Consider the following 68,145-nt stretch of genomic DNA (forward strand, 5'->3'; position numbering starts at 1 on the left):
CACCGAATCGACACCAAAGTGTAAGAGCACAAATACTCAAAGCGAATATAAGTCTTAATAGTGAACGTGGTTCGGCCTTCTGAATGCTGAGCTCTAAATCCCACTTGAGAGTATCCAATCATAAAATAACTCGGCGTGCAATGCGCCGAGCTCAGTAAACTGTAACACCTCACTTTGCCGAGAAAGCTAATGAGATGACCTCAATCAATAAGGATTCGGAAATCCTTCTCGACCGAGACTTGGATAGGTAACCAACCGTCCTCGCCGCAGTGCTGTTGATACCAACGGAAGATGCTGCGAGATCGGCTGATTTTACGGCAACAGAGATATCTATGCCGACTTAAGATATCACCGGTTGCTTTCACAGTGCTGTTAATGCCAACGGAATATGTGTCAGCGAAAAGAGAAAATAAAAATCTCAAAGTTGTTGAGAGAATTTGCGCAGGGTAGTTGTGTGTTGAATTGGAAGGGGCCTTCGAACGATGTACAACCTCCTCTATTTATAGCACCAGATACCTTCAAGGTCGAGTTAAAAACCTACCCGGATTAGGACTTCTTCTCATGATCAAATACTAACTCGACTAGTCCTATTTTCACTATAATTGTGAACCTAGTCCTTTATTGAGCCGGATTCACTTCCGGGTTATTAATCTTGCCGAGACTCCTCATTGCATCAAGATTCGACTCGTCATGTAGCATGACTTAACCAACCCAGGTTTGGAAGCCCACGACCTAACCAATCCAGAACTAAACGATCCCTGCTAACCCTGTCGTAAGGCCTTCTGGGCTGAGAATAATTCTATACTCGGCCCAAACTGATATTTTGGGCCCAAACATTATTATTATTATTATGGGAGAGAGGGTTTGAAACTATGAAAATAATTTAGAAAAGAAGGCGGTTTTGAACTCGGCACAATAGATGAAAACCCAAAACTATATCCAATAAGATAATGTACCACATGTGGAGAAAAAAACTAATTATGTTAATTGCTGAATAAATTAAATATAGTGTTTTTTTTTTCTTTTCAGTTTTCATGCCGTGATTCTTGAAACAACATCGTGTTAAGTTTGTAGTTAGATTCAAATAAAAGATCAATGTTGGGATCAAAACGTTCAATATGAGCATTGTACAAACGGGAAGTGAATTTTCGGCACTCTCCTATTTTTCATGGACTTTTTTTTTATTTCTGTAAAATTGTATTGAATAAATCAAAGAATAATACAATGAGGCCCGTCTGTCAGAGATGATTGATTTCAAGATGATTATTCATTATATTGAAGGCATTTTGAAGAAAAAAATGAATCTCAATTTTATATTTGATCCAAGTTAAAGGTTGCCTGTGTATGATTACAAAACAAGTTTACTTCATGATTAACATTTAACTTGGACAATATAAGAAATTTGTCAATCATATTTTTCTTCAAAATGTCTTCAATATTGTGAACAATATTATCTAAGCTAACTCTCTCTAACCAGCGAGACCTGAGTGTATAAAAATAAGAGGAGTGTAGAAATCATTGACAAAATAAATCTCAAAGATCCAATTATTGTCGATTACATAAAGGTAAAGAGAAAAACTAAGTTGATTAAAGGCTGACATTTGATTCGAAAAAAGGTCTTATCTGCACTTTATCTTAATAGTGTCGGGAAAACTTTTTGTTTGATTGCAAAACTGAAGTTAGTGATGTAGGAGGAGAACCTTATCAGGATTCAGGAGCTTTTAGGGTTGGCCAATCATTTCCCTTTGGTGATTACATGTGTGTGTATATATCAAAGCAATGCAGTATACGAAAGATTTTTTAGTGTGCTCGGAAAATGTCACATTAACAAAATCTCTCACACTATGCAAATGCAATGTATACAATCGATCATAGCATTTGACCCCTTAATCTAAGGTTTTGTCCTTTTAATCACCTCAAAACTTTCCTTAAAAAAATCAGATCGTTATACAAAACCATCATATCCACCCGTGACCCGCCACTGCTTTTTCGTCCAGGCCGGCTATAAAGAGATCAATCACATGCATTAACGTTTGTGTTCTTATTTGACCATGAAAAATTACTGAATTTATACCCAACGATTTGAGTAAAAAGATATATTTCTACGTAAACATTTACTCCTTTTGTCAGGGTAAAATGATTTTTGTCCCTACCCTGCCTTTAATACCAACAGTAGTATGAATGATCATGCAGTTCATTTCGAAGGAAAGCAGGGGCAATTTGTGAGAAGCTGAGTCAGCATTAAACAATTCCACGTCGGACACGTAGAATTCTCACGTACTTAAATGTCCTTTAGCTTCTTCACCCACACCCCAGAAAGGAAAGGAGAGATAAGAGACCGACCAAGAGTTAGAGGAGAGGAGTGAGATAAAGAAATAAAAGCAAAAGAGTGAATATTTCATCGCATTTTCTTTCCAGATTGCATAACATATTTGCATCCATCTTCATTCAAACTTCTGAAGAAAACTACTTTCAGAATCACCAGAGAAATGGGCGAAGTAAGTATTTGGCCGACGCTTTGTTTTATTCACTAGCTTTATTTATGTGTGTGTGTGTGTGTGTGTGTGTATGCGATTTGAACAGCTTGCTGTATTTTTTGAGATATTTCAAATTTTTTTCCAATATTCTTGTTGGTTTTTTCTTGTGTATTAGACATTAATTTGTTTGGGCAGAACAAAGATTAGCTTCATGTATTAAGTGGCATTTTATAAGTTTAATCTTCTAGTTGATTTTTGTTTTGATATATATTTTGTATGGAAACAAATTAAAGGAGAAGAAAGAGGAAGAGAAGAAGGAAGAAAGCAAAGATGAAAAGAAAGAAGAAGAGAAAAAGGAAGAAAAGAAAGAAGAAGAGCCTCCGGAGATTGTACTCAAGGTTGATATGCATTGTGAAGCTTGCGCAAGGAAGGTTGCTCGAGCCTTGAAGGGTTTTGAAGGTAAACTTGTTCTTTTCCTTATTATTTCCATCCTTAATTTTTGAATTCTGAGAACCTCTCCCTCATCAATTTTTTGAATTGTATAAGAATAAAACAAATTGAGCCAGGAAAATACATATAATTTAGTTTAAAAGTGTTTTTGTATTAGTGTAGTTCATGTTTCGCACGTTTTTCTTGAAGAAAATACTTTTCAAGTGTATTTCTTGTCGTTCATAATTAATCAGAAAGAAATTAAAAAGGTACGAGGAGGGGTTAGTGCAAGTAGTTTGAATTTTGAGTATTTGAATGTAATTAATTTGTGGTGGACGCTGGTGGGTGGACTGCAGGAGTGGAGGATGTAACGACAGACAGCAAGGCAAGTAAGGTGGTGGTGAAAGGGAAGGCGGCAGACCCCATAAAGGTCTGCGAAAGATTACAAAAGAAAAGCGGCAAAAAAGTGGACCTCATTTCACCTTTGCCTAAACCACCAGAGGAGAAGAAGGAGGACCAACAGGTTAAAGAAGCTGACAAGGAAGAGAAAAAAGAGCAGGTAATTATTTCAAAACCTACTTTCACATTTTCACTCACTATTTTTTCACGCACCGGGTCTCCACCATAAGATTGTCGTTATATATTACTAATGAGACATTAACATACTCATGAAATAATCATATATTTTAACCTACCTTCCACGGCTTTACTCGCTCCAATCTCTAGTCTATGATCAGGAGAGAATTTTTAATATATTAGAACACGAAGTGGTACGTCATATGTTTATTATATAAATAGAAAAATATATTTTTAAGTTTTTTTTTATTTGTATAATGACATATACGTATGTATCTGTGTTCGAAGACTAAGTACTGGTTTGATACTGATGTGCTTTTATAAAAAATGGGTATAAAAAACAGCTGAGCTCAAAAAAGTGTTTGGTAAACACTTAAAAACAGCTTATTTTCATAGTTTTAGATGAAAAAAAGCTGAAAACGTGAAGAATAAAAAATAAGTTTATTCTTACAGCATAACAGAAACAGTTTTTTTTAGGGTGCGTTTGGTATGTGGGACGGGACGGGACGGAACGGGACGAGGCGTTCCGTCCCGCGTTTGGTGCGCCAAAAATGGGTGGAACGGGCTGTTCCACGGGACAGATTTTGAGTGTTTTTGCGTTCCACCTCCCCCCTGGAACGGGTTTGTTCCACGTTTGTGGAACGCAATGTTTTACCATTTTAAGACAAATATACCCCATGTCTTTTTCAAAAATTACACCTTCGTCCCGTCCCGTCCCGTTCCGTCCCGTCCCGTCCCGTTCCGTTCCGTTCCGTCTGCGTACCAAACGCACCCTTAAAGCACATAAATACCAAACCAGCTCAAAGGGTCTCAACTATCAGTCTCTGCTACTTTTGTGTTTTTTCTGTGATCCTGATCACCAAGCGCATATATATATATATATATATATATATATATTTTTTTTTTAAACAAACTATATTATTAAAACTAAATGGTAAAGAATGGGCTAAAACTCATAATAAGATAGTAATAATGTGATTCAAATTCGTTTTTGACGAGAATCGAACCTAAGACTTCTCACTTATTAATAAAAAAGATTATCATTAGATTGTGGTAATATCTGGCAGATCACTAAGCATATTAAGTTCAAGTTTGAACGAATTAATTAGGGTTTTTATGGATGGTGACTATATGGTCCTGTGGATGGAGGAATGGGGTAGGCTCGATTCTCTAGAACAGTGATATCGTGACTACTGTTTTAAATACTGACATGAAAGTAACAATTCGAAGTCAGCAAATTACAGCCCCACCTCCACGAAATTCACTATCCACGTGCAAGTCCCTCACAAGAAAAAATTCTTAGGCACATTAGAGTATTATATTTCAAGTGTTTTAATAATTAATTCTTAATTTTTTAATCTTTAAATAAAGATTTAACCATTAAGATACTTAAAATAACAGAATATCAATTAATTTGAATTGGACGCTCGTATTCTTATATTAGAACATGTTATTCATGTATTTTATTAACCAAATAAAATATACATGTATACTCTAACGTCATTTAATATGTGTTCCTCTTGAGATTTTGTGTTATACCAAAGACACCAGCCATACCATACTATGTTGTAGTTACAAACATATGCTGTAGCAACCATGGGCAATTGGGCATTGGCCATGAGTGCCGGGGGTCACGGGCACATGTTGCAGCCCCAATGTAACATGGAAAACATATGCCCTCCTACGACTCTTAGGCTATATATAGCTATAGCTCTTCCTTATGTATGATTTAACAAATAAAATAAAAGAAACATGTGCTCTACTCCCACAAGAGCCACGATAATACACATCTTTATAGTGCATATGCAGACGTAAATTGCAATAGCATGCATGCCATGCCATGGAGGCTGGTTGTCGTATATTTAGTCTGTTGAATCAGTATGCATCCCACTTCCTCACATTGGGAGTTGCGATTGTTGGTATCACATGTCCATCTTTACTCTTGTCCTTTATACATTGGACCTTGAACTACCTTTGCCTTATAGATCAACACTACCAATGAAATAAACAAATCTAATATTAATATATATATATATATATATAATTGTTATCGACACTTTAAAAATCTCATTTTGCATTCAAATTTTTTATAATAAGAAAAAAAAATACACTTATGAATAGTGTAGAATGAGATTTTTTTACTGATAATAACAGTTCTCTCTCTCTCTCTCTCTCTCTCTCTATATATATATATATATAGGAGATCTGTATTCAAGAAACCAGTGATGTACGTAGAAAGTACACAAGTATATGGCCAGAGAAGACAACGTAATTAGACCAAGAATCTATATATGTAGTTCAAGTGATAATGCTTAATCAATTAGTTAAACCCGATCTTCTGGTAAAGAATCAATTATTTGATCATATTATTCAGAATTTTATCTCTGAAAAGTGAGAAAGTATTTATATATAATTCAACGTTCTCTTGTCAGCCTCCTGCTGTTGTTACGGTGGTATTGCAAGTTCGAATGCACTGCGACGCCTGCGCTCAAGTTCTACAGAAGCGAATTCGAAAGATCCAAGGTACTTTTTCCGTATAATCTTTCTTTCTCTAAGCCTACATATATTTGTTTCAATTCAATTAATATAAGTCTTCTTTAATACCGCATGCATAGCGTACAGATGTAGTACAAATAGTTTTATTCAAATGAAAAATAAATAAAAAATCACACATTATGGGTTTGGGATTTAATACCTGGGGGTAGTGTAGGTGAGACGCGATTCCTGTTGGAAATTTAATATTATTATTATATATTAAATTAATTGAATGGAAATTGATAGTGGTGTCTTTTGGTGGAAAATGTGTCCCTCAAAACATAAAATTCAAATGACAAGCTCTATGAATAAAGAAAGTCCCATATATTCATTTAATCATTTTTCACATCATATTTACATATCCATTCACTCGCCTTATGATTTAGAATGCTACTATTACAACGCCGATCAATCATGAACACCGTAGTAGGGCGTAAACTTGCTTTAAAAACAAAATGTCTAACATTTGATATTATTTTCCATCATGAATATGCATTAAATTTGATTTTAGTTGAATGAATTATTTCTTATTTTACATGTGATTAATATAGCAATTAAACCCTATAATAATAGAACGCCTGCAGGGCAAGTACATCTTTATCCGAATGTAATTAAAGCGCAGCCTAAATTGTTGAACTATTTTACCAGATCAACATGTAATATTTTGGAGGGTGCATTTTAAATTAAATATTGCAGGAGTGGAATCAGTGGAAACAGACGTAGCTAATAATCAGGTTGTGGTAAAAGGCGTAGTGGACCCGGCGAAGCTAGCTGAGGAGGTGTATAAAAAAACCAGGAAGCAGGTTTCTGTTGTGAAGGAGGAAGAGAAGAAGGAAGAAGAAAAGAAAGAAGAGGAGAAGAAAGAAGCCGAGAAAGAAGGAGAGACGAAAGAAGGGGAGGAAGACAAGCAGGGAGAGGATAATAAGGTCGATATCAAGCGAAGTGAATATTGGCCGACAAAGTACTACTCGGATTATTCATCGTATCCAAACCCTCAGATTTTCAGCGATGAAAACCCTAATGCATGCTCTGTTATGTAACTGCTATATATGTATATGCGTGCAGTAAGACATGCATGCCTAAATCTGCAATTTTCTACGTACATGTGGAAATTAATAATTGAACTATTAACTATTGCAACTTATATATTAATTAAGAGTGTATGCATGTCATCCTTGGGCATCAATCCGATATATATATATATATATATATATATATATATATATATATATATAAGTTTACATTGGTCGATGTTTGAATTATGTCGTCATGTAATAATGTAATTTTTTTTAATACTACATAGTATTGAATAATACGTGAAATTAATTACTAAGATTAAAAAAAAGAAGATCTAAGTAGGTGTAAAAATCAAATCTGATGACTAAAATTCTCGTAACATTGAATGATACGTAATATTGAAGTCTTACCCGTAATAATGAGTTCCTTGACCTAGTTTGTATCGGATGCTCTAAAGAGTTTAACCCTAATTGTGAATTCTAGTGTGTACTCAGGTGATATATAAGTAAGATCAAGAAGCTCCTTCCTTAATTTGATGCGTGAATTATTAGAACTGTTGAACATTGTGATTAAAGACAGATAATTAATCGATTGAAAGAAGAAGATCGAAGGTATAGAACATGTGCAGTGGGCATTGGATTTTTTAATTTTTTTGGGAAACGTAAGTATTGGATCTTTTCCATTTAGATAATTTGATTGTTTTGTTTCTTATTTTTCTGAAAAGATTGTTATTTTAATTTGCTTTTACCTTATGTGGTGTACCTATAAGGGTTGCATCATTTCGTCTTTGGGAGGTATAAGATTGATTAGACGTGTTTTTTAGACTACCATTTGTATATAATCAATTGCAGTATGAATCATTTTAATATGTGATTATTTGCACCTATTTATTAATAGCAGCGCTACTGTTTAGGTGCAATTTTAACATTCACCCCTCCTAATTATTAGGTGGGAAAATTCTCAATTTTTGCCCCTATTTCTGATTAGTAAGCGCGAATGTATTGGTCACTACTTGTTCATAGTTTTATGTCCATTTTTCTTGTCAAGGAAACTGATTGTCAACCTTAATTGCCTAATCGACTTCCTCTCCCAGTATAGCTTACTCACCACCAGTTGATCAATATCAAAGAATATTTGTTTGTTTGACTCCAATGTATGTGATCGCTTAAGATTTTGAAATGGTGACGAACCTGCTATGTATCATGGTATGATACATAGAAATCTTGAGTTTAACATAAACCTAGCTAAGAAATTATAATGAACCCTACCTACTTAATCTAGGCTTGTATTGAATGTCATCTCTTATTGCGGGGATCGGACTACGTATTAAGACACTCGACGGCTCGAGTAAACCTTCTCAGTGATGAATCTTAAATTTCAAATTGACCATCTATTTTCAAATTTTATTAGTTTGGTATGAGCGTGCATGATGAAATTCTTGGAACTCTAGTGAATTATTTTCATTCCTGATAATTTTTATTAGATAACATTGAGACAAGGAAAAAGTAGTCATGATACATTAATCTATAACGAGTTCCATATATTTTGAGCAAAATTGTTTGTTAAAATGGCAGCAAACATATTCAGGATTTTTGGGGTTAACGAAAAAACATATACTGGGCTTGAACATGCATGGGCTAAAAAAAGAGAAGAGATTGGACATATATTATAGGATTATATGCTATGTCGATCGATGTACAGAACTCTCAAGTGCATGTAGAGGCACAAAAATATTAACGGTTGAAATTAATTCCAATAGTAAAGTCAGTGGAAGAAAAATGAAACAAAATTGGACAATCAAAGTTAAGAAACCCACATGAATTGGCTGGAGAAAGATATTAATAATATGACAGCCACTCGTCTAATTACTGGAGAAAGATACCCCCACCACCCCCAAAGCCCTGTCCTCTTTTGTGCTGGTGGTCTGTGTCAAATGTCAATTTGTATTATTTGTCAAGGCCGTATATAGCCAGTGATAAGTGGTGACCAAAACAGTGATGACCTGAGATCCGTTTTCCACTCGATCGATGCAGAATGTATTCATATATTATGGACCATGCACGATAACTAACATATGGTCCTATCTTAAAAGAAAAAGTATCTGCTCAACTAGGGCTGCTCTTTTAGCTTAGTTGGAAACATAACATTGAGAATATAATATTATTAGAATGTGTATATGTATTTAACATAAAATCAAAAGCCAATATTAAGATGGAACGACCTATTACTGTTTAAATTATTAAGGCAATACTTTATTTTCAACACTATCCCACTCGAATTCAACTCACAACGTTTAAATTTCATACCCCTCCTCCTCTTAAGAGTATATTGCTTGCATTAAAACAAAATAAAATAAAAACTGTCTCGCTCCACCGTGAAACATTGGCAGTTAGAAATAAAACATTGCTCAAATTGACACATGTGAATATGAACGAATTTACAAATGAAAACTTAACGGGGCATCAAAGACAGATAGATATATACATATATGGAACTACTTGAGTGGGAACGACGAAGCGAGCTGGCTTTATACGATAGGGGGCCGGGTCAGGTCAGCACACAGCGTTAGACCACAAAGGCATTGCCTTGGAAGGAATAGTGGAATATCGTCAAATATATAATGGTGGTGGACCATGGATGGGATCTCGGGAGATCAATCTTAACCGAAAGGTGAAACAGACTGTTTGGTAGTATACGCCTACTTAGGTGGAGCGATCGAGCAAGCGTGCTACGCGTTGGGTTCAAATTTGGGTGGCATTGTTGGAACCTAGCTTCGCAAGCTTGAAAATCACAAAAAGCTAGATTGTCCAATCTCTAACTCTCCAACTGCCATTATGTATATATCAGGCCCAACTTATACTGCGTGGACTACTGGCTCTCCATTGTTTTAGAACAAATGGACGAGGCAGAAATAGAATCATGCATGGGGGAGTATAGATGTAGTTATGTAAATAAACTTTATTATGTCATGCCATTTAGTCGTATTGTAAGGTGAGATTCATTACTTAATGTCTAATATATATATTGGGGTTATGTTATCAGGGGGAGGTTAGAATTAAGGTAGGTAGACTGCGACAGAGTAGCGACGCCACATCTATTTTTGTTTTGCAGCAATAAATGCAATGTCTTAATTATTTATATGGAATTCCTTGTCCCAAATATTGGCAGTTGGCAGGCAGGTCTTTTTCTTATTGTGAATGCCGCGACTTCATTTGGGTACCCAATGCTCATCCAACAACTTCATACATCATACATGAATCACAAGTTTAGAAATCTGACAAAAATTAACATATTAGAACCAAGAAGCAACTTGATGCTCTCGTATTGGTCTCCACATATAACAACGTATAGTTGTAGGGCCAATCAAATAATTAATGGATAATTTCACGTGATATAAATAGTACACTTTATAAACTTGTTGAGACTTGTTAATTTGTAAATGCCAAACATCGATCTCCAGTTTCTAGTGATTTTGATTCAATCAAATGAAACCTACATTACAGACTGAGAATCTGAGCAATAAGGTAGAAATTGATGATTCAAATCAAATGAACCAAAAGCTCTGTTGCTCCTTCTATTGCTCTTATATATATCGTACGTTCCAGAAGATCACCAGGCCTACCCATTGCAACTAATCGCAATGGAAGTGCTGTCTTGTAACTACTTTTGACTTGTGAGTAGGTTCGTAAGTGTTTTCTTTAGGATCTGACTTCTCTGCCCTCTCACTTCTCATACACTCTCATCCCCTTCTATTTATGCAGTCACGGTTAAGTTACGTCAATATTTTATATTACTATTACTTTTTATCTTATTATCTCTATAAAAAAATTAATATAAAATGTTGACATGGTTTAACTGTGATCGTACTAAATAGAAGGGCTGAAAATGTATGGGAAGTGGGAGGGAGAGGCCGGGTCCTATTCTTTATGTTATAAGTGCCTACTCTTGTCCCTTTCAATCTTTGATCGATCGAGTCGAGGCTAAGGAGTGCGGAGTGCTGAGTGCTGAATGAATCTCAACTGCTGAGTTTCAGCATGAAAAGTTTACGAGTTTGGACTAGCGGGTCCACTAGTGACTGTGGGACCTCCCACCCCTTGAGCCACCCGTCTCTGTATATCGCGGGTCAACATACATACTACTCGGTCTTTGCTAAGAGTAATGTTATTTATATCATATTTTGTATCACATTTTTATACTATCTTACGTAGCATTTGATGTGAACAACCATATCATTTGAATTAATCAAATTTTTAAATTTAGTTCATTATTTAATAAACTAATAATTAAGAAAAACTAGTTAATTAAATGATAATTGTGGTATACGAGAAGTCTTTCTCCTTTATTTCCTTGGGTTTTGCAAATTTTTCAAATAATATGACTGTCTACATCAAATGTCACCTAAAATGATATATAAATATGGTACAAAAATATGATATGAATAACATTACTCCTTTGCGAAAATATTCTGCAGGCCCCAGCATGGCCACCAGCCACCACGCATCAATGAAAGGGAGCTCTTTTGTGCATGACATGAGGATCATCTTTCATTCTTCTTTCCAATGTTTCAAGCTAGCTTTTGAAATGTGAAGGTCACATCACAATTCAATTCCAATTGGCACAGTACCTCACTAGCTATATACGGTGCCTTTACCTTCCAGATGAAGCAAATATATACATGTATATTTATATATTTGGACCACGTGTCCTGTTTTCTCATAGAGATACGAATTATGTCATTTCGCTCTCTATATATGATGCATCAGATATGTAATGAGAAAAATTAAACAAAATTCCTATGCTAGAATCCACTAACAAATAAGTTGAAGTCCATCAGCAATCCTTAATTTCTATTCTACAATAATATATATATAATCATCTATTAGAACCCGTAGCCCGTTGGACTCAATGTGTTTGTTGCCGCACGGAACACTCTCTCCTCCCAACTTCTGCACTCCTAACCAAATGAGTCCTCATGGTTTTTATTTTTAGTTATTCATTTGTACTAGTGAGCCAACATATGGTTTTTACTCCAGCCAACCTCAGTGATCCAAAATAGTAAGAGCATATTGAGGTATGCAATGTGTCATCTTATTAAAATGAGTGGTTTTCTAAGCTCAGAAATAACATGATTCATAGATTGGATACGCCATTTTGCCTCATCTACAACCATAACTAGTTTCTTTCCAAAGGAAGATAATCACTACTTATATATAGAGTCTATAGACTATATAAACTAATTCCTCTAATTCCATAACACACAATACAAATACATATATCTTTTAAATACAAAGTTATTGTAATAAATATGATTCATGTGAATTAACTATGGTGTCCGCTACATAATTTGCATACGAATTCAAATATTTTGTATTTGCTTATTTGCGCTAGTCAGACCATTTTTAATATATATAGTAGCTTAAAATTTATTTTTTAATAAAAAAATATAAAGTTTGTGCTTTTTATATATACTGAGGAAAATGTTGAGTATCAACTATTTGAAGTTCATGCCAGCAGGCAGTAGGCCACACAAACACAATTAATCCATTAATTACCTATTAAATTATACAATTTAATCTAAAAAATTGTTAAAGGGCCGGCCATTTCATTTTCATCCTCACCTTTCTCACTTTTCTCCATTTTATTACCCCATTTATACAAATAAATAATTTTGTAACCTCCCATTTACTTCTTTCATACTTAATTAGCTAATAAATTGGCTAATTAAGCCAAAACCATAACCACAAAATCCCTTGAAAAACCGGCCACTCCTAGCTCTATAAATAGACTTCTATTTTCACCAAACACTCATTCCAACACTTTGACAAAAATTCCAAAAAACTCTTCAAATACTTTTGTCTCTAAATTTTAACTTTGACATCGGAGGTTCTTCAACCAAAACCCCCCATTCATCGTGGGCGCGTGAGGCTCTTGGCTTTAACCTAAGGTATTAATTGTTTTGTAGGTGCAATTTTATCCAAAAAGAAGAATGTGAAAATTTGCATTCACATGTACCATCTGTGTTAAGGTCACAAAAAAAATTTCTCGCATTCTGTGAACTTATTTCTGACAGATCACGTGTAAAGCCAAGCTGGCTTTTTGTCACCACAAGCCCACCTTGTGCAAGACGTTCGAGTACACGTGATGTTCACACGCGCGGCAAAGTTGCAGCCACCAACCAATTTTTCCACTCTTCCCCAATTAATGATCGCCTCCAGTCCACCACCACATTTCACTCACCACTCACTCTCAATCAGTCACTATATTACATAAAATTATATTGAATATGCACCTTTATGTCATTCGAATTTCGTGTGACTAGAAAATATATTCAGCTACACAAAAGTTTTAAAGAAAAATGAATGAAAATAACTTAGAAGTTTTGAGTTTTAACGAAAATGTAAATGAATAATATCAGGATTAACTTAAAAATATGATTTTTCGTTAAAGTAAACCATACGGAGAGCTTTTCATTAAAGTTTCCAAATTTTAAAGGTAGTGGCTTTATAGATAGAATTTTTTTTAATTAAAATTAAAATAGTTTAATTAATTAATTAGAGAATTGTTATTTTAATACTTTAAAATTTTTAATTTATACTCTTCACGAGTGTATTTTTTTTTAATTATATAAAATTTAGAATGTAAAATAAGATTTTTAAAATGTTAATAATAATTTCATTAATTATAATAAATAAATAGATCACTTTTAACTATCAATTTTTATGCAGTTTAAAGACTAACTAATATTCAACAAAGACTAACTAATTTTATATTTAATTATTTTTTACAAAAGTTAGCCTTACATTTAGACTTACAATAAGGAAGAGGATCCTCTCCTGAGCTCATGATGAGGATGATCCTGACTAGCCTATCTAAGCTGTTCAAATTTAATCTAATAGTTTCAAACAGGAAGATCCTCTAAAAATTATAATAATTGTAACAGTTGAATTAAGTTTAAACGACCCAAATAAGCTAGTCAAAATGATCCCTATCCCAAGTTCAAGAGAGGATCCTCTTCCTTGCAATACATACAATTCCATAAGAAAGTTTGTGCCAAATGAATATTTGACTAAAAAAATTCTAAGGCCAGAGGATGGTCCAACATTTGCCAGGTGGATGCCATTATATTTGTCTTCGAACTCGTACAAACACGAGCACAACACACGTCTTTGTCCTGCATGGCAACATGGACACTTTTTATGTGGAACCCATGCGCCATGTGGTAAGAACGAGACGTTTGTGTGAGGATAAGCTTCATGGTAAGTGATGCCCACACGCGCGGTAAAATTTGCAACTTGCAACCATGTGTATTTTGCAAATTTAGACATAAAACTGCATGTCTATCTTACTTGGAAGAACTTTTTAACAATTGGAACCTCACGGTAGAGGTTTTTATAGTTCAAAAGATCGTACGAAGAAATCCAAATACATGACAGTGATTGACAATTCAAATGTCACTATAAAGATACTTGAGTCAATAAAATTGCATAAAAAAGTCAAAACAAATAATAATACGTGATCAATTAATTATCGTATTTTATGCAAAATACAGCACAAAAACTGCATGGGCATAAATTATTAAGAAATTATTGTGTAATTCAACAAGTAGGCTAAAAATCAATTATAACAATATTTGGTAGCGAAAGTTATATCACGTGACTTTGATACCTGATATCCATCATGTATGCCATAAAAAGTTATAAATTCAACTCATTTGGATTTTTGGACACACATAATTGGCATACAAACCTAACGCTAAGACATTTTGTTATTGGATACACATATTACAGAGACTAAACACGAATAGTCTGGCGTACCTACTATTCAACGAGGGAATATATAACAATTCTATATTAGATATGCCATTTGAAGTCGATAAAAAAAAACATATGTCATATGAAGTATGAACATTCTTCGATGTACTATACAATTAATACAATATAATGTATTAGTTTTGTTTAAAATTAGGGTGTAATATCCACAAACCCTTCTGATTTTCGACCGTTTGATCGAATGAATCGAATAAGATCAAATGACATAAATTAACAAATGACGTTTAGATAACCCATCTCTAAAGTCAAAGCAAAAGTAGTGAAGTTAATTGTTAATGAATTTGATACGTAATAGTAATAGTAATAAAAAAATATTATTTTTACTATCTATTTGTATCATCTGTTCAATATAATAATAAGAAATGTTATTATTTTTATTTATTTGTATCATCGTTCTAATTTAAATGAAATTTAAAAATGTTAATGAACCTTATATTTATTAAATTAATAATACAAATACATGATAAGCGTGACATTATTAATAATAATAAATAGTATCCTAGGACGAGAACAATAACATTACAGGACACAAAATCTTGTAGCCATGGATTATCCAACTTATAAATATGAGTGCATAACTAGTCTCTTGGTCTTACTGTCGATACTTAAATTCCCAGCAACCACCGCAGAAACAAACAGACACACGTCAACTAGTCCTAGTCCACTGAGAGAAAACATAGGGAGAGGGAGAGAACTTTCAACTTTGTTTCAATGGCGTCCAAGAACCCTAGTGACCCAGAGAAGGCGCCAAAAGGCACTAACGGCGCCGGCGACCATTACCCACATCACGATTTTCCAGAATCGGACGGTCACGAGCCATGCAAAATAGAGGAGGTGGCGCTGGTGGTGCCGGAGACCGACGACCCGACGATGCCGGTGATGACATTCAGGGCATGGTTCTTGGGGATAACTTCCTGTACTATCCTAATCTTCCTCAACACCTTCTTCACCTACCGCACGCAGCCGCTGGCGATCTCGGCCATTCTCATGCAGATTACTACTCTGCCCATCGGGAAGTTCATGGCCTCCGCTCTCCCCCGCCGCGAGCACAGCCTCCTTGGGTGGCGGTTCAGCCTCAACCCCGGGCCCTTCAACATAAAGGAGCATGTTATTATTACCATTTTTGCGAATTGTGGGATTTCTTACGGTGGGGGTGATGCCTACTCGATTGGCGCAATCACCATTATGAAGGCTTATTACAAGCAGAGCTTGAGCTTTATCCTTAGCCTCGTTATCGTCCTCACCACTCAGGTTCCACCACCACTCGTCCCTTTTTCAGTTTTCCTTCTTTATATATTTTATTATCGCTTTCTGAATTTCATATTTGTCGGGTAGAGATTTTGGAAAATTATGATTTTACCACGCATAGATTATGGTCTAATGACCACTTTTTGTTCATAAAGAATGGATAATATTTGGATCCACTTAATTGCACTCCACTCTCATCATCTTTGCTATTAACGAATTTTCACTTTATGAATTTTATAATCGTAATTGTTCAATTTTTAACCATCATCGTCTCTATAAAAATCAATTATAAAAATCAAATCGTTTATAGTTGTATATATGTACCAAACATATAGCCCTTCAAATTCAGAAAAAGTTCATTATTTGTATTTTGATATAAAAAGAAAAAAAAAATCATGTTTGTGGGTGGATGCTAGAAAATCAAGAAGCCAAATTGTTGGGCTTCTTCTCCAATTTGATGTGATTTTACTTTGAACTAATGTTTTTGTGAATAGATTTTAAATTCTGGGGTTTGGCGATCTGTTGCAGGTGATTGGGTATGGATGGGCTGGGATTCTCAGGAGGTACTTGGTCGACCCGGTGGAAATGTGGTGGCCTTCCAACGTTGCTCAGGTTTCTCTGTTTAGGTAAATGCTTGGTTTTTGTCATGTGTCGATCCTTAATCAATGTTCCCTTTGGTGGTTGTTGAGAATAAAAGTTCAAGATAAAGTCGAATTCTTTGGTCCTCAGCTAAACTGACTGATGATAACTCAAAAGAACATAGTATTTCATTCCTCGATTCTTAGCCAACCAAATGGAGTTTAATAGTTTCAACAATTTCCCCAATTTCTTATCACTTTTGAATTTTTCTTGTCGAAATTTGCTTTTTTTCTTTTGTAAAAGAATATGTTTTTGGATGAACAGGATTAGGAAAGAAAGTTGGTAAAACAAACTGCAGTCATATTCTACTTTCCCTTTTACATCTTTATGGTAAAGTGTTTTTGCTTTCCTTGCCAGTTTCCAATGAAATCATAAGCCATGTGTTGTTGCATGTTCAGTGGTTGAGTTTCTTGAGAACAATGTTTCATCATGCTCTGTCTCTTGAAAGATTGGAATAATATTTGTCACAATGTATAACCGCTCCAATTGTAAAGTTATAATTATAAAGGTCCATCTTATGATGAACGACTTTCTTAAATTGTGAATCTTGATTTGATGGGGAATTTTCTTGTAGGAAAAGCAAAACTTTTGCTGTAAAAGTAATCTTTCAATGGGCATAAAGTATAGAATTTGAATGTGTGTCAGTTGTTACTGGTTTGGTGCTTTAGTTTTGTTCACATCAATGACCTTGTTGCTGTTTCTGTTTTGCTGTTGTTGTAACTTGTCCGCAGAGCACTCCACGAAAAAGACCATAAAGCGAAAGGCCTTACCCGGATGCAGTTTTTCCTCATTGCCTTGACAGCAAGCTTTCTCTACTATGCACTCCCTGGCTATCTTTTCCCCATCTTGACGTTCTTCTCATGGGTCTGCTGGGCTTGGCCACACAGTATCACAGCTCAGCAGATAGGCTCAGGTTACAATGGACTTGGTGTTGGTGCCTTCACCCTCGATTGGGCTGGGATTTCTGCTTATCACGGCAGCCCCCTCGTCACGCCATGGACTTCCATTCTCAATGTTGGGGTTGGATTTGTCATCTTCATCTACATCATTATGCCTCTTTGTTACTGGAAGTTTAACACTTTCGATGCTCAGACGTTCCCTATATTTTCCAACAAGCTCTTCACTTCTACTGGGCATAAATACGACACTACCAAGATCTTAACACCCCAGTTTGATCTTAATATTGATGCCTATAATAGTTACGGCAAGCTTTATCTTAGCCCCCTTTTCGCTTTGTCCATTGGATCAGGATTTGCAAGATTTACTGCAACCCTCGTTCATGTGGCACTGTTTCACGGAAGGTTCTTTCAATTCTTAAATGACATAGCTTCTCTTAGTCTCTACATATTGTTAGCATCTGCATAGCACGCTAGATAGATATATTGATTTAACTGACTAAGTGATCCTTTATTCCTTTTCCTAGTGCTATTTTGAAGCAAAGCAAATCGGCAATGAAGAATGCGAAAATGGATATCCATGAGAAATTGATGAAAAATTACAAACAAGTGCCTGAGTGGTGGTTCCTTGTTTTGTTAACGGTGAGCATCATCCTGTCCTTGGTGATGTCTTTTGTGTGGAAAGAAACTGTGCAGCTGCCATGGTGGGGTTTGCTGTTTGCCTTTGTCTTGTCTTTTATCGTAACCCTCCCTGTTGGAGTCATTCAAGCTACCACTAACCAAGTAATCTTTCGATTTCTTGAATTTCAACCACCTTTGTTCTTGCATGTACTAACAAGCTGTGAAATATCATTCTAAACTCCGAATCATTTGTGTGACTTCTGTGCAGCAACCTGGATTTGATATCATAGCACAATTCATGATTGGGTATGTTCTACCAGGAAAACCAATTGCAAACTTGCTTTTCAAAATTTATGGACGAATCAGCACTGTCCACGCTCTTTCTTTCCTGTCTGACCTCAAACTTGGGCACTATATGAAGATTCCACCTCGGTGCATGTACACTGCTCAGGTATTTGATTCAGCACAGAAAATTGTGCTTAACCTTTCTGTTCTTGTTCCTAAAGGTGGTTATTCACCTTATTAAACTGACAGTTAATGATGTTTGTTCCCAGCTGGTGGGAACTCTAGTTTCCGGTGTTGTGAACCTTGCAGTTGCATGGTGGATGCTGGAAAGCATCGACAACATATGCGATGTTGAATCCCAAAATCCAAACAGCCCGTGGACTTGTCCTAAATACAGAGTCACCTTCGATGCTTCTGTTATATGGGGTCTGATTGGACCAAGGCGACTGTTTGGACCTGGAGGATTGTATAGGAACTTGGTGTGGCTATTCCTTGTTGGAGTTTTCTTGCCGGTTCCAATCTGGGTGATGAGCAAAATCTTCCCAGACAAGAAATGGATTCCCTTGATCAACATGCCAGTCATCCTTTATGGCTTTGCGGGGATGCCACCTGCAACTCCCACTAACATAGCAAGCTGGCTTATCACTGGAGGTATCTTCAACTACTTTGTGTTCAAATACCACAAGCGCTGGTGGCAGAAATACAACTACGTCCTGTCTGCAGCGTTGGATGCTGGTACAGCTTTCATGGGCGTCCTCCTCTTCTTCGCCTTGCAGAATCCAAAGCACGAATTGAAATGGTGGGGGACTACACTCGATCATTGTCCTCTAGCGACATGCCCCATTGCACCAGGTATTCACGTTGACGGATGTCCAGTTTTTTAAATAGCCAAAAAATAGTGGACACCAAGACATATATTTGAAGGATCAAACCTAACGAGGAGGGAACTCGTCGTAGTTGTGGAGGAAGAGGAGTTTGTACGTACACTCTTAGCAAACGTGTGGATTTTAGGGTTGGGAGTTGGTTCTAGTTTTTATTGCTCTCTAGAATAACCAGAAATGTATCATTCAGATGAAATGTATGGGTGTTATTGTTAATTATATAAGAATCAATTTAATCTGAATGAATGGGTAATACGTATGTTTCTGTGCGCTTTTAGCCAAAGGTAAATAAGTCCAACCGCATGGGAAAGACTCAATGCACCTCCGCAGCGTATCGGGTACATGCAAGTCTCTCTCCAACCGAATAACAGAAATAGTGTGATATTTCTAAGACATTGTATGGGTTTAAATTAGATAAACTACAACATCGAAGCAAGAAACGGATGTCAACTTACAAATGAATTAGACACAAAGAAAACTTATCCCTTCCACCTTGGTAGGTTTGGAAGGGAGAAGTTTTCTTCCTTTTCGATCCATCTTGTACCTTCGATCCGTTTCTAACCTCAATATGTATTGAATTTAGTAAATTATCCACTCCAGTCTAATACAAGCCACCAAAGGGTAATTAAATCTTCCAAAATACATACTTTTCTTAAAGCAAATATTATACGAGAGAGAGAGAGAGAGAGAGAGAGAGAGAGAGAGAGAGAGAGAGAGGGAGAGAGGGAGGGAAGTAGAAAATTTAAAGAGAATGCAGATAGGGTGATAAGGGTAGTCAACAAAATTCATTCTTTCACCCTTTTTCTTGTACAACTGAAGACAAACAAACAGCCAATAAGTGCGAGTGCAAGAATTAAGTATGCAAAAGAAGATGGATCAATGGTCATTAAGCAATGGAATTGTGTGAAAATACAAATCCTTCCTCAACATAACCGACGCCACGAAAATGGCATTTGACTCTGAAATTCATATAAAGCTAACTACATAATGGGATCCGTGGAGTCCAGGCAGACACTTTGTGTGTTTTTTTTTCTTTTCTCTTTTATCTCTGCAAGGACTTGTAGAGAACCACTGTAACATACTTCGCTATAAACCTCTCTGTTGTCCCGAGTGCCACTACAGATGGTCCACTCTTCCCTCTCTGCATGTAAAGATGATTGAGTACCACATGTTGAGGTCTTGACAAAGGAGGCGGCATCTCCATGTAAGATGAAGGTGCATTCAACAGTGTCATTTGTAGGTGTGGAGGAACCGATGGGGGCTCCTTCGCAAAATCTTCAGATCCAAGCTGCAGGTTGTTATAACTTGAGTCCGGCGACTGGGGAGGTTCAAAGCCGGAAATGCTTCCGATGTCTTCTGGAACGTAATCCTGCAGAAGAACCAACAATATCACACAGCTTACAGAACTCGCACATCCAAGCCCACTTTTCAAAAAAATTCAACACTCATACTTAAAACAATAGGTCGAGACTCAGGCAACCAATAAATGAGAAAATACGAGTGCATTCTGTTTGCATCTGTCATGCCACTATAGAGATTTAGAACTGATGGCAGTAATTTAGAAAATATAAAAGAAAAGTACCACACAACATATTGATTAAAAATCCTCATAAAAATGTGCAATTTCAAAAATCTCTCTTACACACATAATGAAAAAGTGCTAAATTACACCAACTGAATGTCATTTAGTCTGATCCATAAACTCGCACTCTTCGCTAACATTTAAACAATAACAAAATTATCATTTCAAGCACTTTTTTTTATTTTTTTTTATCACGGCATATAAATTTCTCATCATCTCCAAGTTTGACTGAGTAGAGCTGTGCAAAATCAGCCGTAATTTGATCCTTCTCTTACTAGTCCTGTAGACAAAAGCTATAACTACCTACTCTCTATGTAATATCCAAAACAACACATGAAAGAAAGGGTTAATTACAGCTCACTGGAAAAGACAAAGATTACCATGAACAGGACCATATGAAATATCATTTTGTTTTTTGACAGAGACCTAGTCTTCCCCATCTCGAGTAGGGTTGAAAATAAGTTTCAGGAGGTTTTAACAATTTGGTAGGAGTTATACAAGATATAGGAAATCCCTGGTGTTTGTCTTGTATCAATGTGTTTCAAGTTAGAGGCCAACCCCAAGTCCAACCTGATCTACTTAATTGGGCTCAACGCGATTTACCTCTTTTGCAGACAGCTTTGTACGGGCTTAAAAACAGAAATTTGGATAGAGAGCTTTACAAACAGAAAGCAGATACACAATGTGGCGAAAAAGCAGTCTACTTAAAATGTAAATATGAATTTAACAGCTAAGTTTGTTCTTACTCAATACAGTTGTGGTGGAAATTGGTTCAGGAAGTTAGAGTTAGTTGGGTCATTCCAAAGGGTTGTTTCGAGCTTCTAAGCACCAATTTTGAGACTTTAGGAAAAGGGAGGACAGCTAAAGCTTTGTGGGGCTGTTTGGTGTTGGCAGTTTTTTGGAATATTTGGTTGGAGCATAACAGAAGAGTTTTGGAGGATTATAATGGAGTGGGGGTAGCAGACCTATGGGGTAGAGTAAGATACTGGGCAGCCCTCTGGGCATCAGTTTCGAATGAGTTCAAGGATTATTCTCTTTCTCATATAGTGTGGGATATGTTAGCAGCCGTAAAATGATCTTGGTTGATGTTATGTTACTTGTAATCAGATCTATTTGGGAGGTCTTAGCTAGCTTTGCTGGTGGATTTCTTATCCACTATTTTGTAATTCTTGTTTTTATTTTAATAAAGTGTTATCATTTCTTCTCAAAAAATTTAACAGCTAAGCTATGTTGAAGGTATTAATTATTGAGGCTTTCAAAGCACACATATAACAACACAAATTGTTGCTGAAGAAATTAGACTCTAATGACGGGAAACTTGAATGGAACGTATAAAAGGAAAGTTTATATGTATGGACTATGGACTATGGACTATGGAATATGGAATATGATATATCAGTTGTATGAATATGAGAAATATCGTCAACACAATAGAACTGATATTCCCTAGTTCATACGGCCTACTATCATCATTGAATAGTTAAAGGAAATTAAAATCCTGAAAAGTAGGATTTGCATAACAGAATTAAGTTGAGACTGGAAAAAAAAAAACATAAACAGATTAAGCTAAAAAAGGGGGACTTCAATGCTTTAACAAATTTGTATGAATACAGTTTCTAAATGATGATATTACAATAAATATCAAGCAATCCCTAACTCTGAAATGAGCTTTTCCCTGCTAAAGAATAGAGGACATTCAAAAAAAAGTTATACTCATTATTCCCTTATTCAATCCTACAAGAAGGTTAAACTACTTATAAGATCTGACTAGGAGTTTCCTTTATCTGGTTGAGATTATGAACAGTTATAAGCGATTATAATGGGGTTGTTACACTCATCCAAAGCACGTATCAACCTAAGAAGAGATGACAACCATTACCTGCAAGTCCAAAAGGTTGTAAGAATTGCCAGCATCATCTTGGGCCAAGGGCAAGTCAGGAGAACACCTCCACTGCCCATCAACAATAAACCTATATTGGTAAACACCGGATGGCAGTACTTTCATAATAGTGAAGTCCTTTCCTGATCTCTGTAAAGCCAATCTGAAAACCAAGATAGAATAAGAACTCAAGTAAGAGTTCACATGGTGCAAAAACTATATTCACAATCTAAACCACTTATTATTCTTTCTATTATTTTCGAAAACCTTGTCTTCCAATTATCCCATGATCCCTCCACAGCTACATCCTTCCCACCATAGCTCCATGTAATCATAGTCGGAATTCCTTGCTCACAGCACATGTCTTCAAACCCCGACGTTTGCATCCACGAGTTGTTTGGGATTTGTATCTCATCTGGTCTTTGTAAGGGAACCACAGGGACCTGGAAAAAGAATAATAATAATTGAACAAGAGGAAAAATATTATGGATCGCCGTAGATCAAATACATCAGTGTGAGTAACAGGCAAGGGTACAAGTAAGATAAACATATTTCAGGGCATTGACTGAGAGTATCATATATACTGGAGCAGAAGCAGATTACCAATGGTATTTCTAAAGGATCTTAGCATTAAAAACTTTAAGTGTTAGTATCTGGTAGTGCACCAAGAGACAGATTCATGTAAAACGGATATTCCAATTCAGAATTGGAGGAGGAGGAAGGATGTTGGTATCAAAATTATTACTTGGTTCGCGCAATCAGTTCCCCAACGATTAACCACTCATGTCTCTGTTTATGCTACAACAATGATCCAAAATACAGACTTGTCACAAAGAAACAAGAAATTGTATGATTTGGGCCGCCTCTTAGCAAGTTATCAATAAAAAGGAAAGAAGAATTGCACAGCATAATTCACAGAGCCAGTTCTAAGCTGAATCACAAAAGCCCCCAATTCTACGAAAAAAGCAATTCGATGGCAGTTGGGTAAAATTGAATCTCGGTGGGAAAATTAAGAAAAGCAAAAACCTTGAAAACAAGTAAGATGAGGAGAGAAAAAGGAACTGACTTGGGGAGTGAACATCAAAGGGGAGTGAGTGGCCCTAGGGCTATGAGGAGGTGATTGACCCATCAACTCAGCGGAGCCATGAACAAGACGGCCGCCGTGGGCAGGGCCCTCCTGCAAGATGCCGGCGGCACCGCTGTCTTCCTCGGCCGCAGAGGGGCTTCCACCACCATCTTCTCTCCCATTCACATTCCCCATCCCAATTGCTTGGATATGACCTCTGCTAGCAACAAGCAACAAGCAACAAGCAACAAGCACCAAGCACCAAGCACCAAGCACCAACCCAAGAAAATAAAACTACAGATGCATAATAAATACCCACTTTGCAGAATTGGAATCCAATCTCATATGATGAAACCTTAAATCCCACAAAGCTCACGAATTTGATTGATTGGGCGTCAAAACGAAAAGAAAGAGCCCAGCAAAGAGAACCCCCGTTTTATATAAATAGAGAGAGAGAGAGAGAGAGAGAGAGAGAGAGAGAGAGCAAGGGAGAGATTATTAGATTAAGAAGAGGGAGCATTAAGCAACAACAAACACAAAGAAAAAAGGTGGGGGCGGGTAGGGGCAGGGGGGCAGAATCGGCAGATGGAAAGAAGAAATGTGAAAAAAGGAAGGGAATGGAGGATGGAGGATGGAGGGTAAGTGGCAATAGTAATTTAATTGATGGATGAGTAATAATCGCAATCGTAATAATGATATTGAAGAAAGAATAATAATGGATGGAGAAAGAAGAAGTAATAATCTCCGATGAGTTTGGAAGACGGAAATGGAATGGTAGCCCAATGTCCAATCATTTTGTTGGTTTAATGGGGAAATGCCCTTGCTCCTCACGTCATCACATTTTGCCAAAGTCCTTCTTTTCCCTTTAATCTATAACCTTTTCTCTCCCTCCCACTACTCGCTCCCCCACGACACTTTGTTTTGTGGCTTCTTCCCTTTTGGGTTTGGGGAATAGACTTTTCCCATTGGAGTAATTACTAATGCATATATTACCTAGGCAATTAAATTGTTTGTCCAAAGTAAAAATAGAGAAGGAGCAAACATGAATAAGATCGGTTGATCAGAATAACATAATCATACATTTCTACTTGAGTTTGAATTCTATAGATTAGAATAATTTCGAATTGTCTTGTGAAAATGAAAGAACAAATAGAGTTTTGTTTCTTAGCAAAAAAATGAATAAAAGTGAGAGTGCGTGTTGGGTTGGGTCGGGCATTTTGATATTAGATTAACTAGGTTCCAAAAGGGCATACAGGATTGGTCCAATCACCCTCACGCACTCATTGGCCGGCAGACCCATCTCATCGTCCCCTATATTTTCAGACAAAAGGCCTCTACCCCGTAAAGCGATCCGAAAAACGGGAAAAGCGGCGAGAGCTTTAATCGAGAATTTGTTTTTCAGTGCGGCATTTAATCAAACAGATAGCGAACTACAGCGGCAGCCTCGTGAGTGACCAATTTCTGCTTTGTTTCATCGTATGATCCAAATCCTTTGCTGCTGTTGGGTTTTTTTTTTTGTCAACACCTACCGATGGTGTTGTTTTCTGTTTTCTTTGATAAAATTCCTTGATAAAAAAGCAGTCTAAGTTAACTAATCAAGTTTTAGGAAGGATAAACAATACAAACTAGTGTTTGGATTTGTAGAAAAGATCAGGCGGATTTGGATTAGTGTTCAAAATCCTGCAATTTGTGGCTGATCAATATCTTGAATGCAAAGTTTCATAGCCCAGAAGGTCCTTCTCAGAGAAAGAAATCTAATGCTGCATTCCTCGGTCCTTAGACCATCTCCAAAGAAAATGAAATAGAACTTTAAATGATTGTAATTATTAAAAAAATGTTGAAACAAATTTTTTATTGGTTGACATGTTAGTGAAATAAGAAACTCACTATTAAAATGAATTAAAAATAAATATAACATTAATGTCAAAATTTGACATCAAATCACTAAGTCTTCAAATCCAGTCAGCAAATAACATTTCGGTTTGAGAGATTTTTTATGTCAAATATGCAAAGTAGCATTCCACCTAGGATTTTGACATGCTCTTAAATGCTGATTTGTCAAATTGTCACAATCTTGATGCTTCCTGCATTTGAATTTCAGATCTTCTCCTCAACATGCACAGTATTAAAACCATCTTGTGGCATGTGAGGGTAGGGAGCTCAGCCGAAAAATGGTTGCTCACCGAGAGAGGAACTTTGATCAAATCTCTGAGCCACCACATGTGTGCAGCAGCAGGTGCCGGTACTGATCAAATAGAGGACCGAGTGATGAACTCGTGAAGAAATTTGACAAAATTGATGCATCTGAGGGAGTTATGTTGTATCATTCACTGTTGTTGTTTAATTGGTTTCTCTGTCATTAGAGGACATCAAGTTAAGCAGTTCTTAAATTTGATCCCTCTACAGGTTTCTGAAACAGCTGATTTCCAAAAGGATTTAAGCCTGGATAGTTTAGACAAGTGTGTTTAGTCCTGCCTAATTCCCATATATGACATGATTTATGATTTCTATATTTAATATTATCTTGTGGGATTTTCACTAATGCCATTAACGAGCCTTATAAGGCTATAAAAATGCAGGTAAACCTTGAGCCGGATTAAGATCACACCTCTCAGTTTGCTTTGTCTTATAATATATGATATTCATCTTCCGAAGCATTTACATACATGATATCTGTCGTCACACTTTTCCTATAAAGGTATATACTTTATATCTGATAAGTACAATGTGTACAAACCCTTGCATATCAATGCTGTGACTGAAGCGCCATCCAGGATCCCTGTATAATATGCAATGGATCTGTACGATCATATCTTATTGTTGTTGCTTGCTTCCTCAACGCATGCTTGTGAAGGTTTAGAGGTCAAATGCTGGAACCTTATCCTGCCGGCAGTGTAGGTTCGGATGCCATTACCAACGGACGATAGTTTGAGTCCTTTGTGCCTCCTGACGGAAGCGGGTCGGCATTGTGCATTCTTTGGTATTCCAAGTACTCGAACACAACACGTTTTGTCCAAGTTGGGAATTGCATGCAGATTGGAAGGAAGATCGATCATGAAAACCCCAAATTCGTCTGTGATGCCTTGTGCCAAACTGGATTTTCTTCTCCCGCTGACACGGCAATTGACGGACACCAAAACACCTGCAGATTTTGACCAAAATAAAAGCAGATGGTGAATATACGCATCGATTGATTGAACAATGGTTTTGTAGTTAATTGGAAAGGAATATTAGAATTAATTGAATTTGTAAATTAAATTATCATAACATGACTTAATTATATATATGATTCTGTCTCATTGAGCCAAATATATCGCTAGCTCATTTTTTTTCCCTTTGAATGTTATTTTCTATGAAATTATTTCGACGAATTATAAATAAAAAACACCACAAAATGTGTAAAACGGTGTTTTTGCTTTTCATCCAAGTCAAATAAAGTGTAGCTTAATTAGCAGTATAAAGTCGATCGTGAATTGCTTTCTGTATCCATAGTTAATGGATGATAATACTAATACCGGTCTGCCTTGTACCCCATTTAATATGTCCAAATCAATTAGGAGAAGTTGATTTTCGCTGGTCCAACGTGAAAATCAAAATGTCAGGTGATTGCTTTAAAGAGCAGTTATTCACAAAGACACAGTTTATGTGTCTTCATAAAATATTCATAAAAAATAACGAAGGTGGTGGCTAAGATAATATCGTGTTTGATATATGAAGAAGAACAACTCCTTGGAGGAGACCACTTTATTCAAATTTTAGTTTCATAACCCTAAAATTCAAACTTATAAACTTATAAATTATTGACACGCTGAGCATGGATTCCTCAGCTCTTATATAATCTAAGATTATGATAAGGATATATCTAAGAGGAAAAATTAAAGGAAGAAAGACGAAAATGGAGTAGTGGTTTTATATTGTTGAAGTAGGTAGTCTAAATTTCTGATGTATGTACATAGTTGGTGATACTGCGTAAATGAAGTTTATCAATGATGAAATTACATAACAAATAATTAAGGGTATAAAGTTTGCCACAAAATGGATGAGACATAAACAACAACAAGTGAATGCGTACACAACTAATTGCATGATGTAGGAAATTAATCTATATATGCCGTAAACATATATATGCAGATTCGTATGTAGATATATCATGATTGTTGAGCATTCAAGTATATAAATTAAGCTACACACCTGATAGAGGCCATGCATGAAGATGAAGCTGATCACGATCAGTTTGATCAGGATGCAAAATATTCAAATTATTATGATCAATACAAGCCTCCTCGCAATGGACGGAGCCTGTAATAAGGACGGTGGAAAGCTTCTCTTCTCCATATCCAGCAACCTGCATCATATCTTCTTGGCTGGACATCAGCTGCTCTAACGGGTTATTATTCATTTCATCCTGATGTACTTGTACCACTCCTCCTCCTCTTCCTCCTCCTCCTTGTCCTCCGTGATCATCAATAATATCCGCCATCCCCATTGAAATCGATCTCGTGATGAGGCTGCTGCCGATGATTAATAAGTTGAATAAAATGATGTAGCTCATCTTCAGAAGCTTGTTGGAGGCGCAAATATTGTAGTAGCTCATCTTCTTTGTGTTTCCTCTACGTGAGTTGATCATCAGTGCTCCTCCTTTGGTTTGGTTTTATAGTAAGTTAATGCCCTCGCGATGGTCCCATTTAAATTCCACATAATACCCTCAATCAATGGTTAATATTACGTACCTTCACAGTCCTTGTCTCCCACCTACATCCTGATAGAGTTACCCTTTTGCCCTTTAAATATATAGATGGATCTCCATGCATGCGTAGTGCATATTGCACAAACCTCGTGGTCGTGGACATGCCAACACCCAAAGAGGTTGTGGTTTTTGGTCATTTGATTAAAGAAGTTACTGCCACCTAAACAGAACAAAAGGTTATTCAAAACAAGACGAAATGGAGGGTATATCAGTCTTAACGACCTTTAAAAGGCAGAAGAAGTAGGGGAGGTGGAGGGGAAGTTAAATTGTTGGTTGGTAGCCTACTCTTGTTGTCTTCTACGTATTCTTTTGTGAATCAGATTTTAAGCGCAAAACACAAGCCGTTTACCAAGATTAAATTAATTAATTAACTAATTAATGACGCACACACGTACGTCTCGATCGGCAGTTATACATATTGGATAGGTTTGATCCAAATCATGAACATATATAATTTAACCTGAAAAGGATCAAAAGGTTGGGGAACTTTAACCTAAGTTTAATCGATCGGTGAATCCCAAACCCAATGCATAAACTTATATTCGTTATCAAACAAAGAAGAAGTTTCTGTTTGGGTGGGTGAACTGACCATTGCACTTACTTTGCAACCCTGCGCTATGTTATTGTTATATGTATATACTATAGCTGCATTAGTCTCGCACTCACGTATACTGCACTCGTGAAAATGGTTAGCGTTGAGACATGCACCTTGATATTTTATATAACATCAATATTCTTACAATATTGTTGGGGGAAATTGTTAACTGAAATTGTCAGTTGCTTGTTATCGTTGAACAACCTTCCCAAGCAACCATATAAATACACACCAAATTTCCAAAAATGAAAGTGATTTCGCATATTCAATGAAAGAAAGTAACCTAGAGATTAGAGAATGAAGCAAAGCCTAGGAATACAAAGTATTTATTTCTAAAATATTAATTTAGATGCGTTTTGGAAATTAACATATTTGTTTCTAACTCAAAATAAATTCCTAAAACTTTGAACACAACTAAATTTATATTCTTTTTCTTTCAAAATATGTAAATATTATGGCATCTGAACAATTCTTGAAAGTGACCCCTTAATTGTTGTAGGTTGCGCGAAATTTATGAATAATTATGTCTTTGTCATGAATTGCATTTCTTGCATCACTTTAGTCGTCCTTATTGTAAGTTTGTAACTATAGATCATTTGTTTTCCTCTCCAGGTTTTAAACAAATACAAAGGGTCTTGCACCCGCAAATTATTATATAGATTATAATTATTATTGTTTGAGAAATAAGTGGATAATCATGACTTGCCACCAGTTATTTCTTTTTTTTTTTAAAGAAATTTTTTTTTTTTGAGGAATTGTTATTGACACTCCAAAAATCTAAGTGTGCACTATAATTTGTTTTTATATATTTAACTCTTATAAGGAGTGCATAATTAACTTTTTAATTCAATACATTTCTTATGTACCCATAGGTGCTATATTGGATTTGAATCAGATTTCGGATCAATCTATATTGATTGACTGCCTCCATTATGTTGTTGCTAGTGTCGATAAGTTTTTTTTTTTCTTTTCCCACTTAATAATATGATACTTAAATGTGCAAATGGTGCCAAACAACCATCAAGTAGCTTCATTTTGCAGGTTGAGTCATACATATAAACTTCAAAGTGACAGCGCATCCCATTATATTGTTGATAGTTAACCAAATTAATGTGCAATTTGGGCTGCGATGGTTATGATGGTTAACCAAATTAAGAACTGTGATTAGGACATAAATTATGAATAAGACATGGACATGATGCTCCACTTTGTTTTACCATTTAATTTATACCATTAAAATTTAAAACTGTCTCCTCAAAGAAATAAATCATACCTTTAATAATACTGATATAGATCATGATTAGGGTAGCACAAATGAAAAGAAAAATATCAGATAAATAAATGCATGCATTGTGCATATCCTTAATTAGTGTTTTGGGTTTGGAGAAGTTCTTCTACTTGTAGCTCTAGCTATATCCTTAATGGGCCTTATTAGTAGGCCCTGAACCTATTGGATCGGGTAACTAATTCGGGTAGAGAATCTTGATAATTGGATGAATGTAAGAAGGGGATCTCAATTCATCATATATGTGCATATTACGTAGTGGAGTGGGGTCCTTTGTCCTATTACTTGCAATTGCATGATGAAATATGTACACTTTGGCAGTGGCACTCCGGATCAATAAAATAACACTTCGACTCATTTAAGCTTTGTAAAGTGGAAGTGTGGAACCCATCTTTAAACACCAACAATTAGCATATAAAATTTAGAGCGATTGCATGTGGATCATCAGAACCGTCTGAAGTGGACAATAAAGTACAAATATAGTGTCATCTGATCTTATTTTTATTGGCCATTGATGCATGATTAGTCCCATGCAAAGAAATTAATTGGAAAGTCGTTCAAACCTAAGGCTGACTCAAAAAAGTCTCTAAGCCTAAAGTTGATGTACAATGCCCTACACAATTGAAATTGATGATGGAAAGAGGTGGTGGAACAAGGCTGTATGTTATAACCAACTTTAGTTTGTTTTTATTTTGATTTGCATGTAATTAAACTCGTCTCTAATATTGGAATGCAGTAATCAAGTTGGATGAGGATAAGTACTGTTCCACAAGACCAGGGCCGGTCCAGAGATTTTTGAGGCCTGGGGCGACGCCAAAAAAAGTGCCCTAACTTCATATAAGAAAATTATTTATTTTCACACGTAAGACATTGATAAAATTATACTTAGAAAAACATTTCAAACTCAATAATTTAGAAACACAAAAAGACTAATTTATTTTGTATTGAGAGAAGAAAACCAAACAACTCTGGGCTTATAAGTAGATAGATGATGAATTTTGTTTTCCAGTTGAACTTTGAAAGTGTTTTTGTATAAATCATGAGGTGTTTTTTCTTATTTACTAACCTTGTCAATATGGGACTAAAAAAATAATGATGTTTTCGAGTCTTTAATTGATATGTATTAGTAATGAATGGGCATTAAATTAAATATTTTGATAACACGTCATATAATTTACAAATTTGCGCTAAAAATTTGGTCTACGTATTACTCATTGTTGAATATTAGACTTGAATTGAAACGAATATTTAAAAATAACAACCCACATAGCTACTAGCTAGTAACTAAAAATAAATTAACAACCAAACAAAAAATAAATTAACAACCAAACAAAAATTTGTAAAAATTGAAAAAAATAAACATGCACATAGCGTTTCGAACTTAGGACCTCTTGTTAATTTTAAACAACAAAAACCATTGCTTCTAATTAAACTTCTTGATCCTTTAACCAAATTTTATAAATTTATACTCTTATGAAAAGAAATTTGTAAAAATTAGAAAGTAAATAAGCACATGTGGTGTTTTGAACTCAAGACCACTCATTATTTTCAAATGACCAAACCACCTCTTCTACTTAAATTTCTGTGTCATTAAACCAAGTTTTATAAATTTATACTCTTATGAAAACATATATAAATATATTACCCTAATAATTTTGGTGCCCCCAATATTTTTGGGTCCGGACGGTTGCCCTGCTTGCACTGAGCCTGGGCCGGCCCTGCACAAGACCTATAAAACAGTTGTTATAAAGGTGAGACTTTTATCCACTTCTGATTATTACTTACTGTAGCGTCTTAAACCAATAATTACAAATAAGGCAACATTATATTACAGTCGCAATTCAAAGTTGTAGGATAGATCCGCCCCTGTGCTCTAGATGAGCGATGAGTCTCGACCCTCGATGCATCATCTATATATCATGAATACGTGTGAGATCCTGAGCACATGCCAGGTGTCAAAATCTTATCGATAAACGAACGACCCAAGACCATCCCACATGTCGCAGACAAAGCATTATAATCTCCCACACCACAACATTTAACACCATACCGAGATAGCCAGTACTACTCCACTCTGAAAGCGTAGTCCACCCTCTCCAAGAGGCAAGAGCAGCAAATTTAGCAAATCATATTACCATCCTCCTTTGTCAATTCACTTTCATAATTTCTTAATGGCCTGATATCCTAATAGCTAGTCAAATTAATAATAAAGATCGAGTACTTGTCCCTCGTTCTGCCATCTCATAGGGCTCATACGGTCATACCTAGCTAGTATATATTGTCACGTAAGGAAGTGAACATTATATACATATATGGCTGACTCGGACAACGACTCGGGAGGAGGAGGAGGAGGAACGAGAGAACAGCAGAGAGAGCAGGACAGGTTTTTGCCGATTGCAAACGTGAGCAGGATCATGAAGAAAGGTCTGCCGGCCAACGCCAAGATTTCAAAGGACGCCAAAGAGACGGTGCAGGAGTGCGTCTCCGAGTTCATCAGCTTCATCACCGGAGAAGCCTCTGACAAGTGCCAGAGAGAGAAGAGGAAGACCATCAACGGCGACGATCTGCTGTGGGCCATGACAACGCTGGGGTTCGAGGAGTACGTGGAGCCTCTCAAAGGTTTACGTGCACAAGTTTAGAGAGATGGAGGGTGAAAAGATGACTATTAGTACCAATACTAGTGCTGGAACGGGAACTGGAATGTCCGCAGGCCATGGAAGGCACGCCGTTCGATATCATCGCGATCATGAGAGAGAGCAGCTGTATGTGCATGGTCATGGTGCTGCAAGTGGTAGTATAAATGGAATGTATGGTGTGATGTCAACGCAGTCCACGACCATGATGATGATGGGTCATCAACAACATCACCATCATGAAGGTCATTTGTATGGATCTGGTAGTAGACCCTCCACAGGGCATGGGAGACCAAGGTAGGGTTAAGTATATATATATATATAATGTTAATTTGGATATATATTCACAGTACTAATCGTCACTACAAGAAAACAACACATCTATCACGACAATTTTACCACGGACTTTATGAGCTCGTTGTAAAAATAAAATTTTACCACGGGCATAATAAGCACGTTATAAAAGTTAATTTTTCATTACAGACAAATCTTAGCCCGTTGTAAAATAACAGTGAATGACCACGCGCACAGTTGCACGTTGTAAATATACTAAGCCACTACGGACAATGCTCGTGGTCAATATTGTTAGTTCTATAACGCATTTTTGTTATCAACCACGGACATAATGTGTGGTATAATCATACACATAATGAAAAATATTTAGAAAAGGCGGGACACCAAATTTTTGGGAAATTTCAAACATCTTTGAGATTTGAAAATTTCACAAACTCTTTAAATCTCCAATCGCTCCTTTTTATTTCTAATCAAAATCCTATGGCACCAGGGATCCGATCCAAATTAAATTGAATCGCCAAATGGGAAAAAAAAAGGGGCTCACAAGAGAGAAAATGGTGGGTTCCTCTTTCTTTCTTTATCCTTTTTTTTTTCTTTCATCCCTTACACTTTATTTCCTCTCATGCCTGGTTTTTCCTAAACCTCATGAGTTTTGGTAATGGTTACTGTAGGGGCAAGAACAGCAGCTCATCACTAAATGGGAAGGCTCTGTTGACTGGAGAAGCCGACCTGCAATCAGAGGTCGCCATGGCGACATGCTTGCCTCCTCCTTTGTGCTGGGTATGTGTCTCCCTTGTGCTGCAATCAGAGATCACCATGGCGGTATGCATGCATCGATCCAACATATCATAAGTTATACCAAATAACAAATATAGGGTTATCTAAATTTTACATGAAATGTTAACCACTTGAGTGCATCAATGGGTGGACTTTTTATGTCTTACAAACTGAAACTTGCAGATTAATTCTTACTTCAGTAGAGTTCGAAAAGGAATTAAACATTATAAAGTATGGAAGCAGTTTGGGTTGCAAAATACGTGAGTTCGGGGAAAGAGACATTATTGTGATGAGGAAAACGTGGAGCAGTTATGTATTTGGAGATAAAGGCAGAGAGAAAAGGGGGAGAAGAAGGGAGACGTGCAGTTTCCCTCCTTTTACATTTCATTTATTTTATTTTGTGTTTTACATATTTATTCATAATCATAATCTATTTGAATTGAAGTGAAGTGATTCTTACCACAATTTTCTGCAATTTTGGTTGACAAAGAACCTTCTGTTAATAAATAGTATAAATTTTCCTAATTATCATATTGATTTCTTTTTCGGTTTTGGTTATTCTGTAATTTATTATATTGTAACAAATATGAAATTTTGTTGGTTATTTAGTATATAAATATTTAAATAAATATTTATTAAATAGATATTTTTTTTATTTGTGGAAATTTTTTTATAACGGGCATTAACTGTGGTCAATAAATAATTCACAACGGTCATAACACGTGATGTTAAATTCCAATCTATCACGGGCACAATCCGTGGTTACATTATGTTTGACAACAGGCATAGCCTGTGGTAGAAACTAAGATTTTTTATCACATCCAGATTACTAACGGGCATAGTGCCCGTTGTGGATTACAATTTATCACGAGCATTCACCGTGATAGATGAGCTTTTTTCTTCTAGTGCGTGTTTTGTATGCAATGGACGCGCTTTCATAGGGGACCGATTAACACTTCGAACTGTTGCCCAGGGAGACATGAGTGAGCACAAATAAAATGTGCCAAAAACAGCTATAATTAACTAATTGATTCATTGATCTGAGAAGTTTGTCCGGTCCAGGAATACCTGCAAACTGGATGATATTGGTATAGCTGTAAGAACAAGTTTATAACACCTTATTCAAGAATCAAAGATTCATCCAATTGAACCACAGCCGATACAAATTTTGTATTTTAAACAGATATGAGAGTCAAAGTTCTTTGAAACATACCTGCATTATTTGATCCTGATGAAGAAGCCATTCCAGTCTTCTTGCTCAAAACCTTCTCCTCTTTAACGATAAGAAAAGCTCTTCTAATCAATAGGTCTTAGAACTCTACAAGCTTACGATCGCAAGAGCAGGGGTTTGAGCTATATATATATATATAGCATTCCTCTGTCCATTCCCTATCAGAACCGGACTGAGACTCAAAGCTACAAACCAAACAGAATTATGAGACACTATAAAGTTCCAATACCGAGTCTTATTCCAAAACCAATTAGAACTTCTCTCAATCCTGTTAACCCAAATCAATAAGGATATCTTAACTACTTTAAACAAAAGACTTTTCTATATCAATCTTAAACGATATAACCGGTCCCAACTTATATTTCATACTCACAATCTTACATTCTCCCACTTGAGTATGAAACACAATAACCAGTATTTAAGATTTATAGAAGTGATCACTAAGTCTTATGCAAGCTCTAATCATCCTCTCAGATTACAATCATAATGCATCTCAAAATAAGGAACTGAAGAATCTACTCTGTACATCACAGAAACCAATTCAACAATTACTACTTATCCAATCTGCAATTAAGAATCGTATAAATCACAACACAGAGCACAAAATGTATAACTCTCACTTGAGTAATACAGCTCTCATAATTCGAATCAAGTCAATGATCTTTAACCATTCAACATACCAATAAGCATGCATCAACCAAATCACAAAACTGATTTCTTAGCAAACTTACTTTTATTGAATAAAACTTGTTTTCTGGAACAATTAATCACATTGGAAGAATTGAACACTTATTGAAAACCAAAATAAGCTACTTACTAAACAAAACACTAACTCAAATAAAACTATCTAGCTACGAAGACTTGCTGTTTTAATGTCATCAAATTCGAATGAACACTCCAACAGTCTTCCAATTTTGAAACAGTTTACTCCCACTGTTCAAAAGACTCTACCACCCCCATCTTAGCAACATGTCCCTTATATAAATTATTTGGCAAGGCCTTGGTAAGAGGATCTGCGATCATTGCACCGGTAGACAAATACTGAATATCTATTTCCCCCTTCTTGACCATCTCCCTAACTTTAAGAAACTTTACATCCATTAACCTCGAGGCCGAAGTTCTTTTGTTATTCCTTGAGAAAAACACAGCGGCATTGTTATCACAGAACATTCTTATAGGCCTTTTGACTGAATCTACAAGCTTCATATCAGAAATCAGGTTTCTGAGCCAAACTGCTTGTTTCATTCCCTCAAAACATGCTACAAACTCAGCTTCCATAGTTGAAGTTGACACAATAGTCTGTTTAGCACTTTTCCAAGACACAGCACCTCCACTCAACTTAAAAATGTATCCTCCAGTTGATTTTCTTTCATCTACATCCCCAGCAAGATCAGAATCAGTGTATCCAATCAACTCTAACGGATCACTGTGCCCATAAACCAACATAAACCCCCTTTGTTTTCTGCAAATATCTCAACACTTTCTTGGCTGCCACCCAGTGAGCTTCTCCAGGATTTGATTGAAATCTTCCTAAAAGTCCAACAATGAAAGCCAAATCAGGTCTGGTACATATGTTAGCATACATAAGGCTGCCAACTAAAGAAGCATATGGTTTCATCTTCATCAATTTAGTCTCAAGTTCATTTTTAGGACATTGATCACGAGAGAACTTATCACCCTTATTTACTGGAACATCAGCCTTATTGCAGCTTTCCATATTAAACCTGTTAAGCACTCTTTCTATATATCCCTTCTGAGATAAACCAAGGAGTTTCTGTCTTCTGTCTCTCATGATTTCAATTCCGAGAACATAGTGAGCTTCCCCAAGATCCTTCATTTCAAAGTTTGAACTCAGCATGCTCTTCGTCTCTTTTAGCAACTGTACATCCGAACTTGCAATCAAAATGTCATCGACATACAAGACCAGAAAAATGAACTTGGAACCCTTGAACTTAAGGTAGATACAATCATCCATCTTGTTTTCAATAAACCCTTGTGAAGTAACTACTTGATCAAATTTCAGAAACCATTGTCTTGAAGCCTGTTTCAAACCATAGATTGATTTATTCAATTTACAGACCATATCCTCTTTCCCCCTTTCAACAAATCCAGGAGGTTGTGACATAAAGATCTCCTCATCAAGTTCACCATTCAAAAATGCAGTTTTGACATCCATCTGATGCAATTCCAGGTCAAAATAAGATGTCAAGGCCATTATCACTCGCATTGAGTCCTTGGAAGAAACTGGTGAAAAGGTGTCATTGTAGTCAACTCCCTCCCTTTGTGTGAATCCCTTTGCAACTAATCGAGCTTTATATCTCTCAATTCTTCCCTGAGCATCTCTCTTGGTCTTAAATACCCACTTGCAGTTTACTGGTTTAGTGTTATCTGATGGCTTTGCTAAAGACCAAACATTGTTGTTTGCCATTGACTCAAGTTCCTCCACCATTGCTTGCTGCCATAAGACTGCTTGAGGACTTTTGATAGCTTGCTGATAGGTCATAGGATCATCTATATCACCATAATCGAATTCCGTTTCTTGAAGATACACATAGTCTTGTGAGATCACAGGTTTCTTGATTCTGTTAGACTTCCTGATCTGTGGTTGGTCAGTTAAATTCTCATTTGTTTGAACATTGAGATTTTGATTCTGAGTCTCTGATCGATTCTCAATGCTTGCTTGATCATTGCTCTCAGCTTCTGCCATATCATCATCAAGATCATCGGCAGTTGGGTGAGATCTTTGCAATACTGGTACTTGATTGTAGGTTAATTGAGAACAATTTTCTGATTGCACCATCTCTTCAAAATCGAATGTTTCATGTGTCATATCTGATACATCTTCATCCTCCAGAAAAATGGCATTGTGAGTTTCTTGAATCCTTGTGTATGCTTGTGTACAATAGAATTTGAAACCCTTTGACTTTTCTGAGTAACCGATGAAATAGCATGTAGTTGTTCTTGGATCCAATTTCTTCTCACTTGGGTTGTAGAATTTTGCTTCGGCTTTGCATCCTCATACATGAAAGTGATTGAAGCTTGGCTTTCTGCCATGCCATAATTCAAAAGGTGTCTTGGGCACAGATTTTGAGGGCACTCGATTTATAATATAGCTTGCAGTTTTCAATGCCTCTCCCCAAAGAAAATTTGGGAGCTTGGATCTTGAAATCATGCTTCTCACCATTTCCATAAGAGTTCTATTCCTCCTTTCTGCCACTCCATTCTGCTGTGGGGTACCAGGAGTGGTATATTGAGCCACAATCCCTTGACTTTCAAGAAAATGAGCAAATTGACCCTTTTGTTGCCCTGCTTCTGTATGCCTGCCAAAGTATTCACCTCCCCTATCTGATCTAACAACTTTAATCACATGGTTTAACTGTTTCTCAACTTCACATTTAAAGACTTTAAAACATTCAAGGGCTGCCGATTTCTCACTTATTAGGTAAACATAACTGAATCTCGAGAAGTCATCTATGAAGCTTACAAAATAAGTATTCCCACAAATGGTTTTGACAGGAAATGGCCCACAAATATCTGTGTGAATGACCTCGAGCAATGCATTACTTCTTTTAGCATCTAATTTTCTAGTATTAGTCATCTTGCCCTTGATGCAATCAACACATTCTGCAGCAGTTTTAATGTTTATTGCAGGGATCAAATTCATTTTAGACAACTGAAAAACTCTTTCTTTCGAAATGTGTCCTAGCCTCTTATGCCAAAGTATAAAAGATTGATCAGAAGCATGCATCCTCTTAGTTGCAGTATTCAAAACATGTAAGTCCTCAAATTCTACATTGCACTGTATTTTCCAAAGATGGTCATGCTGAAATGCTTTTCCATGTAAAGATCCCCTTTTGAAAAACTTGACACACTCATCATCTCCTACAAAAACATACTTTTGTTTGACCAGTTTTGATGCAGAAACAAGATTTCTTCTCATTTTGGGCACATATAACACATCATTCAGTTGCATTGTAAAACCAGTGTCTAATCTCAGTTTGACAGTGCCTATGGACTCAACAGAAACTTTGGTTCCCTCTCCAACAAAAACATTAAAACTGTTTGTCTTCTTTTGTTCTTTAAAACCATGCAAAGTGTTAGTGATATGCACAGATGCGCCGGTGTCAAACCACCAAGAGTTTGTAGGAATATCAACAAGGTTTGTCTCCTCACAGACATAGACATCAGTTCTACCTTTAGATCTCAGCCACTCCTTGAATATTTCACAATCTTTTCGATAGTGACCCTTAGTCTTGCAGTGATGACATCTAATCTTCTCAACACTTTTAGTTCTTACCTTAAACTTATTAGACTTAGAGGAATTGAAACTTTTAGCAGGCATAACAGATTTATCATAAGATTGTGGTTTAGAAAATTTACCAACATTGGACTCCTTCTTTCCTTTGGCAACTTGGACAAAATTAACAATTTCAGACTCCTTCCCCTTTTCTTGTTTCTGTCTGTTCTCTTCTTGCACGCATTGAGCAATGAGTTCATCCACTGTCCAAGTCTTGTCTTGAGTGTTGTAGGACACTTTGAGTTGACTGAATTTGAGCGGCAATGCTTGGAGTATCATAAACACAAGTTGTTTCTCTCCAATATTAACTTCCATGGAGTTAAGTTTTTCAGCTGCATCAGTCATTTTCAGAATGTGATCTCTTATTGATCCACCACCTTCAAATTTATAAGAAGTCAAGAGGGACATATATTGAGCAATCTCAGCCTTCTCTGATTCTTTAAATTTGTTCTCAATGGCTTGGAGATAATCTTTTGCAAGAGCTGTCTTCTTTATTCCACCACGCACAGTGTCTGTCATACCACTTTCTAGTATCGATAGTGCCACTTTGTTGGCCCTGGTCCATCTCTCAAAATCAGCCTTCTCAGCCTTAGTGCTTTTGTCTGTTAAGGCCTCAGGTTGTGGATTGTCAAGTGCAATGTCATACTCATTTAGTGTCAAAAGCAATTCAATCTCTCTTCTCCATCTTTTGTAATTGCTTCCACCAGTGAGTATTGGCACTGCTGCTAAGTTTAGTGATCTTAGTGAAACTACATTAGACAACAATGAAATCATCACTATGAATCTTAAAGATTCTTGATTTCAGTCTTTTCACTACCAAACTTATTCATTGAATCAACTTATTCATACATATGATCTGATATTTTAAAGACACATATAGAATAAGCAATTCGATGGGATTCATCAATATCTGCATTAGAGTCACCACAGATTGCACAATATACATATATATAGTCTCTGATGTCAGATATATAAGCGGAAGCATCTTTCAAGAACAATCTGTATTACTTTTGACTTATGCCAGATAATCATACATGAATCATCTCAATGTTCAAATAATCTGAAATAAATTCGAATTTCAAGTTCATACCTTTTGTAGTTAACTTTCAAGATTCGTCAATTTCAGCATCTATTTCGACTAAGAATCATGAATCAGAGAAGTAATCAGGAAGAAAAAAGGGTCGATCACAGGTGATAAGAGAGAGAGTCCTCTTCGAAGAACATACCAATCGACACCGTTTTTCTTTTAATTTTTTATTTTTTTATTTTTTTTTTATGACTTGTCTAAAGGCTATTTTAACACAAACGGCACCGTTCTTAACTAAAGCCTCTAAGAACCCTAAGAGCCCAGTTCGAAACCCAGATAATATGTTTTCATGTTTTTTTTTTTTTTTTTCGGTTGAATTCAATGGTTGAACCCTACTGGCTCTGATACCACATGTAAGAACAAGTTTATAACACCTTATTCAAGAATCAAAGATTCATCCAATTGAACCACAGCCGATACAAATTTTGTATTTTAAACAGATATGAGAGTCAAAGTTCTTTGAAACATACCTGCATTATTTGATCCTGATGAAGAAGCCATTCCAGTCTTCTTGCTCAAAACCTTCTCCTCTTTAACGATAAGAAAAGCTCTTCTAATCAATAGGTCTTAGAACTCTACAAGCTTACGATCGCAAGAGCAGGGGTTTGAGCTATATATATATATATAGCATTCCTCTGTCCATTCCCTATCAGAACCGGACTGAGACTCAAAGCTACAAACCAAACAGAATTATGAGACACTATAAAGTTCCAATACCGAGTCTTATTCCAAAACCAATTAGAACTTCTCTCAATCCTGTTAACCCAAATCAATAAGGATATCTTAACTAATAGATGAGCTTTTTTCTTCTAGTGCGTGTTTTGTATGCAATGGACGCGCTTTCATAGGGGACCGATTAACACTTCGAACTGTTGCCCAGGGAGACATGAGTGAGCACAAATAAAATGTGCCAAAAACAGCTATAATTAACTAATTGATTCATTGATCTGAGAAGTTTGTCCGGTCCAAGAATACCTGCAAACTGGATGATATTGGTATAGCCGTATAGACATTCAGTTCACTCGTTTCCCTCCTCTCGTTTCCTTTGGAGGATGAAAAAGTAGGTGTGCTATTCACCGGTGAGAATAATGTTTTAATGGATCACATCACGATAGCCCGCAAATTCGTGACCATAATTCCAAGTTTGCAACGGGCCAATGACCCCATTTCGTATATTCGAAATTCATTATATATTGTTATTCTAAATCATCCGATCGTCTGGCCTATTAGCTCAGCTGGTTAGAGCGTCGTGCTAATAACGCGAAGGTCGCAGGTTCGAGACCTGCATGGGCCATCTTCTTATCAACAGTTTTTCTTTTTAAAATTCATTTTAGCATGAATATGCATGGGCCATCTTCTTATCAACAGTTTTTCTTTTTAAAATTCATTTTAGCATGAATATGCATGCCTGTTGTTTTTTATGTAATTTTCTTATCCTCAACGGACGATGGCTAACACAAGTTTATCAATATAGCCTTGACAAAGACCGGAGATAATTTGTTATTAAACCATGGTTCTTATTACATGGTGGTTGTTACACTGCATCAGTGTAGTGTATACTTCACAAAGACGAAAGGCAAAAATTCGTTTATTAATTTTCTGGATTACAAAATAAATTCCCTTGCTCCGATATTTCCAGGACCGATAGATGATCAAACTCCACCGTCTCTCTTGGGCGCCGTACTACTATTATTCAAGTACAAGTAGCTCGCCTTTTGGTCATAAAAACTTGATGCAAGTAGTGGAGAAAATCCTGAATACTGCCCATCTATCTTTGTTTTGCATATGTCACTGATGTATTTCAGAAGCTCGTTATTCTGGACAAACGGTTGGGCTGCGTACTCATCAAATGGTATCCACTGCAAAGCCATATTACACCACACGACTGTAAATATAATTCAAGAGCTTCTATAGGTGCTGTATCTCTCCATTTTCTCTAATTCACAGTCAAGATGTATGCGGCACATCAATTAAGTTTACAACACCGCCAGACTTGTACGGAGTCACGAACATAGAAATGTTTCAGTGCGCAACGCATCAGTAAACATACTTTATTCACAGGGGAAATTGGGAAAGAAAATGACAAGGACTTGAAGAGGTATACACAGTTTAGATTCGTCCTATCTATGTGTAAAGGGGAGTTAATCACTGTCAAGATCGAAATAAATTTATGTCTTATCCTCCCTTAACTAAAAATTACCTGGGCTGCTTCAATCTCATGTTCCTGCGTTTGGATGTCATAGGAAAGGGGTCGCATCATGCACACAAAAAATAAATCTGACTTCTCAAAGAATGCCTTGTGGCTTTGCCTGCAAATTATAACAGTAATGGTATGAATACTATAACTATTCCAAAGAGCTAGAGGAACTACAAAGTAAACATGAGAAACGAGCGATGAGAATCATAAAATAAGCTTAAGGAAAAAGGAGTAGATTAATCATTCAATGTTCTAACATAATTCAGCCAGGAATATTGAGAAGTCTTTAAACCCAATAACAACCATGGCCTAATTTATAAAATAAGTTTGAACTTTGTAGTCATGTATTAGTTTCATAATCATAGATGTCCTATATGATTGTAAATTATTCACCAAAACTACATATTTTTAGTTAATTAACTTGTGAGTCCCTCAATCAGACTGGATTTGATGATTAAACATACACCAACACAGTTTCTCTGAAGAAAACACGATAAGTACCTGAATGCTAGAACTTCGACGAACTCCGAGTCAATCTGAAACCACAGGAAACACAGAAGAATAAATCCGTTTAGGAATCTAATATTTACACTCATATGTAAGGAAGTGTAAATTCAAGGTAAATACTGACTCCAGTTTCTTCTTTGACTTCTCTCACAGCAGCTACACAGATATCTTCTCCCTTCACAAGAGAATGTTTTATATATTGGTTAAACTTGAACCACACTCCATTGCTGTGACAATAAAAAACAAAACTTCCAGGAACGCAGACACACACCTCGTCTACAACTCCAGTAGGGAACTTCCACACACCTGTCCCCTGTAAAACCCCGCTCTTTTCTTGGACTGCTAGCACCTACCATTGAATTTTTACAAAACCCAAAAGTTCCAGCCATTAAAGCAGAGTCATGGAGAATAACAAATGTTGTGAAAGGTTCCAAACATCGCATCATCTCGGAAATAAAACAAATGGATCTCACATAAAATCTTAAAGACTAGAGTAACTCAAACTTGGAGTTTTGAGAAGCAAAAAAACTTGAAATTGACATGAGAGGGGGATAAAATGATCAATTGATAAAGGGGTTGGTACCATAGAATAGGGAATGTATGTATACCTGTCTAGTGTTGGGGTTGAGGACGAAAGCGCCAATTCCGACACGGTGGGTGGCATTGGAAGGAAGGGTGTGAGGCGATTGGGGAATCCAATACACGAGCATCAAATACATAGGCTCTGCATGATGGTACCAGAATCCTTCCTGCAATTCCCAATCCGTTCCTGCCCAACATCTATTAACTACTAGTTGTACTTTTTCACACACACACGTATAAGTATGTAATGTAAGGAACACCACCTTAATTAATTAACTAATCAATCAATCAAATATTGAGCATGAATAAATCACAGAAGTTAGAATGGGAGATTGACCTTGACTGCAACTTCAACAAGATTGACTCGTTCTATAGGCAACTTGATCCAAACACCCTTTTTCCCCTGCACCCAGTTATAAATCGTTCAACTGGATATATAAGAAATTGAAATTCGTAGTAAAATTAATAAATTACCTGAAGCTTCCAGTGGGCAATAGAAGAGGTAAGCAATGAAAGGAAGGTGGCAGGATCCATGGGATCATTGTCGTTGATGTGGACGATGACACCTCCGTAATGGTCATGCATACCACTTAGAACAAGACTTTCTGAACTAGTTTCACCTTCAGCGGCCATTGATAACGTTGTTGTTCGATGTCCACGACGATGCTGAGCCTCATCCCTAAGTCCTCAACCAACACCAACTCGAATAATGTTTTTAATGACTAAAATAGCCTTCTTATTTTCCTCCACATTTATTTTCAATGAAATTAAAATAAAAACGGAAGTAAAAATAAAAAAATAAATCAACACAGATGGCTGCTGATTGTGAGCCTGTTTTAATTCCCTTTCCGTTTACACTCCCAACTGTGGAGTATGGAGAAATCCGGCTACAATACAAACACTTATTCAGTACAAAATAGGCATCATCGTCAACACTCTAGGCAATGCAATTCTCCATTTGACTATGACTCTCTTCCAGTGTTTTTACGGAATTTATCGGTATATTTTACAAATGATGAAAGACACACAGTAAGAAATGTTCAGGAGAGTACAAAATACAAAATCTTTAATGCAGTGGAATTTCAAAGGCCTTGATGATCACAGTTTACTCTCTCTCTTGTGTGCCTTACTGCTATTCACGTACAGGTAGCTCTTTTGAAGAGAATAGCTTCTGGAGGGTAGAGGAGAAAATCCCGAATACGTGCCATCAATCTTCGCTTTGCAGATGTCGTGCATGTACTTTAGAAGCTCGTACTTTTGCACAAATGGTTGAGCTGCATATTCTCAATGCAGAAAGGTTACATTAATCAGATGGGGAAACGAGAAGAAAAATGATGATACATCATTCTACATTTTTAGCTCAACAAAGGGGTTCATACCTTGGCTGCTTCTATCTCTTGTTCCTGCTTCTGGATGTCAAAGGAGAGAGCGGTCGTAGCATGCACAAAAAGAATAAATCTGACTTCTCAAAGAACGACTTGTGACTCTGTCTGCAAATTACATGAATGGTAAGAAGGATATAATTTCCATTACAAAAGAAGAAAAGAACCAAGAACTCAACATCAGAAACAGTTAATGAGAATCGTTCGATAAACTTGGAGAAAGGCAATGGGATTTGTCTGTCAATGTTCTAACATAATGCAGTTTTTTTTCGGTCTGATAAAATAATGCAGTCAGAGGAATGTTCAGAAGTCCTTAATTCCTACAATAGTCAAGGTATCATGACCTAATATAGCTCTTGTTGGAGAGAATCAAGAATTCTTGTTAATCCACGAATACCAAGAAAAGTTGGATTAAACAATCACATGCAATGAAGATAGAACTCTTATCTATAGATTGAACTGAGACATAAAAATCTTGCTATCATCGTGCAGTGCATAAGAGTGAACGACATGCTTCCCCCTAAATACCAGTTGGAATGTAGCTTCATGCTCGCAGGTAAAAATTGCAAATCATTGTACAAAGTAGTCAGATTTAAGTTTATAAGCTTACACATGGCTCCACTCAATTGATAGACAAGGACTTCATACAATTCATACCTGAATGTGAGAACTTCCACAACTCTGAGTCAATCTGAAACAACATAATTAATAACAAAAAAAAGTGAAACGAGAAATCGCATTAACAAGCTAATATTTACACTCACTAAATGGTAAGTCGGAAAACTACTTATCCTGTTTCTTCCTTCACTTCTCGGACAGCAGCTGCAAAGATATCTTCTCCCTGGGAGACGATAAAGTTTTTAATATACGGTTTTAGACTAGACTGAACTCTGAAGATCTGAGAATGGAAAACAATGCTTGTTGGAATGCACACACCTCATCGACTCCAGTGGGGAGCTTCCACACACCTGTCCCACGATATTGTCCACCCTTTTCTTGGACTACTAGCACCTATTGTTGAAATTTTATAAACCCAAAAGCTTTAGTCACGACAGGAGGATCATGAAAAACAATAAATGTAGTGACGGGTCTCAAGCATTATAAGTAACACGGCATTCTTCCGAAAATGGTTGACTGAAAATTAACATAAATGGATCTCACATAACTCTTTAGACATGATAAGCCAATTGTAGGAGTATGCAAGTCCAGAAAATTAATGTAGACATGAAAAATTCACTTATTCAGATGATTGTTCAATGGAAGGAACATAAACACACACACACACACACACAAATGAAGCGAGCAAGATGGAAACTATAGATTTATAACTACATAAAGATAAAAAAGTTCCCTTACTTTGAGTAAATTAAATGAAAGTGAATGAAAGAAGCACTATGTGAACATTTGAGATAAAAGTGAATGGCGGCTGGGGTGTTAGAAATAGAAAATGCATATACCTCTCTGTTTTGATTGATGAGAAAGGCACCAGTTCCGACACGGTGTGTTGAATTTGTGGGAAGAGTATGAGGGGACTGAGGAATCCAATACACGAGCATCAAATAATCAGGCTCTGCATGGTGGTACCAGAATCCTTCCTGCAATTCACTCCTGCCCAATATATCGTAAGTAATCTATGCATATACAGAACAAATTTGAATTATTAACATTAGCAAGAAGAAGAAAAGCATGAACAGAGCTTGACCTTGACCGCAGCTTCAACAAGATTGACTCGCTCTATTGGCAATCTGATCCAAACACCCTTCTTTCCCTGTACAAATATTAAGTTTGGCATATGTTTTTTCTTTCTTAAACTTGGTATTACTAAGGCTTTGTTAAAACTTAAAATTACTATAAGAATCCCAATGAACCGGGCCTACGCCGACGTAAGGGTCTGTATGGAACTGACCAAATGCTGTTGCTTATCTTACCGCATTAGCGGGAGAGGAGTCAGTGGCCACTGTTGATCAAAATTAACAAAAGAAGGGAGGAATGGGCACACACGTGGCACGTGAGATGATCACGCAGTAGGCACGTGACTCCACTGACAAAATTGAGACCTCCGTAAATTCAAGTTTTAAAAGGGCCTTTTACCTCTATTTTACTTTCCATTTACCAAAATTCACTGCGTTTTCACCCACCGCTCTCAAGTTGTCGACCCAAAAACCCTCGCCCGCGCCGCTGTTATCTTTCCCTGGCTTTACCTCCTTTTTATTTTTCCTTTTGTTTTTAAATAAATATGTAAAAGAAATTGAATTTCTCATTTTTACCGTGGTCGTTCCCGGGGGCGTGACGTTTATGGCAGAGTTAACCGGCGGGCGGCAGTTACCGAACTCGGACGCCTTTGGAGAGCACATATCCCCGTTCCCTGAGAGCACATACGACCTTGTGTTCGAGAATCCGACGCCCGCGGTTCCCTCGCCGCCCCAGAAGCTGCGTCCTGTCAGGGGCAGCGGCGGCAGGTCTCCGATGGACAGCGGAGGAAAGCTGGAGGATGTTGGTCCGGCCAAAGTTGGGTCGGGAGACGAGGTGGAGGACGAGTCCAGGTCAGTCTTTGTTTTCTTTAACTCCAATCCAAAGCTTGAATCTTTTTGTTAACCAAACAAATAAAGATTGTTTCTTTATTTATTTATTTATTTTTATCATAATTGTGTTAGCAATGGGGTAATTAGATTAATGGATTATGGTCCGTTAAATTTAATTTGGTGTACTGCTGGTTTTTGTATACGGCATGTCGTGTTATATAAGCACATGATGATGGTTTGGTTTAGTAACTTACTCTCATCGATAAATAATTGTATTGTTTTCCCATACAATGACCCATAAAATTTAAAGATAATTGGTGGTTTGCATATTCCTACATATAATGGTTGGTTGGTCTAGACTGTGAAGTGTGGAAGCTAGGAGCCTTTCTGTCTTTGAGATTAAACTTTGACGTGAGATTGTGACTTGTTGGCAATTTGAAGGTTGATTAGTGTTTTGTTTATTTTACTAATCATAATTTGAAGTTTGATCAGAGTCTCCTAAACAGTTAAAAAAAGACATTGCTTTTTTAACTAGTACCAGTTTAACAGGGTGTTGAAATGTATATTGTTTTAATCAACCAAGTTAGCATTCCCTTACCATTTTAACTTCAACAGCCTGTTGTCTATTTTCGTTCAGTTCATCGGCGGATGATGATGATGATGATGATGATGATGATGATCGTGACAAGTGTTTAAAAGCACAAGGTGAAGAACCCATGAAACGGAAGAGAAAGACAAGTGTGAGGAGCGGAAACAGGCTTGAAATTGAAAGGGTCGAGCTCTTTCTGGAAAGTCTGGTGAAGAAAGTGATGGAGCAGCATGAGCAGATGCATAAGCAGTTGATAGAGGTGATAGAAACGAATGAGAAAGAGAGATTAGCAAGAGAAGAAGCCTGGAAGCAGCAGGTGTTAGACAGACTGAAAAGGGATAAGGAGATAAGAGCCCAAGAGACATCTCGCAGCCTTGCGCTCATTTCCTTTATCCAGAATTATTTGGGCTCTGAAAATCAAGTCCCCCAACCATCACCATCACCAGTACCGGAACAAGCACCCGCACCAGCACCAGCACCAATACCATTATCGGTAGTACCTAATTATGATCATCAACGGGTGGAAGGAAATGGAAAGGCAGACAATGGCATGCAGGGAGACCTGATGTTGGTGAGTAGTGATGCAACGAATAGAAGATGGCCAGAAGCTGAAGTACAAGCCCTCATAACGCTGTGGGCTGCTTTCGAACACAAGTTTCACGTCGCAGGTACTCCAAAAGGGCGCATATGGGAGGAGATATCTGTTAAGATGGGAGAAATGGGCTACGTCCGGTCAGGAAGGAAGTGCAGGGAGAAATGGGAAAACATCAACAAGTATTTCAGAAGGTGCATGGGACCAGACAGTAAACGTTCTGCAAATGCCAAGCTTTGTCCATATTTTCATGAATTGGAGTTGCTCCACAAAAGCGGACTTGTAAGTTTCGGGAATGGCTTTAACCTCACAAGCAACCAGAATGAGGCCAAGATTGAAAAACAGGCGCAAAAGAGTGAAAAAAGGAGTGATGACGGTATTCAAGCCTCTTGTGCTTTAGATAACGGGGATGCAAGTGAAGGCAAGTTTCAGAGAGAGAGAGAGGGGGATGAGTTGAGATGAATGCTGGGGCTCCCCTGCTCTGCTCTTCGATGGATGGCTAATATTATCAATTAGTGGTTTGATTGATGTTTAGGTCGGTCATTTTCTTCTTGAGAATTATCTTATATCTCTCTAGTGAAGGTTAATTTTGTTGTATCTTGATTGAACTTTTTATATCCCATTGAGTATTGACAATTAACTTTCTAGTGCGACTGTATGAAGGGCTTGCATTTAGCAGAGGCGTGGTGTTTGCTTTGCTAATCGAAAGAGGGAGACGAACACAGTCGCAGCCACCCAAATAGACCCAATTCCTTGATCCATATTTTCTTCAAATGTTTAATTATGATACCAGCACTCGAGTAGTGATGAATGTTGAGGAATGGTGGCGGTGGCGGTGCTGCCATTTGCCATGCTGGTGTTTATGTAATCTGCACGATGTTTGTCTGTTTAGGGAAACAAAACCATGCCCTGCCTGACCAGAGTGTAAAGGACATCGTCGCCCTGCCGGCCGTGGGGTTAAGAGTTACGACGTACTCTTTCACGAAATTAAATTATTAAGTTCACTGTATATCTTTTCTTTAATAAATAAATCACATTATATATTTGAAGAACGCGTCTTGGACTGATGAACGTAAGCCCACTACTTTTTTACATTTGGGTCAAAAGAAAAAAATGAAAAGAAAGGCCCAACTAAGAATCACGTGATCCGGTTTGAGGGATCCGTCTCAGAGGTGTTGGACCATTTTACCGAACTCTAAAAATAAATAAATAAAAATAAAATGAATACGCGGCGCTATGATTGCCACGTGGGCTATGTTTTAAAGCAGTATAAAGGTGGACCCTTGCCAAGCAATAGCTGGTTCAAACTTGACTCGAGTCTTCTCCTCTTTCAAAAACTGTTGGGAGAGTGTGAGAGAGTGAGAGAGAGAGTGAGACTGAGAGAGTGTGAGAGAAAGGCAGATCAGGGCAGGAAAATATAATGAAACGATCAGGAGGTTTCCATGGCTACCAAAAGACCGCAACCACCCCAAACACAACCTCTGCTTCTGGTAAAAGCTACGTATTATTTCACATTTCCTACAATATATCTATACACACACATAATCTTCTTTGACATATATGTGCGTGTGGCACTATTTTTATATATCTATTGCATTACATGTCGTTAGATGTATATATCTTGGTTAGTTTATAGCCTGTCGTCTGTCTGTCTCTAAAATCTATCTATACGTGTACACTCTTACAAGGAAACGCATGCATTTGTGTAGATCTTGCACCAATTTGATGATCATTTATTTCACAAGTTAATTTTTAATTAGTTCTAATTCCATTTTCATACAGTTGAGAGGTTTCGGCTCTTTTGTACTCATCCTTCGATATATCGAAGCTCCATTCTTGAAGATTTAATTATCATTTCATTCTGTTTTCAATTAATTGATCAGTGATCACATACAGACATCCTACCTCCTCCCTCTCTTCCAAAGTCGATCTATACATAGATCTGTTCAGATTCCTCGATATATTGATATATATAATCACGATCTGATAATTATGCATTGTGGTTGAGAGTATTTATGAATCTCACATTTGAGAAAGAATGAACATTACATGTGTTTTTAATTAATTGAGTCACTTTTATTATTACTAATTAATTTTACGATGAAATCTTTTTTTTTTTCATTTGAAAAAGATATTGCTGATCTCGTCCTCTTAGGCTCGTAGCTAGAGAAGAGAAAACAGTTTACAAGTGGCAACCATCTTACATGCAATCTGTGACTCCATACCGAACAAGTGGCCTCCATGCATGCATATACATATACTATCACACATCCCCCGGCCCCACTCCACTTCACTCCTCATCCATCCCGCTTTAGACTTCGGACAAGGATTTTCTGCCCTCTCATGCTCTCTTATTTATGTGATCACGGTTAAGCCAAATCAACATTTTATATTACTATTCATTTTTGTTTTATTATCTTTATAAAAATAACAATATAAAATGTTGACGTGGCTTCACCATGATCATATAAAACAAGAGGGCACAAGAAGTGGGAGGGCAAACAATCATTGTCCTTAGACTTCTTGTCTCTGCCTGTATTCCGCAATATTATTCTAATTTCCCATGAGTTTTAATTCTTATATCGATTCAGGAAAGACAAAACCCTAGTTATATATAATACTGAAATACGTCATTCCTTCTCCTTAATTTGCCTTCCAAAAATAAACGTACGTACCGCGGGAACTAAATAGTCAAACTTCTATAGGTTTTATTTGTTTTTAGACTTTTTTTTTTCATTTTCTGTCTGTATATTCATGGCCTTTTGTACAAATGAAAATAATATTAATGAACCAAAACAAACATAAACGTATTGCAAGTATTATCCATTTTCACGATCATTCGTACACTCATATTAATTGAGAGTCCATGCAGGGCTGAAACTATCAGATATCAACGTGAGGCTGGCTGAGATGAACCAATACAGCATGGGGATTGGGAGACAGACTACGGCCACCACCAACGTTAACAATGTTTTCAACAACAACAACGTTAACCCCTCATCCAATGCCAATACCACTAATGGCACTGCCGATGATAACGACTGCATGGTGCGAGAGCAAGACCGTTTTATGCCGATAGCCAATGTGATAAGAATCATGCGCAAGATACTTCCCCCACATGCCAAGATCTCTGACGACGCCAAGGAAACCATCCAAGAGTGCGTCTCCGAGTACATCAGCTTCATCACCGGGGAGGCCAACGAGCGCTGCCAGCGTGAGCAGCGCAAGACCATCACTGCTGAAGACGTGCTGTGGGCCATGAGCAAGCTCGGCTTTGATGACTACATTGAGCCACTCACCCTCTACCTGCACCGCTACCGTGAGATGGAGGGCGAGCGTGGGTCCTCCACCACCTCTTTGATGAGAAGCGAGTCCTTGGCAAAGGGGGCGGGTACTAGTAGTGGTACCAGCAGCAGGGCAATGGATCACCACCAGTACTATGGCAACTCTATGGCGGCTGCTGCGGCTGCTTTTCATCATCAGCATGGCCATGGCCTTTTTGGTTACATGCAGCCGTCCAATGTGTCCGTCTCCAACAATAATGTGAATGCTGCTTCTGCTGCAGCAGCATGTGGATCGTCCACCCAGCTCCAGGGTGGTGGTTCTGCCGCAATGCCAAATGGTGATCACCATCAACCACATGCAAATGGTGCAAATGGTCCAAGTGGTGGAGTGTGAATGCATGAAATGCAATGAAATGAAATCACCAAAGTGCTGACTGGTGAACTGAATAATGTAATGTTAGGTCGGTCCTTTCTCGACAAGTAGTACTGTAATAAAATTAAGGACGCTGAAGTTTTAGTTGTCTGCATTAATTGGGGTGTTTTTGCTTGAATCTTAATCGATGACCGCACTCCATCCGGCATTGTCTCTACGTCTAAACCTTGCAAAGATAGTCGGGACACAAAAAAAACATAAACAGGAATTAGCTCCCAGCGAGGATCGAACTCGCGACCTTTCGCTTACGAAGCGAACGCACTACCACTATGCTATGGAAGCCAATTGGTCTTATTTTTTAATTTTTTCTATAATTAACATTTGTAGATCAACTGTTGCGAAACATCATACACAAACTTAAACTACTTCTGTTATCTGTTCACGCTTAATAATTCGTTAATGATCTAGTGGTATTTCTTTTTACGTGAGAGGTTTTAAGTTTGATTATCGTCAAAGACGAATTTGAATCACATTATTACTAGCCCATTATGAGGGTTAGCCCACATAATATTGTCTGTTCAAAAAAAAAAAATTGAAACTTTCATGTGGAGACGGGAGAGGCCATCATCAAGTTAAGGAACCATATATACTTGAATTTGTTTGGATACCGTTCAGAATTCTCCAACCTTTTTTTATGGCTAAAGCAGTTGCCACCTTGCCGTCGTTTACAACTTTTCTTTCTTCTAGTGTTTTTTCTGTAAATAAATTATAAAACAGAGAGTCGAGTCAAGAGTATGTATTAATTCATGCAAAAATAAACCCCATGGATTTCGGTTGGGCGGCCATCAGATTCAAAAGTAGTAGGTACGCCTATGGGATGGTGGAATTACGAGCTTGCTGAATGCAGAACATATAAATTGCATGTCAAATAGCAGGCTTCCTTCAACTTTCAATGACAAAATGTAATGAAATTTCAATTATCATTCTTGTATTGGTCGTCTGCCGTTACAACAAGACACCGAAAATAGGTGGTGCAATGTTAAACACCAACGTAAACATAGACAGAAAGTCGCATTCTCTTAAAAAATCATGCGATCGGAAGGCCCTTGACCCGAGCACACTGCTTTCTGCTTTCAAATTGCTCATCTTTCTCTTCATTTTCTAACATCATTCGCTTGTTTAGATCGCTGATCTGAATCAGCCGGGCATCCCCTTTTTCTTTGAGGAATCACTTGGAAGAAAGCCTCCTTCCAATCCTTTGTTTCCATATACTTTAGCAGTATCTCAGTCACTTGATTCACAGTTAGCACCTGCTCCCAAAACAACAATTTGATAACTCAAACCTCTATGGACCAACTGGATCGAGAAACGGCGAAAGAAGATATACACATTATGAATGACATATTTCTGTTCTTTGTAAAAGAGAGACAGATAATAGTTGGGAAGAGGACATGTTCAAGTAGTTGGCTATGGGGAGTTTGGCCGTTTGGATACCCTGCTCCTCTGCTTTCTTCATGGTGATCCCTTTCCACCGATTCCGATCCACCAATCCCCCAACAATGTAAATTTTGGTTTGCTTCTCGTTTTCCAAAGCTTCAACGTAGGATCGATCTTCCTTCTCTATGATCCAATTATGAAACCCCGGCAGCTTCTTCAATGCATTCCCCATCTCTCCCTTGCACGCTGTCAACCGCAGATGACCCGGCTCGCTGCACCTTTTGTTCACCGCGTAAAGAAAAGATAAATGAAAACTAACCAAAACATCCTCAAAAGTTTCACTTTAATCATCAGGACAAAACTTGGCAAAAATACCAATCATGCCCTTCATACATCCATACAAGATTGCTCAGCAATGAAGACAACATTTTCAGAAAAATTTTGCATGCCAAATATAAGGTGGCAAACATTGCAGCAACCAAGACAATATGGATTCACGTGGCCTTCAGCAGTTTTCAGAAATAGTGCTGACAGTTTTCAGAAACAGTGTGTAGATGTATATTTACAGCAAGACAATAATCAGTCATCAACCTTATTGAAAGCCCCAAAATTTCAAAGAATAAACAACAGAAATATATTGGAAGGTGAAAGAAGATAGAGAAAGAGATGCGGAGCTAATAGAAGGCGATGAACAATATTGGAATAATTTGTCAGAAGAAGAACTGCATAACATCGACAACATGATGGAAGCCTGAAGAGCTAGCCGTAAAATTAGCATAAGTTTAATAACATAATATAAAATGATGTATTCCCAGACAGAAATGTCAACATCTTTGTAGATCCCGCTATAATGACATAAGAGTAAATAAATAAAAGTACCTGATTCATTATGGACATTTCATACACAAAATGTCCTTATAATTAAGAATGAATAGTTATAGGCCATTTTTGTTAAAACTTCCAAAGAAAAAAGCCCTTTGGTCCGTTTAGCGTCTATTAAGGACCCCGTACCCTGTTTTTAAAATACATTGATATTATCTACATTAAAGGAATGGAGTGAGTTTAGCCTTCTTAATACGCTAGCAATAATGTGGTTCAAATTCGCCTCTGGCGGGAATAGAACCTAAGACCTTTCACTTACAAGTGAATAAGAATATTACTAAACCATAATACTAAGTGGCTAAATACATTGAATTTGATACTTTAGAATAAGAACACTTTTAAATGGTATTGAGACCGAAATAAAATATAGAATAAAATTGGGGGTTTTAATGGAAAACTTTCGATACTATTTACTTTAACGAAAAATGACATTTTTATTTTAAATAGTTACTTATGGTACTATTCACTTACAAGACCTTTCTATTTTTTTTATTAAAACTCAAAAATTTTAAATCATTTTAATTAGTTTTTCTATCAAATTAAAACGTATGAAAACCGACAAGCTGTGCCAATTTAACAATTGTGACCGGCTGCGTCAATTTAACAATTGTGACACAGCTGTCCATGTATCTTCGACCAAACGAGGTATCAAACTTTCCACTTTCAAGTACCATGCTCAAAAGCATGTTACGATGTTGGCATTGCATTGATTCCCCCCACCCATTTGTTGCTACCTATGATTTGGTATTTTTTTGTATTACTTTTCTTTCGGTATTTTACAACTTTATCAAATCAAAAACTCATAAGAGCTTATCTTTGTGATTAAACAAGCACAATCAAGTTACTGTGTAACTTATCAGGAATCTAATTTTGTTCATAAATGATATTTAGATGGTGAAAACAAGCAATTATGACACGTACATGGTAAAAGTTCTTTAATCACAAATTTGTAGACAAGTAAATGCACCCTAACATGCACATAACGATTGTTCTTGCAAGAGTGATCCAGGGTACCTGGCTCATTTGGAGTTTACTATGAGTTATAACTTATATTCATCTTCTACTTATAAATAAAAAAAATTTAAGTTATAGCCCTTGTAGATAGTAAGTAAGATATTAACTTATTTTTCAGTTTCTTGTAAATACATTGTTGTATTAAAATTTTTTGAAAGCCTTTTTTTTTTTTTTTTATCTTTCAGAATATCTCCAAGCAATCAAAACTAGGACATGCCCTGCCACGAGAGGTGTGCATTTTAGTGCAATATTTCCTAGCGTCATTCAAAAGGTTTCAGAATGGAACAAGCTCAACTAATAATATGCCTTGATATTAAAAAGGGCTAATGTTAGAGGGATCAAATTTTCAAACTAAATTTGTAAACCAAATGACGTGTCATTAATAGAAAATAAATACGTTAATAAATATTTAAGTAATAATTCAATCATCGACATCCACCTCATTTGGTTTACAAAATTTAGTTTAAAAATTTATTTTCTCTAGTATTATCCTTTTTTTAAAAAAAAAAGAGAAAAAAAAGGTGTTTGCCCAAAAAAAAAGAAAAAAAAAAGGACAACTGTGGTCAACAGGGACATGACTGGGAAATAACTAAAATATAACGGCAATAAAGGAAATGCGCCATCTATAATAAGAGTTGTTAATATATAAAGGGATAGGGGCAGAACTTGAGAAGTCAAAAAAATTTCTCTTACATTTTCAGTTCATTTCGCATCGTTGTTCGAAAGGGCCAACCCCCCGAGACTCGAGAGAGAGAAACAAACTCGGGCACACTCAGTGAGTCACGGCCCAGAAAAAAAGACAGACAAACAAGAAGCTCCTCTTCCTCCACTACCTTGATTCTCACCCTTATCGACTCCATGAGGGAGGTCTCACTGCCCTGAAACGACAGCTTTGCTCCCTCCCACGAAGAGATGGCCCAAAAGCTCGAGCAGCTGCTCAAGGAGGTGGGATCGAAGCTTGAGACCCCTCATTCTTCCAAAGACGCTCTCGTCAAGCTCTTAAAGGTTTTGCATTTCTCTAATTCCTTATTTTGTGTACCCAATTTTTCTTCTCCTTCGGAATTATTACTCAAAAACTTCTCCTGTTTCGCGGAAATTGACGCTCGGTAACGTTTAGTTATTTTAGTTATTTTCTGTTTGGTTGCTACGAAACCGGTGAAAAGAAAGCGAAAGTTAGTACTACAAATTTTGAGTTCCGTTCATTTTATCTCCTTGGTAATTTCTTCGTCGAGATTGAAATTCTCGGCTACAGCATATAAATTAACTAGTTCAATTAGGGTTTTGGTGAGGAGATTAAACATAGTTAGCCTTAAGATTTCAAATTACACTTCTTTTTTGGATTTTAGGGATTCAACCGAGTGTTCAGTGAACTTTCTCTTTTTAGAAGTTTTGATTTTCTTAAATTTGAACAAGTTTGGGGGACAATTTCTCTGATTTAGGGTTAATATACATGCCCTCGTGCTGTGTGGTGGCTGGTTATGTCTGTGGTATTTAGATGCGAAAGAAGTGAGTGGAAGAAACAAAATCGGGATTCCAAGTATTATGTTCACTTGTGAGACTGCTCCAGATTTACTTGTGGAAAGATTCTAGATTTTCTTTATAACTGGGAAAAAAGTACATGACTTGACATTGAATTCTCATGATTTGTTAAATTTAAGCACATCCGATGACAAAAAAACATTTTTGCTAGTTGTTTTGCAATGTGCCAACTATCAGTCCAAATGTGAAAGCGTACTGTACCCATTCTATGTGATAAATATTTCAGTGACCTAATGTAGTTAGAAGTTTGAACTTGGTAATATTGGAAACTGGAGAATGGTGTCGCACTTAAGAGGATCTTGATGGCTTTGTCAATAAGGTTTGCTCTAAAAAATTATACCACAATGGTGCACTGGTGCTTGGTTAAGTAGTGATGCAATTGTAATGACGTTTGACTAAATGTTCTGTTATGTCTCGTTGGAAGTTTTATCCTGTGTTTATGTACGGTTCTTTCAGTTTACTCAAAATTTTAGTTTGTTTATAGCCAGTAGTGGAATAGAAATATAGGTTTGTCATTCTGAATTGCAAAATGACTATAAAAATCATGGAAATTTCAATGTTATTTTATATTTTCTCGTGATGATAAGAACAGATCTTTATGATTTCATCTTTTCTGTTAATCCATTGTTCCACCAATTAATGTCTGTTGCAATTTTTCAGTTTCAAACGATACCCTGAACATTCTTCTGATAATCAGTAAAGTGGATGCATATAATTGTGTGACTTGTGTAATTTGCATGTAAATTTAGGTTGAATTTAAGATGCTATTATTATTGATTATTTTCTTCCAACTTGCAGCAAGCTGCATCATGTCTTTCGGACTTGGATCAAGCACCTCCAGCGTCTATGTTGGAGTCAATGCAGCCTTTGCTTAATGCAATTGTCAAGCCAGAACTGTTGAAGCATCAAGATAGAGACGTCAAGCTTCTAGTTGCAACTTGTATTTGTGAGATAACTCGGATTACTGCACCTGAAGCTCCTTATAGTGATGAAGTGCTAAAGGTGCATTTATTTTATTAAGTCAGCTGGTTAAAGGATATACTGCGTTTTCATTTTGTCAATGTGTACTCTCAGTCTCACCTGATTGTTCCGAATATCTTTGCAGGATATATTTCACTTGATTGTGGGAACTTTTAGTGGATTGAAAGATACAAGTGGTCCATCATTTGGTAGAAGAGTACTCATTTTGGAGACTCTTGCCAAATATAGGTCATGTGTTGTAATGTTGGACCTCGAATGTGATGATCTGGTGAATGAAATGTTCAGTACATTTTTTGCAGTTGCCAGGTTTGTTTTGTTTCTTGTAATTATATGTATATGACTTTGAATTTTGAGGAATATCTTGTTATCATATCCTTCAAAGCATATGATCATCTCTCTAAAGGTGTTCCTTTCTTTTCACTGTGTTTCATGAGTTAATTTATTTTGATTAAGTTTCTTGAACTCTATAATCTATGTTGCTATATATTTCCAAGATAATGTCTATAGATCAGTCTGATAATGGGCATCAATTGGTTGGTTAGTTTCAAAAATAGCTTTCCTATAATGATAGAACAAAGATGCAATACTTGAAACAAGAGAACATTTATTGCATAAAATGTGAATCCTTCAAATAGAAAGTTAACATGGGATACAACTAGTAGCAACACATGTTATCTGCTAAAACTTAAAAGTGCCCAGGGAGGGGGTGGTTGGGTTGCTGTTAATTGGTTGACTGCGTTTCTTTCTTCTTTCTAAATGTTTATTATTGAAGGAATAGTTTCTGCTTCAATTTAATAATTAATGTCTTGAAATTTGTCACATATGCAGAGATGATCACCAAGAAACTGTTTTGTCATCGATGCAAACAATCATGGTTGTGCTCTTAGAAGAGAGCGAGGAATTGCGAGATGATCTTTTGTTTATTGTATTGTCTATATTAGGTCGTAATAGAAGTGTAAGAATCTTCTCTATTTTCTGGTCTATGGAATTATTTTTATAGTTTTTCTGGGTCAAGTTGCATTGTGTGCTGACCTTGTGAAATTCAAATACTAGGATATCACTGTGGCTGCTAGGAGGCTTGCCATGAATGTTATAGAACAGTGCGCAGGAAAGCTTGAATCTGGCATTAAACAATTTCTTATATCATCAATGTCAGGAGACAACAAGTCTGAGAATCATCAGATTGATTACCATGAAGTCATCTATGATGTATATCGTTCTGCTCCCCAAATCTTATCAGGAGTTGTCCCATACCTAACAGGAGAGTTACTGGTACATACTAATCCAATGTCTGACATTTCACCTCTTCATACTACATGACATGGATATTTTTAGTTGGATGAACAAATTTAAAGTAAAATTTTGAACATCTGCAGACTGATCAGCTAGAAACTCGTTTAAAAGCCGTTAGTTTAGTTGGAGACCTATTCTCTCTGCCAGGCTCTACCATCTTTGAAGCCTTTCAGCCAATCTTTTCAGAGTTCTTGAAGAGGTTGACTGATAGAGTTGTGGAGGTTCGCATGTTGGTCCTCCAACATGTCAAGAGCTGTATGCTGTCAAATCCTTTCAGAGCTGAAGCTCCCGAAATAATTTGTAAGTTCTTTGGAGTATTTAGCTGCATGCTGTCAAATCCTTTCATATCTTTCACCTGCTGATTGTGGGCTGAAATAACATTTTCTAGCTGCCCTCTGTGACCGGCTATTGGACTTTGAAGAAACAGTACGAAAGCAAGTTGTTGCTGTAGTTTATGATGTGGCATGTCATGCCCTGAGTTCCATTCCGCTAGAAACTATAAAACTGGTTGCAGAGCGCCTTCGAGATAAATCTGTATATACACTTGTCCCTTTTATCTTCATTTGTGTCCATTTAGTTTTTTTTTTCCTGTCCATTTTTCATAATGCTCCATTTTCCCCTTCTCAGCTACTTGTTAAAAAGTATACCATGGAGAGGTTAGCTGAGATATTCAGGGTTTATTGCACAATGTGCTCTGATGGTCCACTCCTATCCAGTGATTTTGATTGGATTCCTGGGAAGATTCTGAGATGTTTTTATGACAAAGATTTCAGGTAAGCCCTTCAGGGTTTCAATTGTTTATTGGAAGTTTGCGTAGTCCAATATGATATATATAGGCTTTACTGTTTCCATTGTACAGCAGTAGCAGATTGTGATATTTGGAAAATGGTAGGAGGAACCAAGTAATGATAGGTCCAAGATCTTGATGTATATCTAGTTCGTCCTTGTTGTGAGATTTTTATTTATTTATTTAATATATTAATTAATAAAATGCGTTATAAGAAAATTCTGATTCACTCGCTGACTTTTTTTTGTTTGTCAAATGGTTTGATTAAAGATCTATTAACTACTTTTCTACATGATGATTTGCCTTTTTAAAATAACCAAGGTTCCTAGATCGACACCTGACACAGGTTGTAATCTACTAATACTATGCATGGGTAGTCTATCATGTTTGTTGTTGAGATTCAGGTTCTGACAACTGCAAGTGCAGAAACTCAAATTGTTTACAGTGAATGGTCATGATTGTATTGATGAGCAACACATTAGATTTATTGTCGAGTGGTAGCTTTAATAGTATTTTATATTTTGGGGTTTTCCCACTTGCTACCTTCTTTTTGAGTCTGAATGTTGAGCACTTAATTTTTGAGCACTTCAATTTTGCAGATCTGATACAATTGAAAGTGTTCTCTGTGAGTCCCTGTTCCCAACTAACTTTTCAGTAAAAGATAAAGTTAAACATTGGGTGAGAGTCTTCTCAAGATTTGATAAAGTTGAGGTTAAGGCTCTTGAGAAGATTCTGGAGCAGAAGCAGAGGTATGTTGTTAATGCTTGGATTGGATACCAAGCTACGACTTTCAATACTCCTCAACTTTTTGATCTTGGCATTTGATGATTTGCAAACTGATTTTCAGGGGATTTCTTCTTGGATTGCAGGTTACAACAAGAGATGCAGAAGTATCTGGCACTTAAGCAGATGCATCAGGTTAGCAAATACTCCAAGTTTGAACTGTGCAATGTCATATGATGTCCCAAGCAATGTGACTGGTTAGTCTGGTTGTGATTCAAATGCAGGATGGTGATGCTCCTGAGGTCCAAAAAAAAATTCTCTATTGCTTCCGTATAATGTCACGGTTGTTTGCTGATCCAGTTAAGGCTGAAGAGAGTTTTCAATTTCTTGATCAACTGAAAGACGTTAACATCTGGAAGATCTTAACAAATCTTGTTGATCCAAACACTGGCTCCCAGCAAGCTTGCACCTTACGGGTAAGGAGTAACTCACTCACTATTGTAATGTTTTATAGTAAGTTATTTAACGATAAAAAGCGGCAAAAATGGTTTGCACTAGCAAGGCAACCCCTATCTGAAATCAAATGCCTCATGCTTTACTCTCATTCTGCCATTGCATCAACATAATGGGTGTCAATCTCACCACATTGGAAATATAATTGTTACATCAACAACTTTAGCTAGTTGACACCACCACCTCCAACAGGGCAAAACACACACACAAAGACAACTAATTTGCTGCCTATATGCATTAAACTTCCTATCATATCCCACCTTCATCAGTGCGTGACTGCATGTCTATCCTCAACACATAGCTTTACAATTCTATGACCCGTCTAGTTTTTCTCCATTGTTCTTGCTTGATACAGCTGTAGTGGAAAGTGTTCAAGGAAGTTAGAGCTAGTTGGGTTATTGCAAAGGGTTTTTTCGAGCTTCTAAGCACCAAGTTTGAGGCTTTAGGGAAGGGTAAGAAAGCTAGAGCTTTGTGGGGCAGTGAGGATTATAAGGGAGTGGGAGTAGAGGAACTATGGGGTAGAGTAAGATACTGGGCAGCCCTATGGGCATCAGTTTTGAATGAGTTCAGGGAGTTCAGGGATTATTCTCTTTCTTATATAGTGAATGGATGTCTTAGCAGCTGTAAAATGAATTTGGTTCAGCTTTATTTACTTGTAAAGTAGTCCTACTTGAGAGGTCCTAGCTAGTCTTGCTAGTTGTTTGATTTCTTATCCATTTGTTGTAATTCCTTCTATTGTTTTAATAAAATTCTATCATTTCGTCTCCAAAAAAAAAAGTAGCCTGGTATAGGATATGATTTCTGAACCTAATTTTCTCTCAGCTTTCTTATTTTGTATTAGGACATGGAAACTGCATGTTGAGGTTGTATTTAAATTGATATTCATCCAAACGTTCTTTTATTTGCAGGATGATTTGCTTAGGATTCTAGGTGAAAAACACCGACTATATGATTTTCTTAGCACTTTCTCAGTGAAGTGTTCTTATCTACTTTTCAACAAAGAGCATGTAAAGGAAATTCTTCTGGAGGTTCTTGTACACAAATCTACCGCAGATATGAAATATGTGCAATCTTGCATGAATATTTTGGTGGTAAGGATACAATTCTTACTATCGCTCTTGTAGACAAATCTGTAAAATGTTTGCTCTGATTACTATCTGCTCAAGCTAGTGAACAACACTTTTCCCCTGGTCTGTGGATCAACAACTATGTCCCATATTTGTGCATACTTTTGCTTTCTTGTATTATTATATTATCTGTCAGGGACCTCAGGGTCAAATTTTTTTATCAGTTGAGATTGGAGGTGCTTACAATGCTATCATCTTTGGCCTCATATATTATAGTTAGCAAGAATTTCCAGTTTCATTCCCCCAAAATTTAATGTTATTTGAGCATTTTCAAGTCTAAATCCTAATTCTCTTCTAATGTATTTTCAGATTCTTGCACGCTTTAGTCCATTACTACTCAGTGGGACAGGAGAAGAACTAGTAAATTTGCTTAAAGACGATGATGAAACCATAAAAGAAGGGGTTTTGAATATTTTAGCAAAGGCTGGTGGTACCATCCGGGAGCATCTTGCAGTGTCATCAAGGTCCAATTGTTGGAAATTGAACTATTATGCTATTCCCCTCGTATATATTGCTCATTGTTGTCCTATATTTATCTTGCAGTTCCATAGACCTTGTATTGGAGAGGTTGTGTTTGGAGGGCAGTCGAAGACAGGCAAAGTATGCTGTACATGCCCTCGCAGCGATAACAAAGGATGATGGACTTAAATCACTCTCTGTTCTATACAAGGTTTAAGATTAGTGTTACTTTATGTGCACAATTAGATCCTCTTAAATTGTATAATATTATGATAATGTTAGCAGTTGGGAAGTTGATATTTCTCAATTTGCAGAGGCTTGTGGATATGCTGGAGGAGAGGACACATTTGCCTGCTGTACTACAATCTCTGGGGTGTATAGCTCAGACTGCAATGCCAGTTTTTGAAACTAGAGAGAAGGAAATTGAAAAGTTTATACTTGAAAATATCCTAAAGTGCGATAATGTATGCCTCTCTAATTCACTGAACTTGTGATATATCTTTAATTTTATGACACGATGATAATTTGTTTTCTTGCGTATGCTTTACTTTTCAGAAATCAGGTGACTATAAAATTGCATCCTGGGATGACAAAAGTGATCTTTGTTTGCTAAAGGTTGGTCAATTTTGAGAGATTTTTATTTTTATTTAACTTATAGAGTTGTGTGGGTTTAATTTCTTTGTTCATTTTGATCCTCCAAAAGGAATTAGGTAACTTTTTCAGGATATATTAGTGTAATACAGTGACTCTTTGGATTTAATACTGCAAGCTCCTTATACATTGGGTTGCTCTTTCATTTTTCTTGGTTTTTTCTTTTTTGAATTGTAGATATATGGGATAAAGACATTAGTGAAAAGTTATTTGCCTGTCAAAGATGCTCATGTTCGCTCTGGCATTGATGGTCTGCTGGAAATCTTAAGAAACACACTTTCTTGTGGAGAAATATCAAAAGACATAGAAACAAGGTAAGTTCAAAATTGTACATTTTCTGGTTATGGTTGAATCAGGTTGATCAATCTACTTCAGTTTGTTGTTTGTAATATGAGGCGTCAAATTTCATGTAAAGTTTTTGTGATCTACAGTTCAGTTGACAAGGCGCATTTGAGGCTTGCTTCTGCAAAGGCGATTCTTCGTCTGTCCAAGCACTGGAATCATAAGATACCGGTTGATATCTTCTACTTAACCTTGAAGACTTCAGAGGTGGAGTTTTTCCGGTTAATCTTTTCAGTATTACTTGCTGTATTTTTTGTTTTTGTTATGTTTTTCCTAATACAAGTACTTAATTGTCGTATTCATGCAACTGGATGTCTATTTTTGTCTTTATTTATTTGTTTATTGTTTTTGGTCTTCTAGATTAGTTTCCCTCAAGCTAAGAAAATTTTCCTGAACAAAGTTCATCAATACATAAAGGACCGGCTTTTAGATGGAAAATACGCTTGTGCATTCTTTTTTAACACATCTGGATCAAAGTCAGTGGAGTTTCAAGAGGTATCGATACTAGGATTTATTCATTCAGAGTAATCATCCTTGTTTTAGCGTGTTTATTGGCTGAAGTTTGTATTTTGGTTGAAATGGCAGGAGAAACAGAATCTCGCAGACATTATTCAAATGTATCACCAAACAAAGGGGCGGCATCTCTCCATGCAGCAATCTGATGCCAATTCATTGACTGCTTATCCGGAGTACATCCTCCCATACTTGGTTCATGCCCTTGCACATCATTCTTGCCCTAATATTGATGAATGCAAGGATGTGAAAGCATTTGAGCCGATATACCGGTATTATATTCCCTCTGACATGCATTTATAGATATGTTTTATATGAAATCAGAGCTGAAATGATTGACAAAATGAGGCGGAATTATTCTATATCTGTAGATAAATGGTATCTTGGCATTTATTTTATTGTTAATGCTCATTCTCACTGAATTGTCGTTTTCTGTATTTTACAGGCAATTGCACTTATTTCTGTCTATGTTGGTGCATAGAGATGATGATGTCAAGTCAGAATCTAGTAGCAACATTGAAAAGGAGGATATTTCTGCTATAATCTCTATCTTTCAAAGTATCAAGTGCTCTGAAGATATATATGATGCAACAAAGTCAAAGGTTGATTATTAAACTTATTGTTGATACTGTTTTCTTTTTCAGGCTCTCTGAGCATATTCAATCATCAATCCCTCCCCCTGTTCAAGCTTACTTATGTGGTACTTTGAAATTTTCAGAATTCACATGGTATTTGTGACCTTGGGCTGTCAGTTACCAAGCGCTTATCCCCAAAGGAGTATGATTTACAAGGATTGCCTGCATCAGTTCCTCTACCTTCTATGTTGTACAAACAGTATGACAAGAAAGAAGGAGATGACTCTATGGTAAGGGATCCCTTTTCCTTTTTAAGTCGCTTGCTGGATAAGGCAGGTAATGATCAAGACCAGGTGCCTTGCCTATGTGTTGAGCATGCGGTTATAGTTTCTGGAATGAGAGATTAAACCCACATTTTAGACTTGGAAATTAGACTATTCTGATTTCTTGCTTGTGTACAACAGTTGAGAACTCAAAACAACATGACTTAAAAAGAAAAAAAACGTAATTATTTTCAAGAATGAGTCACTTTCCATGATATGTGATTGAGCCAGACTGCTTAAGATATTCTAATGCTTTGTGCTAAACTACTTGGGTTAAAGTTAAACCAACATCAAGTTTTTCTTGTAATATTTTGTTAATTTTGGTCATATTCTCAATTTCTTATGATACCAATTTAATGCTTATGTTTGATAGGCCAGTGAAGGGAAAACATGGTTGGCCGATGACTCTGCGGTGGCTCACTTTGAATCTCTTAAGTTAGAGTCTAGTGAGACGGTATGTTATAATACTGAAGAACACTTGCACTCTTGAAACGCTGTGATATTTGGTGTATCATTGATCTTTTAGTAACTTGTATGCTGTTTCTTACATCACAATAGGGACTTTCAGAGATTGCTGAAGATGAGCTTATGAAAGATGGTGAAAGAGATGGAGGTGAAGTGCCTTTAGGAAGAATTATAAAGCGCTTAAGATCTCAAAATTCCAAGGCTAAAAAGGCAAAAAAGAACAAGGCATCATCAGCTGATGCAGAGAATGCTGAAAATAGTGTTGATATATTGAAAATGGTCAGGGATATAAATTTGGATAATTTGGAAAAGCCTTCTAAGTTTGAGTCAAGCAACGGTCATGAAAATCTTCCAAGCAAGAAATCAAGAATGGATCTAAAGCACAAAAAGGAAAACAAAAGAAAATCTACTGAGGCAACGTCTGTCCCCATTCCTAAACGTAGGAGGTCATCATCCGCTCATGGTGCTTTCAGATCACCTAGAAGTACTTCAAAGTCTCCTCTAAGTGCTTCAGTAGACGATGTAGGCAATGTAATAATTTTATCATTTCAATCCATCGACATGAATGCTAGGATTCACCACAGCTCTAAAATAAAATGTCTATGCAGAGAAAACTGGTTCAAGGCACCGAGTCAGATTTGTTGGTTTCATGCTTCCGGAAGAATGCTACCTCCTCGTCACAACGTAAAGGCAGAGCCTCTGACCATGGTCTTAATGATGAGACAAATGAAGTTGGAGAAGCCAGTGACCGTGAAGTGAGTTCTCTTCCAACTTTTTTTATTCAAAATGCATAACATCATGGTTCTCTTAGCTGTTCAACATTGTAATAAACTTATGTTGTACCTTTATTGCAGGAGCCTAATGTGCTGGAGGCTGACAAGGATGACCTAAATAGTGATTTCAACTCTCCTGCAGGATCCATCAAGAAGCGGAAAAGAAAGAGCATTTCCGGTTTGGCAAAGGTAAGTTGATTTACACCTTCACATCCAACATCACAGTGGTGACGTCATTAAAACTGGCACACCTTCCTTTATGGTATCATTAGTATGTCGTTTCTGAACTGATGCAGTTTTCTATTTTCATCCGTAGTGCAAATTCAAGGAAAGTGGAAAAGATGTCGAAGACTTGATTGGTTGCAGAATAAAAGTTTGGTGGCCAATGGATAAGCGGTGAGTGCTCTAATAGACAATCTGCAGACAAGACATACAGATTGAAGCTTTCCTTTTTGCTGATTATTATACTCAAAAACTGCCCCTTTCATTTCTAATTTCTGTCTTACATTGCAACTATATGATTATGAACTAGTTTATAAGAACTAGAATATAAATAAGCACTAAAATACTTATTTGGCTTATTTTAAAATCTACAGATTTTATGAAGGCACGGTGAAGTCGTTTGATACGTTAAAGAGGAAGCATGTGGTAAGCTGCACTTTCTTTCCCTTATCATCTCTTGGATATACAGATAACCTGCTGTAAATGTACACATTTACTAATAATTTTCACTTGTTTATGTCACATGGAAGATACTGTATGAAGATGGAGATGTAGAAGTACTTCGGTTAGAAAAGGAACGGTGGGAGCTCAT

At 36.8% G+C, this 68,145-nt stretch overlaps 8 protein-coding genes, 2 long non-coding RNA genes, 2 other non-coding genes and 2 pseudogenes across 16 annotated transcripts in view; 8 read left to right on the plus strand and 6 right to left on the minus strand.

The window, feature by feature from the left end:
* Window positions 1-2,305: 2,305 nt before the first annotated feature.
* Window positions 2,306-7,203, plus strand: LOC126624180 (heavy metal-associated isoprenylated plant protein 7-like). Its single transcript, XM_050293221.1, has 5 exons — window positions 2,306-2,498; window positions 2,771-2,936; window positions 3,263-3,465; window positions 5,915-6,005; window positions 6,714-7,203. The coding sequence occupies exons 1-5, from the start codon at window positions 2,490-2,492 to the stop codon at window positions 7,055-7,057; spliced, it is 813 nt and encodes a 270-aa protein (XP_050149178.1). The 5' UTR covers window positions 2,306-2,489; the 3' UTR covers window positions 7,058-7,203.
* An 8,238-nt stretch (window positions 7,204-15,441) lies between these two features.
* LOC126621996 (oligopeptide transporter 3-like) lies at window positions 15,442-19,675 on the plus strand. Its single transcript, XM_050290630.1, has 6 exons — window positions 15,442-16,114; window positions 16,640-16,737; window positions 17,482-18,051; window positions 18,174-18,429; window positions 18,536-18,718; window positions 18,822-19,675. The coding sequence occupies exons 1-6, from the start codon at window positions 15,575-15,577 to the stop codon at window positions 19,434-19,436; spliced, it is 2,262 nt and encodes a 753-aa protein (XP_050146587.1). The 5' UTR covers window positions 15,442-15,574; the 3' UTR covers window positions 19,437-19,675.
* A 616-nt stretch (window positions 19,676-20,291) lies between these two features.
* LOC126621997 (SNF1-related protein kinase regulatory subunit beta-2-like) lies at window positions 20,292-24,705 on the minus strand. The gene is made up of 4 exons (XM_050290631.1): window positions 23,961-24,705; window positions 23,162-23,337; window positions 22,895-23,057; window positions 20,292-20,802 (listed from the first exon to the last, which is right to left on the minus strand). Exons 1-4 carry the CDS (start codon window positions 24,153-24,155, stop codon window positions 20,476-20,478), a joined length of 861 nt encoding a protein of 286 aa, XP_050146588.1. The 5' UTR covers window positions 24,156-24,705; the 3' UTR covers window positions 20,292-20,475.
* A 1,835-nt stretch (window positions 24,706-26,540) lies between these two features.
* LOC126621105 (uncharacterized) lies at window positions 26,541-28,594 on the minus strand. Its single transcript, XM_050289493.1, has 2 exons — window positions 28,152-28,594; window positions 26,541-27,102 (listed from the first exon to the last, which is right to left on the minus strand). Exons 1-2 carry the CDS (start codon window positions 28,585-28,587, stop codon window positions 26,768-26,770), a joined length of 771 nt encoding a protein of 256 aa, XP_050145450.1. The 5' UTR covers window positions 28,588-28,594; the 3' UTR covers window positions 26,541-26,767.
* Window positions 28,595-32,899: 4,305 nt separating this feature from the next.
* On the plus strand, window positions 32,900-33,521 carry LOC126622980 (nuclear transcription factor Y subunit B-3-like; annotated as a pseudogene).
* A 358-nt stretch (window positions 33,522-33,879) lies between these two features.
* Window positions 33,880-34,816, plus strand: LOC126621659 (uncharacterized). Its single transcript, XR_007623127.1, has 3 exons — window positions 33,880-34,071; window positions 34,186-34,336; window positions 34,475-34,816. It is a non-coding gene; the product is annotated as an uncharacterized LOC126621659 (long non-coding RNA).
* Window positions 34,817-42,126: 7,310 nt separating this feature from the next.
* On the plus strand, window positions 42,127-42,200 carry TRNAI-AAU (transfer RNA isoleucine (anticodon AAU)). Its single transcript has one exon. It is a non-coding gene; the product is annotated as a tRNA-Ile (tRNA).
* A 167-nt stretch (window positions 42,201-42,367) lies between these two features.
* On the minus strand, window positions 42,368-46,266 carry LOC126623685 (nudix hydrolase 2-like). Its single transcript, XM_050292642.1, has 10 exons — window positions 46,232-46,266; window positions 45,572-45,682; window positions 44,667-45,466; window positions 44,530-44,595; window positions 44,219-44,359; window positions 43,882-43,959; window positions 43,735-43,785; window positions 43,605-43,639; window positions 43,107-43,215; window positions 42,368-42,765 (listed from the first exon to the last, which is right to left on the minus strand). The coding sequence occupies exons 3-10, from the start codon at window positions 44,823-44,825 to the stop codon at window positions 42,559-42,561; spliced, it is 846 nt and encodes a 281-aa protein (XP_050148599.1). The 5' UTR covers window positions 44,826-45,466; window positions 45,572-45,682; window positions 46,232-46,266; the 3' UTR covers window positions 42,368-42,558.
* A 308-nt stretch (window positions 46,267-46,574) lies between these two features.
* On the minus strand, window positions 46,575-47,725 carry LOC126623686 (uncharacterized). Of its 3 annotated transcripts, none has more exons than XR_007623839.1 (4): window positions 47,666-47,725; window positions 47,277-47,342; window positions 47,032-47,182; window positions 46,575-46,585 (listed from the first exon to the last, which is right to left on the minus strand). It is a non-coding gene; the product is annotated as an uncharacterized LOC126623686 (long non-coding RNA). The 3 variants fall into 3 exon arrangements; XR_007623840.1 differs by lacking the exon at window positions 47,666-47,725 and adding an exon at window positions 47,424-47,659; XR_007623838.1 differs by lacking the exon at window positions 47,666-47,725 and having other exon boundaries at window positions 47,277-47,659.
* LOC126623684 (trihelix transcription factor GTL1-like) lies at window positions 47,713-50,194 on the plus strand. Of its 3 annotated transcripts, none has more exons than XR_007623836.1 (3): window positions 47,716-48,117; window positions 48,734-49,812; window positions 49,926-50,194. XR_007623836.1 is itself a non-coding variant. In XM_050292641.1 (2 exons), the coding sequence occupies exons 1-2, from the start codon at window positions 47,870-47,872 to the stop codon at window positions 49,737-49,739; spliced, it is 1,254 nt and encodes a 417-aa protein (XP_050148598.1). In that variant the 5' UTR covers window positions 47,713-47,869; the 3' UTR covers window positions 49,740-49,917. The 3 variants fall into 3 exon arrangements, 1 of the variants encoding a protein (XP_050148598.1); XR_007623835.1 differs by having other exon boundaries at window positions 49,941-50,194; XM_050292641.1 differs by lacking the exon at window positions 49,926-50,194 and having other exon boundaries at window positions 47,713-48,117; window positions 48,734-49,917.
* Window positions 50,195-50,602: 408 nt separating this feature from the next.
* LOC126624025 (nuclear transcription factor Y subunit B-3-like) lies at window positions 50,603-53,092 on the plus strand. The gene is made up of 2 exons (XM_050293020.1): window positions 50,603-50,767; window positions 52,150-53,092. Exons 1-2 carry the CDS (start codon window positions 50,698-50,700, stop codon window positions 52,953-52,955), a joined length of 876 nt encoding a protein of 291 aa, XP_050148977.1. The 5' UTR covers window positions 50,603-50,697; the 3' UTR covers window positions 52,956-53,092.
* Window positions 53,093-53,204: 112 nt separating this feature from the next.
* On the minus strand, window positions 53,205-53,276 carry TRNAT-CGU (transfer RNA threonine (anticodon CGU)). The gene has a single exon. It is a non-coding gene; the product is annotated as a tRNA-Thr (tRNA).
* Window positions 53,277-53,845: 569 nt separating this feature from the next.
* LOC126622981 (uncharacterized) lies at window positions 53,846-54,799 on the minus strand (annotated as a pseudogene).
* A 2,140-nt stretch (window positions 54,800-56,939) lies between these two features.
* LOC126623335 (sister chromatid cohesion protein PDS5 homolog A-like) overlaps window positions 56,940-68,145 on the plus strand; it is a 13,140-nt gene continuing 1,934 nt past the window's right edge. The window contains exons 1-29 of the mRNA XM_050292190.1: window positions 56,940-57,272; window positions 58,605-58,808; window positions 58,912-59,093; window positions 59,616-59,742; window positions 59,841-60,059; window positions 60,164-60,380; window positions 60,469-60,614; window positions 60,708-60,853; window positions 61,467-61,616; window positions 61,737-61,785; window positions 61,875-62,066; window positions 63,012-63,194; window positions 63,540-63,694; window positions 63,774-63,900; window positions 64,004-64,153; window positions 64,245-64,304; window positions 64,518-64,654; window positions 64,772-64,889; window positions 65,043-65,177; window positions 65,268-65,467; window positions 65,641-65,797; window positions 65,914-66,060; window positions 66,467-66,547; window positions 66,652-67,089; window positions 67,167-67,313; window positions 67,413-67,520; window positions 67,648-67,727; window positions 67,928-67,979; window positions 68,084-68,145. The exon at window positions 68,084-68,145 is cut by the window's right edge and continues 25 nt beyond it. Of these exons, the coding sequence (XP_050148147.1) occupies window positions 57,180-57,272; window positions 58,605-58,808; window positions 58,912-59,093; window positions 59,616-59,742; window positions 59,841-60,059; window positions 60,164-60,380; window positions 60,469-60,614; window positions 60,708-60,853; window positions 61,467-61,616; window positions 61,737-61,785; window positions 61,875-62,066; window positions 63,012-63,194; window positions 63,540-63,694; window positions 63,774-63,900; window positions 64,004-64,153; window positions 64,245-64,304; window positions 64,518-64,654; window positions 64,772-64,889; window positions 65,043-65,177; window positions 65,268-65,467; window positions 65,641-65,797; window positions 65,914-66,060; window positions 66,467-66,547; window positions 66,652-67,089; window positions 67,167-67,313; window positions 67,413-67,520; window positions 67,648-67,727; window positions 67,928-67,979; window positions 68,084-68,145 (4,262 nt within the window). The 5' untranslated portion in view covers window positions 56,940-57,179. The remainder of the gene's footprint in view (window positions 57,273-58,604; window positions 58,809-58,911; window positions 59,094-59,615; window positions 59,743-59,840; window positions 60,060-60,163; window positions 60,381-60,468; window positions 60,615-60,707; window positions 60,854-61,466; window positions 61,617-61,736; window positions 61,786-61,874; window positions 62,067-63,011; window positions 63,195-63,539; window positions 63,695-63,773; window positions 63,901-64,003; window positions 64,154-64,244; window positions 64,305-64,517; window positions 64,655-64,771; window positions 64,890-65,042; window positions 65,178-65,267; window positions 65,468-65,640; window positions 65,798-65,913; window positions 66,061-66,466; window positions 66,548-66,651; window positions 67,090-67,166; window positions 67,314-67,412; window positions 67,521-67,647; window positions 67,728-67,927; window positions 67,980-68,083) is intronic.

This window comes from Malus sylvestris, chromosome 5 (genome assembly GCF_916048215.2).
Source record: "Malus sylvestris chromosome 5, drMalSylv7.2, whole genome shotgun sequence".
Classification (NCBI taxonomy): domain Eukaryota; kingdom Viridiplantae; phylum Streptophyta; class Magnoliopsida; order Rosales; family Rosaceae; genus Malus; species Malus sylvestris.

Bases quoted from the DNA above. Each gene is read 5' to 3' on its own strand.
- LOC126621997 (XM_050290631.1), bottom strand. From the start codon at position 24,155: ATGGGGAATGTGAATGGGAGAGAAGATGGTGGTGGAAGCCCCTCTGCG. The intron at 23,058-23,161 runs GTTTTCGAAAAT...CTTGGTTTTCAG, and splicing joins TGGGATAATTGGAAGACAAG to ATTGGCTTTACAGAGATCAG. The intron at 20,803-22,894 runs GTAATGGTTGTC...GTTCTTCTGCAG, and splicing joins ACAACCTTTTGGACTTGCAG to GATTACGTTCCAGAAGACAT.
- LOC126624180 (XM_050293221.1), top strand. The intron at 2,937-3,262 runs GTAAACTTGTTC...GGTGGACTGCAG, and splicing joins AGCCTTGAAGGGTTTTGAAG to GAGTGGAGGATGTAACGACA. The intron at 3,466-5,914 runs GTAATTATTTCA...TTCTCTTGTCAG, and splicing joins AGGAAGAGAAAAAAGAGCAG to CCTCCTGCTGTTGTTACGGT.
- LOC126621105 (XM_050289493.1), bottom strand. From the start codon at position 28,587: ATGATCAACTCACGTAGAGGAAACACAAAGAAGATGAGCTACTACAAT. The intron at 27,103-28,151 runs GTGTGTAGCTTA...CAAAATCTGCAG, and splicing joins TCATGCATGGCCTCTATCAG to GTGTTTTGGTGTCCGTCAAT.
- LOC126623684 (XM_050292641.1), top strand. From the start codon at position 47,870: ATGGCAGAGTTAACCGGCGGGCGGCAGTTACCGAACTCGGACGCCTTT. The intron at 48,118-48,733 runs GTCAGTCTTTGT...ATTTTCGTTCAG, and splicing joins GAGGTGGAGGACGAGTCCAG to TTCATCGGCGGATGATGATG.
- LOC126624025 (XM_050293020.1), top strand. From the start codon at position 50,698: ATGAAACGATCAGGAGGTTTCCATGGCTACCAAAAGACCGCAACCACC. The intron at 50,768-52,149 runs GTAAAAGCTACG...GAGTCCATGCAG, and splicing joins AAACACAACCTCTGCTTCTG to GGCTGAAACTATCAGATATC.
- LOC126623685 (XM_050292642.1), bottom strand. From the start codon at position 44,825: ATGGCCGCTGAAGGTGAAACTAGTTCAGAAAGTCTTGTTCTAAGTGGT. The intron at 44,360-44,529 runs GTCAATCTCCCA...TGGGAATTGCAG, and splicing joins TTGTTGAAGTTGCAGTCAAG to GAAGGATTCTGGTACCATCA. The intron at 43,786-43,881 runs GTGTGTGTCTGC...TCTCTTGTGAAG, and splicing joins CTACTGGAGTTGTAGACGAG to GGAGAAGATATCTGTGTAGC.
- LOC126621996 (XM_050290630.1), top strand. From the start codon at position 15,575: ATGGCGTCCAAGAACCCTAGTGACCCAGAGAAGGCGCCAAAAGGCACT. The intron at 16,115-16,639 runs GTTCCACCACCA...GATCTGTTGCAG, and splicing joins TTATCGTCCTCACCACTCAG to GTGATTGGGTATGGATGGGC. The intron at 18,719-18,821 runs GTATTTGATTCA...GTTTGTTCCCAG, and splicing joins GGTGCATGTACACTGCTCAG to CTGGTGGGAACTCTAGTTTC.